Source organism: Triturus cristatus, chromosome 1_2 (genome assembly GCF_964204655.1).
Source record: "Triturus cristatus chromosome 1_2, aTriCri1.1, whole genome shotgun sequence".
NCBI lineage: Eukaryota > Metazoa > Chordata > Amphibia > Caudata > Salamandridae > Triturus > Triturus cristatus.
In genome coordinates, this window is record NC_140580.1 from 104,387,984 (window position 1) to 104,460,072 (window position 72,089).

At 43.5% G+C, this 72,089-nt stretch overlaps 1 long non-coding RNA gene across 1 annotated transcript; it reads right to left on the reverse strand.

Moving 5' to 3' along the window:
* Nucleotides 1-44,332: 44,332 nt before the first annotated feature.
* LOC146866903 (uncharacterized) lies at nt 44,333-58,937 on the reverse strand. The gene is made up of 3 exons (XR_014960747.1): nt 58,808-58,937; nt 45,228-45,488; nt 44,333-44,838 (listed from the first exon to the last, which is right to left on the reverse strand). It is a non-coding gene; the product is annotated as an uncharacterized LOC146866903 (long non-coding RNA).
* Nucleotides 58,938-72,089: the final 13,152 nt, after the last annotated feature.

Below are 72,089 nucleotides of genomic sequence, written 5' to 3' on the forward strand. Positions count from 1 at the left end.
GCGGCCGGTTCCCACTCTTGTTGGGCCTGCTCATATTCTTCTTGTTCCTCGGAGATTTGTTCTCCCCCCAGGGCGGCGGCAGCTACCTGGCGGGGTTTTGGCGTTTGGTTCTGCGGGCAGTTCGGGTCATTGGCGTAGTGGCCGACTCGCTGGCATCGGTGACACGTGACGTTGGCTCGGAACCCCGGGCGCATCGGGGGGTTGCCCCGGCTGGCCGGGGGCGGGGTGCTGGCAGCGGGAGCGGCCGGGACGGTGTCTCTCCCTCGCCCCTGGCCTCCTCCTCCTCCTCGGGGACGGTGCTGACCTTGGTTGTTCCGGTTCTGCTCGGGTGGCCCTCTCCGGCCCACTCGGGTGCTTTCCCACCGGTCAGCTTCGGCGGCGAGTTGCCGTGGGTCAGTCAATTTACTGTCGAGGAGGTGCTGCCTGAGCTCGACGAAGCAGTTGTTAGACAGGTGCTCCCACACCATGAGATTAAAAAGTTGCTCGTAGGTCGTTACGTGGCTTCCCTTGATCCAACCCTCGAAGGCTCGGCTGAAATAGTTGACATATTCCACCCACGTTGTACCCGGGATCCGGGTGCAGTCCCGAAACCTCTGGCGGTACATTTCGGGTGTGAGCCCATATCGGGTGAGGAGGGCAGCCTTCATGTGGTCATAGGATGACATCTGATGGTCTGGGAGCTGCAGTCGGGCATCGCGGCCTTCGTTGACGAACCTCCCCCATAGGCCGGCTCCCCAGTCACTCCGATCGATCCGGTGGGAGGTCATGGCGATCTCGTAGGCTTTGAACCACTGTTGTATGTCGTCCTCTCGGACATACTCTCGGACAACATCCTTGGGGATGTGGACTTTCTTTTCGGTTGCTCCCGGGGTGCGCGGTCGCTCGGGCACCTCCGGTTCTTTGTTCTGCTTCCGTAGTTCTATTTCTGCCAGTTTGCGCTCGTGTTCGAATGTTAGTCTTTTTTCTTCGAGCTCTCTCTGCCTCTGTTTTTCTTCCCGTTCTTCTCGGAGCCGCAGATGTTCTAGGTTCAGTTTTTGCTCGGCTAATTTTAGTTCACCGTCCATTTTGAATCGTGCCATTTCCAACTCATGTAATCTGTTTTTTTCTCTTTCTTGGATCTCTTCCTGCGAGAGGCCCGTTCCTCGCTCCTCGGGAGCCGTGGCGTTCCTCTCCGATGCTGCACCGTTTTGGTCTGGGGATCCGGCGACCCCGGTTTCTGCCCACGACTCAATGGCGTGCTTAAAATCGTCTTTGGTACTCAGGCCGGTGGTAGCAATGCCTAGTTCCATGCAGAATTGTTTCAGTTCACGATGGCTATACTCTTCCAATTTATCCATCTGGAATTTCTCGGTGGATCCGCTCTCTTTGGTTGACATCGTGGTTTTGTCGTGGGGTGAGCTACTCTCTGTACGATTACGCGTTGATTCGGATCGCGCCGCTGGCCACCAATGTTAGACGGACCGGGGGGGTCGGCCGAGGACAAGGGGAGAGGTCTCCGGGGAGAGCCGTCTCCAGCGATCGTACAGATGAGTAACTTCCCCCCCACAGATACACACCACACAAGGATAAGATTTAACGTTCTTTATAGGTGATTTCTTAAGGTACGATGAAATGGTACAAGGAGGTCTGGACTCAGGGGTCCCCTCGATTCTAGTCTCTTGGTTTGGGAAAAGGGGGTAGCGGGACAGTCTGGTTACCAATCTGGTAGCTGAGATGGTATGGTGGATAGCTCACAATCCTCGAGCTCGGTGTTCTAGCTTGGACGGGCTGCGGCAGCGCCAGCAGGTCCCGGTGAAGGTGGTCGTTACACGGTCCGCGGCAGCGCCAGCAGGTCCCGATGAAGGTGGTCGTTACACGGTCCGCGGCAGCGCCAGCAGGTCCCGATGAAGGTGGTCGTTACAACGGTCCGCGGCAGCGCCAGCAGGTCCCGATGAAGGTGGTCGTTACAACGGTCTGCGGCAGCGCCAGCAGGTCCCGACGAGGATGGATGATGCAGAAGGCCGCGGCAGCGCCAGCAGGCAGGACGATGTTTCACAAGGCAGAGCTACGGCAGCGCCAGTAGTCCGTCAAGGCTGAGTTCTTCTCGGTGTCTCTCGACTCCAGGATACAACTGCCTTCCTGCTCTGGAGCTGCCCTAGTTATAGGTCTGGCGCCCTTTGATGTCCGGACCCTCGCACTTGGAGGTCGGGGGGTCCGGGATGAGGGAGTCCAGACACCCAGCAGGGGGTGGAGCCAGCGCCTGGGGGAGCTGGAGGGCGATCGGCACCTGGCGGGGGAGAGCCATCGACACTTCTTTCTCCCATTGACCTGTCAAGTGGTCCGTTCACCTCCTGGGTGGAGGGTGGTGCCGGGATGTCGGGGCCGGCCAGGCCCAGGGTTAGGGTCGAGCTGAGGCCACGCGGCCTCGTGGCGCAGTGTCCAAGATGGCGGCTGATCCGGCCAGGGGAGACGGTAGTGGTTCGGCCCCATGATACATGGATGTCCGGGGGCAGGAGTTCCGTTGGGAGACGGGGTGCGGGTTGCCCTTGCGGGTAACACCTGGGAGTCCGGGGCTTGGGCCTTGTCATGCGGGGAGGGAGCAAGCCCTTCATGTGGCCTGTCCAACAGTGGGTTGTAAGTCTTTCAATGGGTATATCAGTGAATGTATCAGTGTCTGAGTGGATCTGTTAGTGGGTGCATCAGTCTCTTAGTAGATCTGTGAGTGGGTGAATGAGTGTCTGAGTGGCTGTGTCACTATATGTGTCATTCTCTGAGTCGCTCTGTCATTATATGTATCAGTCTCTGAGTTGGCCTGTGCGTGGGTTTGTGAGTCTCTGAGTGGGTCTGCGAATCAATGCATGAGTCTCTGAGTGGGTGTGCGAATGGGTGCATAAGTCTCTGAGTGGTTCTGTAACTGAGTATCTAAGTCTTTGAGTGGGTTTCTCAGTGAGTGCATCAATGTCTTAGTGGATGTGTTAGTGGGTGCATCAGTGTCTGAGTAAATATCTGAGTGGGTGCATGAGTCTCTGAATGGGTCTCTGAACAGGTGTGTCAGTCTCTGAGTGAGTCTGTGAGTGGATGTGTAACTCTCTAACTCTCTGAGTGGGTCTGTAACTGGGTATCTAAGTCTTTGAGTGGGTATCTCAGTGAGTGCATCAGTGTCTGAGTGGGTCTGTTAGTGGGTCCATCAATGTCTCACTAGATGTGTGAGTAGGTGGATAAGTCTCTGAGTGGGTCTGTGAGTATGTTTGTCAGTCTCTGAGTGGGTCTGTACATGGATGTTTGAGTGACTCTGTACGAATGTGTGTGAGTCTCTGAGTAGGCATAAGAATGTCTGCATGAGTGTCTGAGTGGATCTGTTAGTGGCAGAGTGTTACTGTGAGTGGATGTACAAGTCTTCCACTGGATATGTATTGATAGGTGCATCTGTGCGTCTGTGAGTGGGTGTGTCAGTATGTAAGTAAAACTGAGGGTGGACGTGTGACATTATATGTAATTTTTACCATATTACCGACGACTTCGCAATAGTCAGGACGTGGCCACGGCGTTAGATGAAGGCCTGCACTGGTAGTTGCGGCATCTTCACGAATATCACGCGTAATTAAAAAAATTAGTTTTGGACACATAACTTGTCTCATTAACACATCCATTTCTCAAACATGTGGTCACAGTACCTCCACCCTGACCCCTCATAACACCTTTCACACTCATTTTATGCCCGGAGAACCGTTCCAGAGCCATAAAATGACAGTAGCAACTTTCTATTCACCTTACGGCTGTCCAATCACAGCATTCCTTTTGGCTTGTGTCGTCTCCATGAATTATCTGTGGCCTGAGAAATTACAATCATTTTCTTCTTAAATTGCCCCAAAACTACTGAGCGGATTTATACCAAATAACTGAAAGCGTAGTCTGCGTAACCAAATCTAGCTTTCTGCCAAATTTAGTGTTGTTTTGTTCAGTGGTTTTGGGCTGTAGTCGTTTTGACAGGTCATGTGGTAATTAACATTACAAACTTATCTTTTTTTCAACCCCATTTTTCTCAGCCCCCGCTTCACATATTTCCCCCAAATATGCATATATATATCACCTACTGGCAATCGCCAGTAGGCAGTTATAGTTAGGATGTAGTTTCCATAGGACGAAAGTTTTTTCATTTGCCACTAACTTTGGTATCGTTTGACAAATCGTCACAAATTTTTCAAAACTAGTTTGCCACTCACTTCAGCTGCTGTCTTGAAAATTTGATGATCCGTCAAGTAGGGGCCGAGAAAAAGGAGGAGCCTCAAACACATTTTCCCCATGTTCATTTCCATAGGAACTTTAGTCTAGGGTTGGGCGGAATTTGCGTAGTCGCGCTATGCAAAGCTCTGCGAAACGGTAAAAAATCTCCGCGAGCACGCAGAAATTCCACAAACGCGCGGAATTGCTTGTTCGCGATGCTTTTTTCCTGTTCGCGAACGCTGTTTGCGTGCTCGGAGGGAAATATCTCGCAAACACGCATTTTGAGAACGCGAACAAGCAAATAATTCCGCGAAACCGCGGGATGCAGAGTTTTGGCCAATTCCGTGTTCTCCGCGGAACGTGAAATTACCCAAATTCCGCAAATTCCGCGAGCAGAACGGAATTTACCGCCCAGGCCTACTTTAGACATGGCTACAGCCTAAACTGCTGACCGAAATTACACCACATTTGGCAGGAAGGTAGATGTTGGTCCAGAAAGCGCACTTTTTGGGAGTTGGTGTAAATCCAATCAGTAGTTGCAGAAAAATTTAAAGAAATTTCTAGTTGTACGTATAGGGATGCAGAGGATCTGTGACCCCAACCAATCTCATCTGATCTGATTGGCTGCCAACACTTCACACCAGGAAGTGTTGGCAGCCATCGTGTGCCTCAGTTTGAACCAAGTCACAGAATCTTTTTTTTTAAACTAAAAAGGAGCATGGTAAAAACGTTCTGATGCCCTAGGCCTCTTAGTGGGGGGGGGGGGGGGGGCGCACTGGGACCCTGCAGGGCCAAAAAAGCATTTTTTGTTTTATTTTCATCAGGATCTGTGTATCCGGCCGAAACAGTTTTTAATGGGCCCCCCATCATGGGGCTGTATATTGTCCCGGGGACCATAACCTCCCTGGGGCTTCTTTAAAAAAGAAAGTGGGGCAGGCCCGTATGGCCTCCCCTGCTGCCCCAGGGAACCCCCACCTCCCTGGGGCTTATTGATTTTTTACATGGGGGCCTCTCGGATCCCCCCAGGCCGGGAAGCACCACCTCCCCAGGGCTTTATGTGGGGGTAGTGCGGACCCCCTGCAGCCCCAGGAGCTGCCACCTTCTTGGGACTTTAATTTTAGTTGATGCGAGGGGTTGGTGACCCCCCACAGCCCCTGGGACCACCACCTCCCTGGAGCAAAATTGAAGAAGGGATGGGTGCCACGCCCATAAGGGTCATGGGGACCACCACCACCCAGGGCCAGTTCCTGCTATGTCCCAGGGTGCCAATTCCCAGGACATAACTGTTTGGAGAGTGAAATTGCACAAGGCAAGTTTACTGCACTGATTTATTTTGCGCATTTACTTACTTGATTAATGAAACTATGAACTGCAGTTTTAAAACATCCAAAATGATTTAACAAGTATGCAATTTAATGAAATCGCTTTAAAAGGTTTAACATGTAATCATCAAACACAGACACAGTAATTGGTGGACTACAACCAATCAGGTAGTCTGATCAGTGCTAAATAAACATGTAAGTTTTTTTTTCAGTTGGATGAATGCCTACCTGCGATGAAAGCTTGAGGGGAAGCTGAAACACTTAAGGATTTATGGCAAGTGATTAGTGGTGGACGGCCTGCCTGTCTCCAATTTTTAAAATAAAGTGCTTGGAATTTTTCTTTACACTGGAGTCCTCGTATTTCTGGTGAAGAAATAGTTTGAAAATTCATTTATATACATACATATATGTGGATACTCATGTCCCGCATCAACCCTCCTTGGCATCACATGCCATTCATCAGTGACACAGGAAGACGGCACCGAGCAGGTCACAGAAGCAAAACAGGTCCGTAGTTCATATAGAAACGTTTTCATTCTTTTTTAAGTTTTTAGATTTCAGCAAAGTGCATGTGCAAAATGGGGATAAAGATATATATATATATATATATATATACACACACACATATTCTAACAATCCCTTGTTGACGCCGCTTCAAAGGATTATATATATATGTAGTCCTGGGTTTGTGGTTTGCTTCCAGACTGCCAGTGGTGCAGACAAAGGGCGATACGACCACGACCATTTAAACTTCCACCAAATCTTCTCCCCAGTAAAGAGAAAGTCTGCACTCAAATTGTGACAGTTTCCCATTTATTTGAGAACAGCGCGCAGGAATGTAAACCTAGAGGGCATCATTTCTTTCACAGTTTAAATACTCTCCAAGTGTGTGCAATCTCATAGGCATAAACAAGATACTATCTCATCTCAGGTAAACAATAAATCAAGTGGTTAATCCTTTGGTACCCCCTATGTGCAAACGCATGTCAGAAAAATAAAACCATTTAGAAGCAGTTCTTGCAGTTTTGAAATGCAGCGGTATAAACGTTCAAGAGCTTCAGTTCAGTATTCCGGTGCCCCATTGCATCTGAGACTGTCATTAAAGATACATTCAGTCATTCGACATGAGGCTCCCTTTAAATTACTGTTCAGTTCCAAAGCATTGTCAGTTAGTTACACAGTCTCAAAATGTCAGAACTACACACAGTCTTTGGCTCCCAGTATACTTCTTGTTTAGCGCTTATCTCAAATTATCCACACATGGCTGCTAGAACGCTATAAATCTTGGTCAAGCGCTGTCAAAATAACCACCTCTCTCGATTTCCCTGCTCATCTTAGTAGCTTTACAGTAGTGCCTGGCTCCAAACAGCCTCATTCTTGAGGCCGTTCGGAGCCTGGCACTGCTGTAAAGCTACTCAGCTACTAAACCTACTAAACTGAGCAGTGAAATTTAGAGACATCGGGTCCGATTCAAAAAAGTAATCTGAGACAAAATCCTAACTTTACGACTTTCCGTATTCACAAAAGGGATTTAGTCGTAGTAAAGTTAGAATTCCTAACTTTACTACTATTAAATGCCTTTTGGGAATACCGAAAGTCATAAAGTTAGGCTTTTGTCTCAGATTACTTTTGTGAATCGGGCAATTGGTTATTGAGCATGCCCCACTCTTCCTTGTGTACTTTGCTGGGTCCCAGGGGATGGGGTCCCCTGAGTCAGAATTGGCCCGGGGAGGGGGTGTGCCACATACCTGCCTCTCCCTTTAAAATGTGGCCAGGCCACATGGGATGGGGTTTTCGGGGCCGAAATCGGCCCGAGGAGTGGGGCCGCATTCCCCCACCAATATAGTGCCTGCTCTGGGGGATGGGGCCCTGGGGCCGACATCAGCCCAGTGAAGAGGGCCGTGGCCACCTCCCCATTTAATATATATAGTACTGGGCCCTGAGGGAAATTGTCCCCGGGGCTCAAATCGGCCCAGCGTAGAGGGCTGAGTGCTCCCCTCTCCCTTCAAAATGACACTGGGATCCAGGGGATGGGGTCCCTGGTGCCAAAATTGGCCTGGGGAGAGGTCTGCATGCCCCTTTCGTTTAATTTTAATGAGTGGCCATGGGGGATGGGGTCCCCAAGGCCAGGATATATGGCCAATCCCCCACTGTGCATGGCCAAAGGCCATGCGCAGCATGGAGCAGACTGGTATGGGAGGTGTTAGACTTGGCATCTTTGGCGTGGTTTCCCCTGACTTTTTGCCTCTACCTCCTGTATTTTTTGACGCTGTGCTGGATTTCGTTTTTGCTGGTTTAGATGCTTTGGGCACTTTACCACTGCTGATCAGTGTCAAAGTGCAAGTGCTCCCTAGGTAAATTGTTATATTGATTGGTTATCCATGATTGGTATATTTGTTTCACCTGTTAGCCCCTAGTAAAGTGCACTGAGTGTGCCAGGGCTGGTGATTCAAATGCTACTAGTGGGCCTGCAGCACTGACTGTGCCACCCACAGGAGTAGCCTTAAAATGGTGTCACAGGCCTGCCACCGCAGTGCCTGGGTGCAGTTGCTAACTGCCATGCTGACCTGACCAGTGTCCACACTGGCCAGGACTAACCCTTCCCTTTCTGTACACATTGGACACCCCTATGGAAGGCCCTAGGTACCCCCCTGGGCAGGGTGCAGTGTATTTGAAAGGTAGAGCATGTATTGGTCCAGGCGACATGCTCTGGTAGTGAATTACAGCCATTTTCGTTTTTCACTATTGAAAGGCTTTCTTGCCCATAGGCTAAAATGGGGAATGCTGAGTCTAATGTTTACCTGCATATCTTCCCATAGGAGCAAGATAGAAAATTAAAGTCTGGTATCCCTGAACTCAGAATTTAATAACACAAATTTTAGGAAGAATGGTTTTTAAATCCTGTGTGTGAAAACAGCACTTTTAGAAGGTGGCTGTTTTCCTTTTCTGCCCTTTCTGTTTGCCTTGGCCTGTTTGTGAATTGACTGTCTGGTTTGTGAGTGACAGGGACAGGGGTGGCTCCCTGAATGAGTCAGCCCAGGGCTGAATGGGGAAATTCCCCTGTAGATGGGTGGAAAGAGTAGCACCTGGGCCTGAATAGGGCTGTGCCTGCCTTCCACAATGCTGGCTCCACCCCCTGCTGGGCGGCTGACGACCCTGCCCCTCTCTCTCAAAGGAAAGAAGAAACCAAGTAAACAGAGTGCTCCAGAACTGCCCAGAAGTGGTTCTGACTAGGCCAAGGCCCCTCTGCCTTCAGAGGACAAAGGATTTTGGGGTATAAATATTGGGACCCAGACTACAGAAAATTAGATCATCCTGGAATCAAGAAGGAACCTCTGCCAAGGAGAAAGCTGGAAGACTGAAGAAGAAGGACTGACCTGCTGTAAGGCTGACCTGCAGTTGCTTTGCTGCCAAGGAGAGGGGAAGGACTTTGCTGTGTGCTGTGTCCCCTGGCTTGAAGGACTCTCCAAGGGCATGAGTAGAGCTGGCCTCCTGTTTAGAAGTCCCAGGAACAAAAGGACTTCACCCCCAGCTTCCCCCTGAACTCTGCTGTGTGAGTTCTGCCCTTCCTAGAGTGCTTGATCCAATTGTGGGGCCTCTGGAAGTTGTGCCTGCTGTTGGGAAGCTGACCAAGAGAAAAGAACTAAAAGATGTGCAACTTTTTCACGCACCGCCGGCTTAGCGAGAAAATTTCCGTCGCACCGCTCGTTAGCTGGCCGAATTTTATCGCTGCGAGTATCGCCGCAGAGCCTGCCGCCGCTGAGTGAGATCGTCGCACCGCTCATTAGCGGGCCGCATTTCGTCGCTGCGAATATCGTCGCAGAGCCAAACATCATCGCACCGCTCGTTAGCGGGCCGAATTATATCGCTGCGAACATCGTTGCAGAGCCAGCGAAGATCGTCGCACCGCTTGTTAGCAGGCCGAATTTTGTCGCATCGTGCCTTTGCGAGTAAATTTCTACCGGAGAAGCTACGCCTTGGAATCCATACAAGTATTGCCTCACTCCCCATACAGACCGGATTCGTCGCACACACCTGCTGCGTGCAGCAGGATTGTCGCATCGCCTCCCCAGGGTCTCAGGACTGACGCTGTTGCTTGTTTTTCAACGCCTGAGCGCCGCTAGGAACTTTTTATCGCATCACCAGGTACTGTTGGCTAAAATCGACGCTAATGTGGATTATTTTGTTGCTAAACTAAGAACTTTTTTGAAACCATATTCTTGAACTGTGTATGTTGGATTTTTGTCGTTTTGGTCTTGTGTAGTTTATATAAAAATACTTTATTTATCTACACTGGTGTGGAGTACATTTGTGGTGTTTTCACTGTGTTACTGTGATTGTTGGTACAAATACTTTACACATTGCCTTTGATAAGCCTGTCTGCTCGTGCCAAGCTACCAAGGGGGTGAGCAGGGGTTATCTAAAGAGTGTATGTATCCCCCTTACCCTGACTAGAAGCAAGGGTCCCTACTTGGACAGTGGTACCTACCTCTGCCAACTAGAGACCCCCAGATCTAACAGGAGGTAGTTGGCTACAAGGCCTGGTGGCAGGCCAAGCCTCGCAGCCAACCGTCGCCATGCATGGCCAAAAGCTGTGCACAACGGGGGTTGCTTTTACATATTGTAAATAGTTATTACTTTACGTTTAAAATAACCTCTAGAAATTCACTGAAAAAAACAACGGTTAAAGTAACGTTACAGTTAGGTGTAATAAAAATGTGTTTTCAATTTAAAAAACCTTAGAAATTTACTAAAGAAAATAAAAGTTAAAGTAACGTCATAGTTTGGTGAATTTCTCTGTGGCAACGTTAAAAAAAAGATAAAGCAGTTATAGTTAGCAGCACATGAGCCCCTGACATGCAATGCTTATAACATCACTCTTGACATGTTCTATGACATAATTTATGACATTACTGATAATGACATCTCAAATGAGATCATTGATGACATCCCTGATGACATCATCCAAGCTTGGTTTTCGCCCATATTGCTGTATAATATGCTATGATATTATATTTGGCATAATTCACATTACCAATAAATCACATATATACAGGAAACCCTCATCAAGCATTTTGTTAAATACATATGCAACTGTTCAGAGAATCCGAAAATAGTGAGCGCCAATTCCAAAACAACTGCCCTAGTGCAAACAGCTTTTATCTGTATCAAACCCCTGACACACACCAAACCTACATTAAGAAACAAAGTTGCTGTCAGAAGAGAACTATAAACAATGTTTACTCTATGGAAAGAGTTCATTTTATCGCCTTCCATGCGTCGGACGGCCCCTGGCCGTCTGACGTCACGGTGGGCATGGGCGTCGGACGGCTGGTGGCCGTCCGATTTCCGCATGCGTAAAATCCGCCTGCACAGCGGGGAAATTTGCGCCGCAGCGAATGGGTTAAACCACACTGTTTCCAGACAGTGAAACTCTTAGGGAGAAATACACCACAGAGTATTGAAAAGAAACTGCTATCAACAGGGTACATTTTATGCAACAGGTATCAAAAAAGACACTATTTCCTAATAATACTAAAGATCTGGAGGTGTTATAGCTTATACTACCTGCACTCTTCATACTGTAATGAAAACTTCACAGATAGCACCTTTTCTGAAGCAAAACAAGCATGCATATATAGGGTCATACCTGGCGCACACACTCTTCTATGTAATGTACACATTTTCAGTTTAACAGGGTTCTGTCTAATAAATCAACAGTGACAGCTGTTGACTTTAAAAATGGTGGAGCAGAAATGGAAATATTTTAAAATTTGACCACTGCAAGCACTCGGAGTCCCAAAGTTAATTCTGCCACCTCACTGCCTGTTTGTGAAGCTGTAACCTAGCCGGAAAAAATAAGACTGAGCTCCCCAGCCAATCCAAGCACGCTCTTATTCTGCATATAATACCAAGCAGCATAAGAGCAGTGATAGGATTGCGTGGAGTATGCTAGCACAACGCTCTATTGAAGACCGATGGGGCTGTGTCTTTGCTGATGCAGCTCCATGGTAACCTTCAATGGGGAAGCCTGAATTGCGAATGTCAGATTGGCCACAGCAAAAATACCGGCCAATCTGACATGCACAGTTCAGTTTCAGCGTCGGCTGCTATTCCCACCCACGTTGAACTCCCTAGTCCCGCCCACAAGGACACAGAATGAATGGAGGTACGGCCGTACGGGGCTATTTTCATTAGTCAAAAATAGATTGACCGTAATGGCTTGCAGTAGTAGGGGGTCAACGCCCCCTGTGCCCAATGAAGAAAACATAGCTGTAAATCAAGGCTGATTAGAAAAGTTAGTATCTACTATGGAGAATCCTTCTTCTGTTGGAAAATATTTTTTTGTAACCAAAAAGTTGTGTGAAGCATAATGAATTCAAGTGAACTGTCACTTGCACTCTTGAATGCAAACATTTATAACGTGTTTTATACCTCTACACAGCTATTTGCAAAATTACGTAGAATTTATATGGCAGTTACATGCCACTTTGAAAACCGTAAAAGAAACATGCTACTCATTTGATGATGTAATCAGTTATGTCATCAGTGATGCCATTAATTATGCCAATTGAGATGTCAGCAGTGATGTCATGTGAGGTCATAAGCAGTGCATGGCAGGGGCACAAGTTATAGTTAGTGCTGCTAAATATAGCTGGTGAATTTCTTTTTTTTTTGTTATTCAAATCATTAATATTGTTACTGTGAAATTCACCTAACTATAACGTTACTTCAACCTTTGTTTTTTTCAGTGGATTTCTAAGTTTAAAAACAAATCAAAAACACATTTTCTTTACACCTTACTATAATGTTGCTTTAACCTTTGGGGGGGAAAGGGAGAGGGGGAGAGAGAGTGAGAGAGAGAGAGAGAGAGAGACAGTGAGAGAGTGAGAGAGTGTGAGAGAGAGAGAGAGTGAGAGAGTGAGAGAGTGATCTACAGTTTTACTGAGTGTTTTTTACAGCTGTATAATCTGTTAAGAACTCCTCTCTGAATACATCTATTCCATAATTCCAAAATGCAGAAAACATTCCAGAATGATATAATAGTCTTAACTATCCCATCAACAAAGAAACTGCAGCTGTCAGGTTCATTTGTAGGGCTGGCTTGACATTGCGCCTAATGTTACAAAAATAAACAGAGTGGGGCTTAACACTGTGAGCCAACATAATTGCTGGCCCAGATACTGTACCAGTTGCATTCTGTTTGCTCCTTTCTCCCACCCCTGCACCCCCAGGAATGCCACCACGCTTGGGCTAACTGTGAAAGTGTGGCCTTTCACAGTGAAGCAGGGCCCTTTGTTTTACAGCTGAGCGCGAGGCCCTGGGCAGCTGCCCACACTACCCATGTCTAGCGCCGGCCCTGTTTCCGGTGATACCATTTGCAGTATTAATGGCTCTGGAAATACTGTTTTGGTATTACCATTGGAGAGGTTACAAATACAAAGGGTGCACTTGTCAGGTCAAAATGGCAGTTAGCAACTGCGCGCAGGCACTGCTGTGGCAGGCCTGAGACATCTCTTTGGGGCTCTCATGTGGGTGGCACAATCAGTGCTGCAAGCCCACTAGAGCATTTGACTTACCAGCCCTGGCACACTTAGTGCACTTTACTAGGGACCTACTGGTAAGACAAATATGCCAATCATGGATAATCAGTCACCATAACAATTTATACAGGGAGCACGTGCACTTTGACACTGAGCAGCAGTTGCAAAGTGCCCAAAGCATCTAAAACAGCAAAAACGAAATCCAGCACAGCGTCAAAAACATAGGTGGTAGAGGCAAAAAGTCAGGGAAACCACGCCCGCCAAGGATGCCAGGTCTAACATACTGATATCCACATTAGGTCTCTTCAGTGATTCCAAATAAGATCAATAGTCCTGCGATGTCACTTTCTGTGATGTCACTTCTTGTGATGTTACATGTAAATTAGGGGGACCTCACATCCTCCCTCTCGCCTGGGGCCCCAGAAGTTCTAAGACCAGCCCTGACCAGTAATACCGGAAATGTAGTCTCCACAGCCATTAATGCAATATCCGGCGGTACATATCATTTGAGCTTTCTCACTGGTAATGCTTAATAGTGCAGAATCTATACCAGCACTTCAAGGGGAAATGGTATTACCGCCTGTACCACCATGATCATAGTCCAGTCCAGATCTCTTCCCAAAGAAGAAATTATATTTATTTTATTCAGACGCGTAACGCCAGATATTTTTGGCGTAACTAGAGTTCAAGTAACCAATGTGACGTACATATTTATAATGGCCTTGTCAACCACTGTGTTCGCAGTAGAACATTCTGGGCGACTGGGCGCTCTGCTCGCCTTTCCTTGTCTTCGGTGCCCCCCCCCCCCCACCCCCCACGCCACCCACCAGCCTGCAAAGAGTAGGAGTCCTGATTAGTTCACGCTGTGCCGTAAAATGGTGTTTTTAGCGGCAATCAGGCTTAAAAGCTTTGACCCTTCTCTCTCTCTACACGAGGGCGTGGTGCAGGACGAGTGGCTGCTCTGCGCCGAGTTGTTGGGTCCAGAGAAGGCTCGCAGACGCGCCAGGACATGCCAGCAAACGTCAAGAAATGGAAAGTGAAGTGTTTTGTTGTCTGTAGATCATCTGCTGGGTTTTCAAGTGTTTATTTTTCTGCAAGCAGGAAAAATGTTCCCCAGAGCAAGAATCTCTCATTTCCGCCGACTGCCAGGTATAACTGTGCTGAACTTACTGCGCCCAGCAGGAAACTGCTTGTTATAAACCAGTGAATAATCTTCAAGAGTCAAAAAAGGCATGTACCAAAGGCAGGGACATACATCTTAAGGATTTGGAGGCCCTGGGCGGCCCAGGCACCCAAAACGTATTTTGGGGGCACGTTCAGATCAGCTTTGAACTTATGATTCAATTTCAGCGCTTTCTTGCCCTCTTTGGCCAGGTCACTGACAGTGCACACGCGTCCAAATTCTAAATGTGTTTACATCTAATATCATGGGATAGTGACGTGATTTCAATATTGCAACACAGCAGCAGCTCAGCAATATTACTGAAAATAATCTCTGTGACCCTTCCCCCCCGTTTCGCATATCAATGTGAGGTTCTGTTTTGATCTAAAAGAAACTTTTTTTGCTAGATGTTACATGAAACAAACATTTCTCTGCAGAATGTCTGTAATAGACTCAGATATCACCCACATTAAAAATAAAATTAAAAGAAAACGAATTAAAAAAATCTATAAGTTGGACCATCTGTCGTTAAGGTCATTGTGTCTGATGGGGTGGGGTTTTGTCTTGTGTGATGAGTGAGTGAACTAGTGCGGTTTTGATTGGATAGCATGGCTTAGTTGGTTGCATGGTGTATTCGATCTGTTTTTGCTTACGCCAGGGTATTAAGAGTTTGTGCAACTGGTTACCTATTTTCTGTCATTGTATTTATTGTAATATTTATTCATGTAATTTTGATATTTCAATACATTATTAATTTGTATAATAAACTCTGGGCATACGCCCCCCAAAAATTGCTACAGGGTATATTTATAAATTTTCTCCTTTTTGCACACTGTGTTATGCAAGAGGGGGATGTGGTAACTTATTTTCCCTTTTCTTGAATCTTTTTTTTTTTTTTTTTTTTTTTTTTTGAAAAACCTTTATTGACGTTTCAATCACTTACACGTATGGGCCTACAACCCCCCGGGGCCGGCCGCTAAGCAATCAGAACAATAAAAGCACATGTAAACACAGGCGGCACCTCGGAGAGCAAAGTCTACAATACAGTATAGTCCGGCCAATGAGCCGCTCAGGTAGGACACCAGGAGAGAAAGGGTTTTTCATTTTATAATAAAACAAAACAGTAGGATCAGGTGCCAAATAGTTTCCCAACAGCGATAAGGGGCAAGGATAAGAGACGCAAGCAGCAAGCAGCAATACATTGAATCAATGGCGCAAACACGGGAAAGGACGGATGGGGAGCAATATCAAAGATAGTTGCGCCTACAGGTCCCCGTACCTAAAGCCCAGCGAACCCCCCGGAAACTGTGGCACACATTAAGAGCAAGCGATTCACAATAAGAGAGGTGTACCGCGCTGATCCCAGAAAAACAAGCAAAAAGAAACAGAGAAGAAAAAGGAGGCCATGGAAAAAGAGATCAAGACTAAAGAGTCCCCTCCCCCATCCCCCCACCCTGCACCTCTGCGAATGAGTATGGCCCCACCCCCCAGCAGTGTGCCTGTCGCCCTGGAACTAGACCCGAAATATAGAAGAGACAGGGAAAAAAGGAGTAAGAAAGAGCCCCCCCAGACGGGGGGGCGGAGGGAATGTAATAAACTGGAGGAGGGCCTTCAAAACATACCCCCGGCTTCTCCCTCCCGCACGGTGGAGTCTCCCCACAGCAAACAATTAGCAGCACCAAGTTGATCATATCAAAAAAGGAGGGGGGGAGTGGGGAGCATTATGCACCAACTATGCGAATAACCATGAGAGCACGCAACCATGAGTCCGCCTGTCTACTAGGTGACCACTCCCGAAGGATCAGCCTCAGCCTTGACCGCTCTTTGCGATTCTGCCCATGCCTGCCCCTCGACCCAGCACCATGTCCGATGTCCCAAGGTACAGGAGTGTCCAAAAACAGTCGGGAAGCGACGCACACAGGTGGGGTGGAAGTCTCTGAGCATCAGCACGGACCGCTTCATGGGGGGGCGTCTTTTCCAGTGCCGCCCCAGGATCTGCACTGCACACAAGGTCCAGACAGGCTGAAGCAGTCAAATGAGACACACGTTGCTGGAATCGTCCCTGGGCCGCCGGAGATTGCGCACGGGACAAGGCCACCATCTTCCGCTCAGGTCCAATACCTCCGGAGCAGATCAAGCCCACAGTTAGCCGACCACACGGTAGCATACTGTCCGGAGTGTCCGGCTGTACACTAATCGCGGGGGGGGCCGCAACATCTTCCTCCTGTGTGCAGTGTGGAAAGCCACTGTGTACTTGTGGACCAGCATGCCGCCACTGTCCCAACGCTGATACCACACCATCTAGCTTCCTCCCCAGGACCCCGGCGCCATGAGCCAAGGAGTAATGAAGGGCACCAAGGGCCTCCAGGAGGTCGCCGTACCCCAGAGCAGCTCTCTCCGATCGCTCTGCCACACTCCCGATCGTCACACACCCCCAGTCCCGCTGCGTCCCAGCGGACAGGATGGTAGGCTGCATAGTGACAAAATGGCCGCTGGGAAGGCCCGACTCGTATTGGGGCCAGGACCCCGGGACCAACGCCTCAAGGTCCACGTCGCTGAAGACAGGGATCCTGGGGGAGGAACAGATTCAACCGTTGCGCGGTCACGGGCAATAGTCGTCTCCGCCACGGACCAGCTCCCGCAAAAAGCCGGGAGCAGCCCGCAAGGATCAGGCCGAAGCAGGGACGGCGTCCGGGCAGCTCACCGTCAAAGGCAGGGGCAAACACCACAGAATCCGAGAATTGCACACCCGGGCATGTCCTCGGTCCGCAGCGCTCAGCAGGGGGGGAGCGACCACAGCAAAATGCAGGCCGAAGGGAGCACCACCCCGGCGGACCGACTCCACCCAGTCACCACAGGCCGCTGTTGTTAAACTGCCGCCCGGCCAAGGCGTCCACTCGAGGTCCCGGCTTCGGGACCGCACGGGCCGCAAAGTTCAATCGCTGATTTCTCCGGCGGTACTGCAGTCAGAAACCTCAGGGTCACACGATCGGTTGCCACTTTCGTTTACGAACACGATCTCGTAGCGCAGAATAAGGATCTCATGCAGGATATCCGTGCGGGATGCGGAGGTTCACGGAGCCGGGAATCTACGCTGCCGTCCCGGTCGCCATCTTGGCTCCTCCTCCCCCTTTTCTTGAATCTTGATGTTAAGTTTATTGATAACATTATTTTCAGGCAGCGGGGTTGTGTTTGATTTATAATGCAGAGCCCACTTTGACCTTGCCTTAAAATGTCTCTGAGGAAAGGAAATCTGGAGAATTCCAAATATATTGGGGCAAGGCACATACAGGAAGTTGTAAAGCCAGGCGTGTCCGGTGTCCAGGCACTAAGACGTGGAGCTTCTGCACCTCCTGGCTTGCCCCCACCACCAAGAATCCAGAACGTAACAGCAAAACAAGTCCTTATCCTAAACAGATTGGACAACATTACCACTGCTCTCAAAGACCACCCCGGGTTACCACTTCCAAGAAGAATATCCCCGCGATTGTCCACCAGGTGATCCGTGGGATTGGATATTCCATAATTTCAGCCAGGCTAGCCAACCAAAGGAGAATCCTTAGACCCGGAGGGACTGCAAGCCTGGCAGTTCCTTCTCAGTACAGACATGCACGCTTCTGTACTCCTGAAAAGGACACGGATCATCAAGAACTATCTAGAATTCAGAAGGGAAGTAAACATCTGGGTGTTCCTTAAATGAGGACATAGCTAACTCTCAGGTCACAGCTGTGGCTGGTTTTTAAATGCAGCTTGCAATTCTATCCAGACATTCCTTTTGCCTACAAGATGCGTAAGATGCAAATGCATGTTGGTTACGCCTAGCCAGGTGCACACCCTCAGGGCCTCACACACAACACTAAAACATGGCACTAATAAAAGTCACTTCAGCCAACACCCTTCTCCCATTCATGCGGAACAGACGTACAGTACAATATAATGCAATACATTGGCTCTAAGTGTATCTAGTATATTTTATGTTACATCCCATAATAAGTGCATTGGTATGACGCAACACCACTTGTGAGGTCCAGTATCGCTGTTGGCACCTGGTGTCCACTGAGTCCATATTAACTGTAGTCAATGTAACTGTACTAAGGGTGAATTACGTTAAATAGCAGCCAGCCAGGTTGGGTTGATAAGTGTATTGTTTGGTGGTAAGTTATATAGGAAGTGGAGGATAGTTTCTGGTATGGATCTGTGTAGAGCTTTGTGTGAACAGATGCCTGCTTCTGCTGGGGTGTATGGTCGTCCATTATTAGGCTTCAGGACTTTGAGGAGTTTCAGTAAGGCTATCTTTGACTATTATGGGTCTTCTATGCCCTTCCATATCTATGTGGGGATGGTAGGTTTATGTTGGGTGGGTACAATCTGATCTTCATGTGGCGCTGCAGTTAACACGTTTCGCTATGAGGCTTGGAGCCGTGTTGGGCACATAATGTTTAATGTGGAATGTTGTATGGCTAAGAGTGCATGTGGCTTAATCTGAGTGTGTAGTTGAGGTGGCAATGCTTTCTGTCAACAGTATGACTTGCAGTCATGTTTTGTGCATGAGGGCACAGGTCTAATGTGTAATGTTGCTACATGGAGCGGATCAAGTATAACATTAAATATACCATTGAAATGACAAACGCTCAGCCAAGCAGATGGCTTGAGGGGTGCTATGCCCATTGTGATGCCATGAGTCGCTTCTAGTGAGTTCTGCTGGTGTGACAAATGTTTTGCTAGTTAGGGTATATTGGAGGAAGGGAGTCATGCCCCTTGGGAAAGAAGCACAATGGAGAGTTGTTCCACCCTCAAAAACATACAGATAGGAAAGTATTCATTTCATTCGGTTCAAAAGGGGCAGGCATTAATAAGTGTTAAATATGTACTGGTTTCAGTAATACATTTCTTTCCTTTGGTAGAGGTAAAGTAGGGAACCCCAAATTGCGGGACAAGCCTGCAAAGAAGGGGTGGCCAAGAATCCTGTCTTCAAGAAATGCAGCAAACCTTAGTTTGGTTTTCCTCTCTCATGGTGGGTAGCGAGGTAGATTGGCATCTGGAAGGTTGGCTTCAGACATTTTTTAAGATTTAGAATTTCTGCAAGAGGAGTTGTGGCGGTCCGAGCACAGCAGAGGGGGACACCTGAAGCATCCGAAGGAAAGAAAAGGTAATCCAATCAGTTACTGCTGTTTAACACCTGATTGTCTGTGGACCGCAAGAAAAGCCTCATAGAACCCATCGAATGTCCTGCCTTTCTCTTGCCTGGAGACGCTTCATTCACTCTGATGCTAGTGTGATCCACTTGACTCACCTAATCGAAGCAGGCAGCACAATCTCCCATCAGTCTGCAGCATCTTACAACCATCTCTCCCCATTTGACCTGTTCCCATTTCCTGTAACTGGATTTGGAAGTAGGCTTCAGTATTTGTAATGATACATTCATCAGAAACCCATGCTGCGTTCATGGAAGCTGCCAATTTAATCTGACAGATGAAAGCTACCTGCCGGGGAAGGAGCATTACCAATGACCCTCCTAATGCTGCTACACGGTGTTCTGAGAATGTATGTGTCCAACTGCTACAGGAACTACCGAGGCGGCTGTATTGGAGTTCACTAGAGAAAACAAAACTCCTTTATTTAAGTCAAAGTACTATATAATAATGTAATCTGGATCAGAAATCACACAATCATTTCTTCTGTGATAATGGCTGCTCCTCATATGAAGGGATCTAAAAAAAGATACTCTGCAGTTAGGCAGAGAATAGAGACAAGCCCTCTCAATAGTCCAAGTGGAATATCTTGATCTGCAGAATTTACTGGTAGCTTGTTGGACTAAGAACACAAAAGGAGATGGATGGAATACTTAAATTCATCCACTGGTAATTACGCTCGACCGCATTTCAATCCAATGTGTTTTTGCGCACTGTGCCACTACTAACTGGGACCAATCAAATGAAGAACAGTCTTTGCACCAAGACCGGTGCTTGGCAGCTGCCTCATAATGTTCGACAAATGGCCAAAAGAAGGCACCAGATTTCAACAAGTGGCCGCAAAAAGGTTTTGTTGCTGATGGTAGAGGATACTTCAACAGAAAAGTGCAACTTCAGCTGTGGCTCTAGAAGTGCTTGTTCCAGGGCCACTTAGCACTGCCCAAGCAGAAACAGTCTAACCAGAGCTGTAGTCTCAGAGTAGTTGGCAGCGACTGAGATTCCAGCCATCACATTGTGTTGTTCCCATTGTTGTCTTGAGATTGCCTGGTGCAATGGTGTGTATAGAACATTCATGTTATATTTCTCAATATATTTCTCAAATAAGGTAACATCCTGGATTACTAGCCAAAAGTAGTACATTTACTACCAGGTGTAAGAGTACCTTTGCATGTTTAGATTTGCACATGTGTAAATTTACATTTGTGAATAGGCCCCCAGAAGTTTACACTTGATGGTGCACACTTCTACCTTGCACATTTAAGACGCTTCACGACACATTGTTTTCCATGTCAAATGATGCCACATTCTTAGATCGTGTGTAACAAAAATCCCATTGGATTGTACAATTATCTCTTCTTACTTGTCAAAAATGCCTTTTTTAATATGACTTAAAGATGACACATTTATGATCAATGCTTAGAAGCTGGTAATAGCTTTCTAATCATCTTAAAGAGAACCACATTTCGTTCATGAAGCATTGTACAGAATAGTATTGTTCAAAAGCCACTAGAAACTGATTTAGATTGCATAGATATGATTGTTGTGGAAAATCAAATATGTTTAAAGTAAAGCCTTTTGAGTTCAAGAAGGCAAAAAAGTGTATCCCCTCCCTGTCAGAGAGCACTAACTGTGAGCGTTGCATCCAACAGGAACAATGCACCATTCCTTCTCTCACTGTCTTCACCAACGCAACGTTGTGAGGCCCAGCAATAAAATTGATAGAAGGAAAATGGAATAAAGAGAGAAAACAAAGACATTGGGCTGTACCACTCTGACACCTCACTTCTACTGGTTACTGATGTCTGCAGAATGTAGTAGGTGACCCCTCAGTTTAGTTTATTCATGTTCGGTTAATTATACATGTGTGCAGCCGTTTTTAAATGATTACACATAAATACAGTTTACTTGCAATTTTTGATAAAAAAATCGTATAGGAAATTGTAACATACAAACAATAGTCTTTTTTTTTTTAAAGAGCGCTTCGCCCTGTAAACAATGTTTAAGATTTGTTTTTTTAAGAAGGTAAAAAAAAAGTGAGTGCATAAAATGTTAGCAGGTTTGTGTTGTAGAGATACTTCCAAAGTGCTACAGGGCCAGGAAGGAAAGTGCAAAGTGCAGGCTGGATAATCCGTGTACGGTTGTGGAACTCGCGAAGCTTCAAGGAAAAGTACATCAGGGCGTTCGTCTCGACTGGATTGATGTCTTGGCCCAATGTAAGGCCTAAAAAAGATGGTTTAAGGTGATAGATAGTAGAGGGCATTCCTATTAAGGTGCCTTAGGACACAGACAGGGGCGGCTCCTCCATTAGGGCGGAGGAGCGCCGCCCCACTTCTTTCTCGCTATACGAGAAGCAGAAACATAAAATGGTATTTTAAATACCATTTTATGTTTCTGCTTCTCGCGCTGCGAGAAAGCAGAAGGCAGGGGTATGCCTGGTTGGGGGTGGGCTGGTCGGGGAGGAGTGGCTTGCACGACTCTGAGTACCCTGACAGAGGGCCGACCAAACCAGTCATGCGCACTCTAAATTTTCTCTATATAGGCTGCAAGCAGCCTACATAGAGAAAATGGCTTCCTTACAGGCGCTTGGCTGGGCGCTGTCAGCACCAATCACAACGCTGCATTGTGATTGGCTTACGGGAGAGGAGGTAGCATGCCTGTTCCTGTTCAGGAGCAGGAAAACGCGGCACCTGGCCCAGGAGCAGAGGTGGGGCGGGACCCGGTCAGGTATGTTTTCTTTTTCATTTTAACCCCCCCCCCCCCCGGGCAAAACTTTGCGTGATCACGCCCCCCCGCGAGTATTGCGAGCCATGACTGGACACAGAAACTAGGAGGATTTTAGGTGTGGCTCTTTTTGTAAAGATTTCCTTTGTCAGGGTCAGTTAGTTCAGGCTGGAGTGTTCACCAGGAGTGTGGCTGTTCCTGTTCGTTTTCTGCGTGCTGACTTGGGTTGTGTGCAATGTGACTCGGATGATGTTGGTGAATTTCCCTAGCCTTGCAAGAGATTGTCCAGTGTTATTATAGAAGCACAAGTCGGATGCTTCCATGAAGCGTCTGAGAGCATTGCCTCGACAAAGGGGAGTTAGGAGGCGCCGGTCATTGGTGAAGTGGGGACAGCAGCACAGCAGATGTAGCCAGGACAAGGTGGTAGTCGCATAACCTGCAGGGTGATAGCCCGACCCTGCGTGCCCAAAGCGGAATAAAGTCAGCAATTGGGAGAGCTAACAGCCTCATGTATATTTGAAATATGATTGCGCTTTCCCCTTAAAATCAGAGGCATCCAGGGCTGTGAGGAGAGGCTTGTCTTCAAGGCCTTCAATATCTTTTTCAAATGAGTCTTGAGCGATTTGCGCGTTCACTGTCTTTTTCCACGTTGGCAGGAGAATGCTCTGTTGGACAAATTTGTTGTTTCGATCTTCAGGGTGCTGAAGGCTTGGAGCAGCTGTGACTGCCATGGTGAGTGCTCATCTGAAAATATAGCTTGAAATTGAGTTTTCAAGAGTGCGGATGTAATATTTCATTAGATCTCCTAGGCAGTAGAGGCCAGGGCTTGCCAGGCCCAGGTGCAGCCTCATCTTGGCCTTCCTTGCGTGCGGATGATAGGCAAATATTTTTTGTATGCCTTTATCTAAAAATTCATGAGACACTAACCCAATTTGCCTGGGAGAGCTAAGTGTCCATAGGTCACAGCAGGCACCAGATTGGCTCGTAAAACATTTAGTATTGGCTCGACTGTTGGACTATGTAGTTGGTGGTTTAAGCGTCTCAGGCTGAATATAGCCAAAAATCCCTGATGGAGCAGGGAAAATACACATTTTTTTGTACCCCTTCGAAATGAATGACCTCATAACTTTAAAAATACTAACTGTTTTAATGCATGTATTAATCAACAAATGCACCTTTAATTAGACACTACACGCGGAAAACTAACCGACATTGCAAAAATCTAATTTATTCACAAATGTGAAATTAAATTAACATAGGTTTGTGATTCATGTAGAAAGTAAAAGTAAATTGCATGTATTTTGTTTGTAGTAAAATTATATTGTGACAAAGAATGCAGATGGTAAGTAAAAATGGCTTTAAATGTCGCTTATGCTAGGTAACACCTAACACGGGTCATTAGAATGGTGGGTGGTAAACAGAAGGGCTTATTTTCTATGTCTAATTTCTGCTATGTTTATTTTCATATTAGTTCTGTTCTGGCGTGCTAGGCCTCACCTGAAAACGGCTGCTGCAGAGAGACGTGATTGTGTCCGCCGAATAAAGATGGCCCCCATGCATGAGCAGAGTGGAAGTTCCAGTCACAAGTGTGTGGCCTATGCCCGGAGTGAGAGATGTCAAGGCCAGTCTGACCAGAAAATAAGAGTTGTGCCAAGAGTTCAGCATGAATGCATGGGAACGGATGGGAGAATCGAACTCCAGAAGATGAACTAATTCATGACCGATGTATAATGTTGCAATTATATTAACAAAGTTAAAGTACATTTGGACCTGATGAATCACAAGAACTATTGTATGCATTGATTGTTTGCGAACCGGTTCGAGCAATGAGGACAATGAGGTAACCATCACCACCCCATCAATGGACTAATCAGAATGAATGTAGCCCCTAAAAAGGTTTCAATTTTGGGTATAGCAAGTTAGTGCAAAGGGTATAAAAGAGCTTGTACTTACAATAAGGTGCGCGCTTATTCTACATTGATCTATTCAACATGACACGCTGTCTGTTGAGACGATTTTTCATTCTGATGCTGAAAAAGACTTTGTCAATTTTGGACTTCGAACGTTGATGGGGAAAAGGAATAAGACGTGGGATTCTATCTTGGGAGGGATTACGTCCGAGGAGGTTAGAGCGACAGTCAGTCAGTATTGGGAACCTATCCTGTGATCTTCGGTTCATGTTCTGGTGAACCATTCTCGTCATCGCCCTAAGGCCAAGGGTAATGAGTATTTTCTGTTTCTATTTCAATCTTTACTTAAATGCTTATGTAATAATGTCTAGAATATATGTCTAATAAAACTTTACTCATTCAATTTATTCAATGAATCTAAACAAAATGTCATGCTAACTCAAACTGAGTCTGTGGTTATTAGAATTAAAGTTATGATCAATAATTGTTAAAATGTTTTAAATTGTGATTGAGCTGGACTTAATTGCCATCAACTGATTCCTACTAGTTGGTCCATAGACCGAAATGGCGGAGTGCGTTGATGTTTAGAACCGACAATTCCACAATCAAATGTATATAATGTATATAGTTATTATTTGGGTAAAAATATTAACAAGGTACCCCGTATGTCTTGCAGCTTGTCTACTTACCACTGATCCAGAAAACTGAGTGAATGTGTGTTTCGGGGCCATGGGCTCCACCGATGAACAAATGGTGTAAGGGTTTTTTGGGTTGGTATTGTAAGGAAAGGTTTTTATAATAGCCGCGCCCCCATCAGTTTTCTTGGTAGCAGAGTTATGGTTTCTATAGGTCAGTTTAGGGGATTATGGATTATTGATTATTGAATATTGATCATTAATTTCTATGTTTAATACTCCATGTTGAGTTTGTGTTACGTTATGTGTAGTCGGAATTTTGAAGCTTCCGGGAAGTAGGAAGTGGATATGTGTGACAAGAGAAGTCACATGGAATTGTGCATTGTCTGACTTCAATTTGGTGATAACACAGGACTGTGTTATGTTAGGGAAATTCATGTGTGAATTGCATTGAGTGAAATTGCAACAGGTTTTCTTGTGAAACTTTGGCCTTAACTCTCAGGAGCAGTATAGTCTCCACATGTGTTTTATCCCCAGAGAAACGGGTTTACCTTTTGCTTGAGAGAAGGGTAAGGTAGAGGGAAGTGCTACACTTATCGAACAAAACAGTATTCTTGAAAGTTTGAATAAACAATCTCTTTTGTTGAGAGAAACGGACAATGGTAATGTGTTTTATGTCGTAATTAACCTATTTTGTCAAACCAACGAGTTATAAAACAGTGCCGATAATTTTGTAAAGGAGGGGTCAGCAGATGCAGGAGTAGGGCCGACGTTAACAAGAACCATGCTGGGATTGGACAGTCGCAAAAGTATGAGGAGCTTTCTGATTGATGCGTTAGTGGGATTCACGCTGGAATAGGTCAGTGTGAGAGTGACGTAAAGCTTTCCGATTGGTGTGTTAGTGTGATTCCCGCTGGGATAGGACAGAATAGTCAAGCAGATTAAAGGAGAGTTGTGTGAATTCGCTTCGGCAAATAATTGTGAAATATGGCTTATTACGATGGACGAGAGATAGAGAAACCTTCATGGTTTACGAAATTCAAGAACTTTTAAAGAAAGATAAAAGGATTGTAACGAGAGAGGGAGAAGTGCTTCCTCCACCAAAAACCCCAGCATCTTACATGATAACGAAATATGGGGCCCAGAGCGAGGGTAGGACGCCAGCAAGTTGCCAGTCTACCTACAAATCGGAGCAACTATTGTGCTCTGTTCTCATCCCCGTCTGTCCGGAACTAGGTCGTGAGGGGTCTATCCTCATCCCAGTACCAGTTCCTATATTAATCACCCCCTACCGTTTCTAGCAACTAGTGCTAAACGGTAGTGCACTCACCCTACACGTTCTATTTTGGTCCTGACGAAGTGCCATTGACCCCTTTTGGGGCAGCTGGGGCACGAAACATGTTGACCACACCCACACTTGACTAGCCCTCACGGAACATCACTCCTAAATAGGGCTTTCACATAATTTTATTAAGGCTGGAGCTACCTCATTAATAAAATACTTAAATCAAGTAGGACGGCCCTATACCTTTTTTAAATATCTCACTCCTTGTGCACTACCCTGCCCTCACACCCACACGCACCCATACGGCTTCTTCAAAAGATCCCCGACAAAGAGCCCCGGTTTCGGGAGCCCGTCAGGCATTGCAGCGCCGGCCTGACGAGGGGCAAATGCCCAAATGATGAAGCATGACATCCCTTGGGGTGTGTGAGGGCATTACGAAGAAAGACCTGTTCTTCCCCACTTCCTTCCCCTCCCCAATCAGCAACCCATAGGAACTGCTCTTCCTCTTTTCAATATTCCATTGGTGCCTTCTGAGCAGGACCTCAATCAAAACTAGGCTCCTTGTCCCTCCCTGATTAAAAAAAACGAAATATGGTTATCATACTTGTATTTGGTTGGAAAATTGGGTAAAATATACTCAACATGATGGATTATTGGCGTTTCCAGAAACTGGTTAGTTTAGCACAGCCATACTACTAAATTTAAGAAACAAAATGATGAAACTTGAACCAAGACCCAGACTCAGTTTGAAGACCTAGGTGAATGGGAAGATGAGATGTATGAAAGAGAGAGACACAGAGGTATAAAGGATGATAGTTATGTTCATGGAAGAGTATGGGGTTTGAGTCATGAAGACAGGATGAGACAATGGAGGTACGCTAATATGACGGATGGTATGTTTCCTGCTAGAACAGCTGAAGAAGTAGTAGGGAAAAAGTGTACAGAGAAAAAGAAGCATCCAGTACCAGAAAGGAGTTGGTATGGAGCCAGTGATACAGATGACGAGTTGCTGGAGGACATATTAAATAAAAGACCCTCTCCATATCAACAGGCGTCTGCGGTAGTGACACCATATGCACCGCCAATGGAAACTGTGATGAATCAAATTCCAGAACGATTTTCTGAAATAAATAGTCCATTTAATAGACAGAAAATACCACAGACTGTTGAACCTGATATTCATAATGCGTCTGAACTAGCAAAAACAACAAAAGAATTGGCTGAAAAGATAAAAGAATTGACAAAGAATGTAGAAGCTGTAACTGTGCCAGTAACTATAGGTCCAGTGATACCAGTATTTGAAAATCAAAAGATAGATGAACATTCCTTAACGATTCCCTTAAATTCCAGTATGCAAAAAGTACGAGAAAAGATTTATCCTGAAGTTAGGGAGACGAAAGATTTGGTCAGATTAACTTCACCTATGGATTTGACAATAAATCAGAGTCCAATAAATAAAATTCCTATGGGAGCTGAATCAGCAACTGAAACACCAGAGAAAAGTGTGAATAGAGTAGATTTAAATACAACCCCTGTGGGTCCAACTGCGGAAGAATTAAATGAGTGGGTCAAGAATTTGCGGAAGAGAGATACAGAACCAAAACCTTTGGATGTGGTTAGATAAAAAACAGACATGGAAGAACTGATTCTAGGGACTATTGGTACAGATCGGTTAAAAACATATCAGGATGGTGAATTAATGTTTATGTGTAAAAGTATTACTTGGAGAGCTAAGAATTTGCATGAAAAATTTGATTTTGCAAAAGTTAGAGGATTACAGAAACCTTACAGAGTAGATTTTAGTAAGAAAGATATAGAAAATCTGAACACTTCAGGACGGTTAACACAGATAAAAGAACTAATTGTGTTACTAATTGTGTTACTGAGAAAATGGGGAGATGTAGACAGATGGAGAAAAGAAGGTACGGCTGATAAAGCAACATTAGCTTTCCCAGTAAAAGAAAAGGAACCAACAGTAGTAGAATGTCCGATGAGAGAAATTCCAGGAGGAGGTTATGTACATGTCCCATGGTCCAGACAGGATATATTGTCATTTACAAGTGATGTTCCAAGCTTGAGAGAAAAGCCTGTAGAACGGTACAGACAAGTGGAAAGGTTTGTAAAGGTTTCAAAGGTATTGTGGGAAGATTTGGATGCATTGTTTGAGATTTTTGTACCTGCTGATTAGTGGACAGAATGTAAAATCACAATTGATGGGCCAAAGGAAGAATATCCTAGAGATGCAAAAACAGGAGCCTCAGGTCCAGAAGTAATGAAACATATGAGCAGGCAATCACATTTTTGAAAAATAAGATTCCTCCGAAAGAAACAGATTGGGTAAAGATCGATAGAACAACTCAGGAACTTAAAGAGTCTGTGCACGCTTATTATGAAAGGTTACTTCTAGTTTTTAAACAGTATAGTGGATATGAGAATCTTAGTGAAAAAGACGTGAGTCACTTTGTATATCGATTTATGTACGGTCTGAGACCTGAGATAAGTGAAATGATTAAGCTGCATATGTTGTGTTGGCAGTCTAGTACAATGGATGAGGTACTAAGGTATGCAAAATATTGTAGTGATGACATTGAGGCCAGACAACGTAAGCTCAAAGAAAAGGCAATGTGGGCACAGGTGAAGGTTGCAGAACAGCAAGAAGCCCAGATAATTAACCAGATTAATGAAGCAGGGCAGACCAAAATGAAACCAAACATTGGTAAAGGAAAAGGTCAGATAAATATAGAAGAAGCCAAAAAGAAATGGCCATGTCATAATTTTGGAAAACTAGGGCATTGAAAAAACGAGTGTAAATTACCTCCAAAAGTTAATACCGAGAATAAATCATTAAATCCACAGGTGCAGAATGAGGTGGGTTATCAACAACTGCCACAGCAACAGGTAATTACTCAACAGAGTCAGGTGCTGCAGCTACCTCTCTCAAAGAGTGTAAATCTTCAAAGATACAGTGCAGAGGCAGGATTTTACGGTGGAGAGCAGGTAACGAAATTGCCGCGCGCTGCTACTGTTTCACAGTATTGGCTATGACCGGATGGAAATGAATCGGATGAAAGCTTATGACGGTGCCTAGGAGAGGAAGAGGAGTGCGTGCTTGGCGCAACTCTAGAGGTAGATCAGTCAGGTCCATTTGTGGATGGAAAGGTGAATGGTGTAAATGTTACTTTCCTTGTGGAAACTGGTGCTACCCAGTCTACTGTAAGATCAGTTGAGATTTCAAACCTTCCTCTCTCTGGAGAATTCATCCAAGTCGTAGGTGTCTCCAAAAGACAAATTAAAACCCCTCTTACAAAACCAGTAGAGGTGGAAATTGGTCCCTTTAAAGATATACACTGTTTTGTAGTGTGTGATAGCAGTCCCGTAAATTTACTTGGACGCGATGTACTTTGTAAAATGAACTGCACCATCTACTGTACCCCAGATGGTATTGCTTTTCAGACATCAGATGATGATGTTCTGTATAAAATGACTATGTCAGCACTTGAACCAGAAAAATGTGATACGTTCCCTGTGTTTGATGCAGAGAACATCCCTTCTGAATTGAAAGGAATAGTGAAGACTGATGAATAAAATTGTTGTTCCCTGTTGTCCAATTGTACCAAACCCTACTGTAATATTGTATCACATTCCTCATGATGTAGAATGGTACACAGTTATTGATTTGTGCCATGCATTCTTTTCCATTCCATTACGCCCTGACAGCCAGCCATTATTTGCCTTCCGGTTTGGTGATCGTATTTTGGCATGGTGCCAAATTCCTCAAGGTTATACTGACAGTCCATCCATTTTAAATCAGATTCTGAAGAAATCTCTAGAAAGTTTGAAAATGCCTGAGAAATCTGTTATGGTCCAGTATATTGATGACCTATTGGTGGTATCAAGGACAAAAGAGGCATGTATTACTGACACGATCGCATTATTGAATCATTTGGCAGAAGGAGGACATAAGGTGTCCCCATCTAAGCTGCAGTTCTGTCAACAAGAAGTACAGTATTTAGGTCATAAGATTGAAAAAGGGATGAGAAAAGTAACAACAGAAAGAACCAGGATTTTTAAGGGAATGAGAGCCCCAATGACACAGAGAGTGGTGAGAATGTTTCTTGGAATGGTTGGTTATTGCCGACAGTGGATATATGGATTTTCATTGATTGCAAAACCTTTACAGCGATTAACAAAAAGTGATGTAAAAGATCCAATTACGTTGAATGAGGAAGAGATGGAAGCTTTCGAGCAACTGAGAAACAGGTTGTGTGAAGCCCCAGCATTGGGAATGCCAGATTATGAGAAAGAATTCGAGTTGTACTGTAGTGAAAGAGACGGATTGCACTTTCGGTACTAGTACAAAGGCATGGAAGAATGAGACGGCCAATAGCATATTTTTCAGCTGTTCTGGACCCAGTAGCAAAAGCATTGCCTGGATGTCTAAAAGCAGTGGCTGCTACTTGTGCGAGTCTGGAACAGAGTGAAGGCATTGTGATGGGATATCCTTTAAAGGTACATGTCCCACATTCAGTTGAAATCCTTCTGACCAGAACAAAGACCCAATTCATGACACATAGCCGATTAACCAAATATGAGAAGGTGATTTTGGGTGCAGACAATGTAACGATTGTGAGATGCATAAGTGTGAATCCTTCCACTTTATTGCCTGATGCAGTAAATGCAGAGGTCAAAGATGACGTGGATCACAATTGCTTGGATGTACTTGAATTATGCACAAAACCCCGCCCTGACATCAGAGATGAACCTCTAGAAGAGTCAGATTATGTGATGTTTGTGGATGGATCGTGGTTGAGAACCAAAGAAGGAATTTTAAGTGCTGCTTATGCTGTATGTATGCTGGCTGCCATAATGGAAGCATTGTGTTTGAGAGGAATACGTTCAGCCCAAGTTGCTGAGCTGATTGCTCTGATTCGAGCTTGCAAACTGTGAAGAAATTTCCGAATCACTGTGATCACGGATAGCCAGTATGGCTTCGGAGTGGTACATGATTGCGAACAGATCTGGTCCCAGAGGGGATTCATGACTTCTTCAGGATCTCCAATTAGGAATGGTGAGTTTGTGAAAATGTTGCTTGAAGCAATACAGCTGCCTAAACAGATTGCGGTAGTAAAATGTGCTGCACACAAGAATGGAGATAACTACAATACAGAGGGCAACAAATTTGCTGATGAAATAGCTCAATATTGTGCCAGACATATGACTTCAATGAATCGGAGGATGGAAAAAGAACATGTTTCATATCTTCTGATGTTTACTAACCCAATTGAAACGTGGGAAGAGGTGAGACAATTGCAGGAAGAAGCAAGTGATGAGGAAAAAGATATATGGATACAATCAGGCTGTAGACGAAGAGAGGAAGATGAAGTTTGGGTTTACAGGGATGAAAGACCAGTTATGCCTGATAGCATGATCTCTAACATGGCACAGATGTACCATGGACAGGCAAACATAGGTAGGGATGCAATGATCAGACTTTTTAAACAGACTTGGTACAACCCAAAATTTAGGGCTATAGCTGAAAGCCTTTGTCAAAGATGTCTTATATGTTAATAGTTGAATCCTGGAAGGAAAACAGTAGTGAGTTTGGGAACAATAGGATGAGAAGGAGGTCCTTTTATCAGAATGCAACTAGATTTCATTGAAATGCCCCCAAGTAACAGACTGAGGTATGTCCTGGTGGTTGTCTGTTTGTTTTCTCATTGGTGGAAGCATATCCGACAAGAAGGAATGATGGAGTTACTGTAGCAAAACTCCTACTGAGAGAATTAATTCCTAGATATGGTTTTCCGGTAACGATAGAAACAGATAGAGGAAGTAATTTCAAAATGAAGTTATCCAGCTGATATGTGAAGCATTAGACATTCAACAAAAGCTACATTGTGCCTACAGACCAGAGGCTTCTGGGGTGGTTGAGTAAGTAAATGGCACAATCAAGAATAGGCTAGGAAAAATGTGTCTAGCCACAGGACTCAAATGGCCAGATGCCCTATCACTTGTGCTCATGAGCATAAGGAGCGTACCAGACAGAAAAACAGGTTTGAGTCCTCATGAAATAATAATGGGACGAGTAATGAGAAAAGCATTCGTACCTGTCAACAAACTGCTGACTATAACTGATGATCTTATTCTGGACTATTGCAAAGGATTGGCTGATGTGGTGCATTTGTTGCAGCGTGGAACATCAAATTCCCCTTTCGTCACAGACCAAAATCCTCAACAGCAAATTCACTCATATACATCCATTGGTGGGGCCCATAACACCAATATTTACACTCTGTTGATCTGCTTTCCTAGGGAAATAAGCTTCTAAACGCTGACATGAAAGGAATACCTTTACCTTACCCTAAATATATTGACTTCAACCCTAAGATATTCCTCTCATAAGGAGATGAATCATTTAGTTGTTATCTATTATTTTAGTGATTAAACTCATCTATCTACACACTACTTCTTTATCTTAATTCTCTTCTTCAAATAATCGACACAACACATTTGTCAATTAATCAAATATTCTTTATCTAAGAAATATTGCAAGAATCGTTAGAAATCATCATCAGCATTTCAGAGCATCATATTTACCTATTCTGGCTAAAAGTCGTCCTCTAAGTCAGTCAGGTCAGGGAAAAATTCTTTATTCAGCAAAGTTAGGCCGCAATTCAGTCTCTCAAAGATTCAGGATAACAGCTGTCCAGCAGTGTCACCGTTCTCTCCGTCAGCATAACGTCAGGAAATCGAGTTCGTCAAAGAAGAGCGAGTTTTTTAGTTCAATTCCCTACCTACTTTTATAATGAAAATAATGTCAGAAAGTATCAAGATCGGGGTTTAGAAAGTCCTGATTGGTTGACTTGGGGTCGCGGGGTGAAGTTCTCAGGGTGTCCGTGTGATGAACTCATCGCACTTGCTGGTTCCGGTTTTTAAATCGGTCATTGTTTTTGCTGCTGGCGACGTTCCCGGAGAGACCTTGAAGGGTACATGTTCTCCCGGGGTCAGGTCCAGGCCACTGCTGCTGGCGATGACGCCTGCGCACTTCACCCAGAACCTTGTGTTGTCAGGGCAGTCACGTTCAACGTCTCATTCAGCCATCTTGTCTAGGCCGAAATGGTCAACTTAAGCAAAAGAAACATAAAAACGTAATTAAAACATAGAAATGGCTAATAAAATGTTATCCCTTCGCTAATACCCATATGTGTGTGTATTTATCTAGCAGAAAGAAACACTCAGAGCGGTTTATACTCACTTAATAAAGCACAAATCACAAATACATCACCAAAGCAACATATATCATGCAATATCTAATTTTCTACTATTAGTATGCGTACTCAAGTTAGTTTACAATTAATATAGCCATGCAAAGTGCAATTCCTACGTGTAATTCTTTTGTTTGTATGATTGATAAGTATTTCACTGCAGACCAATTAATAAGATTACTATTAGTTAATTATTCAGATTAATATAAACATGCAGAATGGGGGGGTATACAAAATGTTGTAATACCCGCTCCAGCAATCCCCCCTTTGGTGATTATATCACCACACTAACAAAACATTTTGTATCCCTTTTACGGAAATTTTAAATTGATTTCTTGTTTCATTCATATTTCAGTTTCCCCTGTTTCTTCTCTTTTTGCTGTTTTATACATGCTATCCTTGATCTCTTCTAGTTTTATTTCTTCAAATTCTCTTTCTTGTTTCTTATCCCTTCTCCTTAAGTTTTCTCTTTTTATTCTTTTCTGATTTTTATTCTTTCTACAACAAATACAACCTAGTCTAATTATTAATACTAAGAAATTCACACATGTTACTAGAAATAATATCTTACTCTTACCTATAAATGTACTACCTAATTTCACTACAAAGTCTTTAATAGCTGATATTTTCTTACCAATCTTCTCCCAAACACCTTCAACCTCCAGTGGTACAATTTAGTCATGCGATTCTGTAATATTCTTAATATAAATTTTTAAATCTCTACTTTCGTCAGGAATGTAAGTACAACAATGTTGAACTTTCAGCATTCCACAGACTCCACCCTCTTTTGCCAATAAAATATCAAGGGCAAGTTGATTTTGCATTACCATAGCACACATGGCAACCATTTCAGTATTCACCAATAAGAATCCTCCAGCGGTGCTTGTTGACAAGCGATCCACTACTGTTGAAAGTTTTCTAATTTTGTTTGCATTCAGAGATATTCCCACTGCGGGTATCAGTGCTCCAAAGTGTCACTCACAATTTCAGTCCAAGATTCTCTCTTACTACATGCTGAATAACTACCTAAGCTATGTACACCATCTTCTCCTCTATCCATATGAAAAATCTTTGGTAAAACCAGGCCAACATAACATGTGCCATACCAATGGTCTGGCAAACAATAATATGCCCTGTTCCCACAAATGAAATACAGTCCTGGAAAGACTGGATCTCTTCGAACTTTAAATCCCCCTCCTCCCATGATTCGGTATGTATCATGGCACTCACTATTCCCTAGAAAATAATTGTCATACGCCGTCTGATTCCTTCTTATACACAATTTCCCTTTCTGAGGCCAATCTAAAGCCATAGTTGGACTCGTTTCTCCTTTCAAGTGTTTCTCCATTTCTACGTCCCAGACTGTTTTCTCCACTTTCCCTTCTGAAGACTTTCTTTGCATTTTCAATCTCCTTTCTTCAACCATATCTAAAAATGTCTTCTCCTCTTTCTTTAAACTGCAAGTCAAGTTATTTCTAAATATATATTCTAATGTTAGTTCTTTAGTCTCTAAGAAAAATTCACCTAATACCTTTGCAGGTTTTACCTTGTTTAGTTTGTTAATTGCTGGTACTTGTGAAAATATAGTATCTACATCTGAAAAATAATACTCTAATTTACCTGTTTGATAAAATAAACTAGCTATTACACTATATGTTATTCCATATGTTACTGGAAGGTGATGATATGTCACTCCTTCAGATACAGATGCAGGTAATTGCATACAAACATAGCAATCCCTTACGTCATTGTTTTTACATATTCATACAACAATTTTGAAAACACATTGTTAGAAAAATCTGTTATTGACCTATCTTTGTGTAAATAGTTTTTATCTATTCTAGTTGGAATTACCTTTTGAACTCTCCCTATATTAGTTATGTTATCACTATGTCCTTCTAATGTATCTACAGTAACTTTAAATGAAATTAGTAGAGCAAGAATACTCCAAAGAAGCATTAATAATCCTGTACAGCAACAACAACACATTTTGCACCATCTTCTAAGGAAGGTACATCTACTTTTGCTACTTTCTACGTTTGCCATCTTTCTAAAATGAGCCGTGTCTTTTGACTTAGCCTCTTCTACTTCACAACTAGTTTCTAACCCAAGGCTTCTAAGCACCTACGTGGTTCTACCAGATTTTGTCTTTTTCAGTGTTTTATTGTCTTTCCATCAGTAATTTCTTGTCTCATTCAGTTTGGCATCTCATCATCTTTCACTTTCCCTTCGTTCTCAACATACAGGTTGTCCTGAACATCCGCCTCTTCCCCAATATCGGACAAGATAACTCTCAGGATTTCCGATTTGTCGTCTTCCTCAACCACTTTCAATACAACCACCTCTGGATCTCCTTGGCTATCCACCTCTTCTTTCACTTCAGGCAGGGCCACATATGTCCATTCCGGTGATTTATACTGCTGGTTAGGTGTCCTTGTTCTTTTGCTTTCTTTGACTACTGTTTGTTCTTCTCCTTTCGATTTCTCCTGACTCGTCACTTCATTCACCTGTTCAGCTCTTGGCGAATTTACACGTGTCAATCGATATCTCAGTCTCTTTATTTTGTTTGGCCACACCTCGTCTTTTGCCGCTCTTTTCAATTTACTCCCTTTATCATTCTTTTCAGTTCTCCAAGCTCTCTTTCTCAGAACTCGGCCTTCTGGTATTTCATCTTCGCTTTCCTCAGACTCTGTTTCAACTTGCTTTTTACCTTCAACGATTTCTTTTTCCACCACTTCTTTTGTTTTCCCTACTTCTGTCCCTCCTCGAATCTCCGACACGCAATCTTCCTGCTGACTACTTGTCCCTGCTTCTAACTGGATGTTGGAGTTCCCTACACCTCCTCGGGGGTCTTCCGCAATAATCTTTCCCTCTCTCTCTGTATCTGGCACCTGTCCATCTAAAGGAGTTGTTTCAGGTGGAATTTCTCTCAATCTTTCATCTGGCACTTCCTTCTCATGGATTTCTTTTATTGTCTCTCCACTGTCCTTTTCTTTGTTCTTCCCTTGTTCTTTCTTGGAAGAGTGTGCTCTTTGTTCTGTCTCTGAGTCTGAACTGGCATCAGAAATCCGTAGCCTTCTCCTCAGGGAATTACTTCTGGGGACCAAAGTTAAACTTGGCTCTGTCTCCCCCCTTTCAGGGTTTTCTCTTTCTTTGTCTTTTGGCTCTCCGTCATCTGACTCAGTACTGGATTCTGATTCATCAAAGTACTCCTTTTCTTTACAGTCAACTGGATTTGGAATTCTCAAAGCATGACTTGCATGGACCCAGTTCTTCAATCCAGCACACTTCACAGCTGTTGTTGTGGTCAAGATGACTTGCCTTGGTTTTCCCCACCTGGGAACCAAACAGTTTCTTCTTCTGTGTACTTTTAGCCTTATCCAGTCCCCTGGGCTTAGATCACGGGCTGGCTTATTTTCAAGAGTGATGGCATCCGCTCCAACCTGATGAAACACAGAATGAACTGCGTCAGCCAGGCTTTTACAGTATTCCAACACCATGTCATCACTTATAGTCATCAGCTTGTTGACTGGTATAAACACATGTCGCATAGCACGTCCCATGAGGATCCCATGCGGACTCAAACCAGTAGTTCTGTCTGGAATTGTTCTAATAGTCATGAGTACTAGAGGCAAGACATAGGGCCATTTCATACCTATGGCTAAACATATTTTCCCTATTCTGTTTTTGATAGTACCATTCATTTGTTCTACTACACCAGAAGCCTCTGGTCGGTAGGCACAATGCAGTTTTTGTCGTCCATTCAATGCTTCACAAATCAGTTTTATAGTCTCATTATGGAAATGTCCTCCTCTGTCTGATTCAATTGTTACTGGGAACCCAAATCTAGGTATAAATTCCCTCAACAGTAATTTCGCCACTGTCATTCCATCATTTCTTCTTGTTGGGAACGCCTCTACCCACCTGGAGAATAGGCATACCATCACCAAACCATACCTCAACCTGTTACAAGGAGGCATCTCAATGAAATCCACTTGCATTCTGGTAAAAGGCCCTCCCTCTCGACCTATTGTTCCTAGACTCACTACTGTCTCTCTTCCTGGATTGTATTGCTGACAAATTAGACATCTTTGACAAATACTTTCTGCTACAAGTCTGAACTTGGCATTATATCAAATTTGCTTAAAAGACCTAATCATAGCGTCTCTCCCTATATGTCCCTGTCCATGATACATCCGTGCCATGGCAAACATCATGCTATCAGGCATAACTGGTCTTCCATCTCGATAGACCCACACATGATCTTTTTCTCTTGGTGCACATCCTGCTTTTACCCACTGTTTTATTTCTTCCTCTCCTGCTTCTTCCTGCAATTGTCTTACCTCTTCCCATGTTCCCACAGTGTTAGTAAACATTGGGAAACAAGAAATCAATTCCCTTTCCTTTTCCCGATTGATTGAATTCTGATTTTGTACACAATATTGCGCCATATCATTAGCGAATTTATTGCCAGTGGCAATGTAATCACCACTGCGACTATGGGCAGCACATTTTACCACAGCCAATTGCCTAGGCAGCTGTATTGCCTCAAGCAACTTTCCAACCACTTCAGCATTCTTAATGGGAGTTCCACTTGAGGTTAGGAAACCTCTCTGCAGCCAAATTTGGCCAAAATCATGGACCACCCCATAGCCATACTGGCTATCAGTTATCACAGTCACTCTCACACTTTTCCCAATCTTACAAGCTCTGGTCAGGGCAACAAGTTCAGCTACTTGGGCCGATCTTACTCCTTTCAAATAGGATGCTTCCATCACTGCTGCAACTGTACATACCGCATATGCTGCACTCAGCTCTCCATCATCTGTTCTCAAACAAGATCCATCAACAAACATGACATAATCACTTTCTGCCAAGGGTTCATTTTTTATGTCAGGTCTTGGTTTTGTACAGAAATCAAGTACATCCAAACAATCATGATCTGCTTCATCTTTTACCTCCACATGCTCTACGTCTGGCAACAGCGTTGAAGGATTCACATTCACACATCTCACAAGACTCACATTGGTTGCACCCAAAATGACCTTTTCATACTTAGTCAGTCGGCTGTGGGTCATATACTGAGTACGACTCCTTGTTAAAAGAATCGCCACATCATGAGGTACAAACACTTTCACAGGATATCCCATCACAATTCCCTCACTCTGTTCCAAACTTCGACATGTAGCAGCTACTGCTTTCAGACACCCAGGAAGGGCTACAGCTACTGGGTCCAACATGGATGAAAAATACGCAATCAGTTTTCCATTCTTCTGTACTAGAACAGAGAGTGCACATCCATTTCTCTCACTGCAATACAACTCAAACTCCTTGTCATAGTCAGGCATCCCTAATGCAGGCGCTTCACACAATCCTTCTCTTAATTTCTTGAATGCTGCCAACTCCTCTTTGTTCAAATCAATTGGATCTCTCACATCACTTCTTGTCAATCGTACCAAAGGTTTTGCAATCAATGAAAAACTGCCTATCCACTGACGACAATATCCAACCATTCCCAGAAACATTCTCACTTCTCTTTGGGTCATTGGTGGACTCATTCTTTTTATGATCCTGATTCTGTCTATGGTTATTTTCCTGTGTCCTTTCTCAATGCTGTGTCCCAAATATTGGACCTCTTTCTTACAAAATTGTAATTTCGATGGTGACACTTTTAGTCCTCCATCTGCCAAATGATTCAGCAAAGCTACTGTGTCTACCTCACAAGCTTCACGAGTTTTCGATGCCACAAGCAGGTCATCGATATATTGTACTAATACTGAGTTTTCAGGCATTTCTAGACTTTCCAAAGACTTTTTCAATAACTGATTTAAATATTGAGGGGCTTTCTGTATACCCCTGTGGAATTTGGCACCACGCCAAAATACGCTCACCGAAACGAAATGCAAAAATTTGCTGACTGTCATGGTGCAATGGGATGGAAAAGAAAGCATGGCACAGATCAATCACTGTATACCATTCTGCATCATGAGGGATCTGATATAAAATCACAGATGGATTCGGTACAATGGGACAACATGGTACAACAATTTTGTTTATCTTTCTCAGATCTTGCACTATGCTGAACTTCCCACTAGGCTTTTTCAGTCCCATTATTGGTGAATTACATGGGCTGCTCATTATTTCTCTCAAAATTCCTTGTTTTATCATTTTCTTAATCACAGGAGTAACTCCTTCGATTATTTCAGGGGTCAATTTATATTGTGGGACATTTGGGTAACATACTCCTTCTTTTACAGTTATTTTTACTGGATCTACATTTCTCATCAATCCTACATCTTCTCCTGTGAAGTCCCAAACTTCTGCTTTTACTGATTGTTTTAATTCTTTTGGTAATTCATCAGGGTTAAATCCAGCATAGGTTCCTGTAACCTCTTTCTCTCTGTTTGCCATTGTCTTTTTATACAGCACATCATCATCTGGTGTTTCAAAGGCTATTCCATCTGGAGTACAAAATATGGTGCAATTCATCTTGCACAATAAATCTCTACCTAACAAGTTCACAGGACTGGTATCGCACACTAGGAATCGGTGCATTTCAGAAAATTTCCCTATACTAACTTTCACTGGTTCTGTAAGGTAAGTTTTAATCTGTCTGTTGGATACACCAACTACTTGCATTGTTTCATCCGAGAGAGGAAGATTCTTGACATCAGCTGATCTAACAGTTGATCGAGTAGCACCAGTATCAACTAGTAAAGTAATATTTTCATTATTAACTTTTCCATCTACAAATGGGCCTGTCTGGTCTACTTCTAGAGTTGCGCCAAGTACGCACTCTTCTTCCTCCCTTCGGCACCGTCAATAAACATCTTCTGAATCGCTTTCATCGCGTTGCAGCCAATACTGCGAAGCAGCGCTAGCGCGTTGCGGCTTATTTACCTGTTCTTCGTTGTGGAATCCATTCTCCTTACTATACTTCTAGCAATTGTTGTTCTGCGGAAAAGGTCGTTTTGGCACCTGATTCTGTTGTGTTACACCCTGCTGTTGTCGTTGCTGTTGACCACTCACCTCATTCTGCACCTGTGGATTCAATGATGGATTTTCATTGTTAGTACTTGGAGGAAATTTACACTCGGATTTCCAATGCCCTATCCTACCGCAATTATGACACGGAAATTTCTTTTTAGCTTCCTTAATATTCCCTTTATTTTTCCCAGGATTAAATTTTTGTTTCGACCCAGCTTGTTCTGCTAATTGTGCTTCCTGTCTCTCTGCTACTTTTGCTTGTGCCCACATAGACTTCTCTTTCAGTTTTCGCTGTTTTGCTTCAATTTCATCACTGAAATATCTAGCATGTCTCAATACTTCGTCTATTTTCTTATTTTGCCAATCTATCGTATGCTGTTTTATCATTTCACTAATCTCTGGACGAAGACCATATACAAATCTGTATACGAAATGACTCAAATCCTTGTCACTTAGATTTTCATCTCCACTGAATTTTTTAAAGGCTAAAATTAACCTCTCATAATAGGCATGTACTGATTCTTTACTCTCCTGATGTGTTCTGTCAATTTTCAGCCAATCTGTCTCTTTAGGGGGTACCTCGTTTTTCAAAAATGCCATAACCTGTTCATATTTCTTCATTACTTGGTGGTCTGGAGCTCCTGTTTTTGGATCCCTTGGGTATTCCTGTGTCGGCCAATCTATTACTATTTTACATTCTGTCCATAGATCTGCTGGTACGATTATGTCAAACAAGCTATTCAGATCGATCCACAATACTTTGGATAATTTCACAAATCTGTCCACCTGTCTATACCACTCGAAGGGTTTTTCACGCAGTCGAGGGAAGTCATTCGTAAATGACAAAATATCCTGTCTAGTCCATGGGACATGTACATATCCTCCTCCTGGAATCTCTCTCATAGGGTATTCTGTCACAACCTTCTCTTTTTCTCTCACAGGGTAGGCTGAAAACGTTTTGTCTGAAATTTCATCTCGTTTACGATACCATCTGCTTTTCCATTTGTCCACATCTCCCCATTTTCTCAACAAAATAATTATCTCTTTAATCTGACCTATTCGTCCTGTGGTATTCATGTTTTCAATGTCTTTTTCGGTGAAATCTACTCGATAGGGTTTCTGTAGGGCTTTTACCTTTTCAATATCAATAACCATTTCAATTGCCACTTCTTCTAATCTTTCATGAAGACTTTTTGCTCTCCATGTTACGCTTTTGCACAAAAATAACAACTCCTCATCTTAGTAAGTTTTTTACTTCTCTGTCGGGATAGTTCCTACTATTAATTCTTCCAGTACCATTCATAATTTGGCTACATCTATTGACTGGGATTCTTTGTCTTTCTTTTGCAAGCTTCTCAACCATTCACTCAACTCCTCTGTTGATGGTCCTACTGGCTTTTCTACATTTCCTTGTCTAAAATCTTTTTGAGTTTCTGACATTGTCTCTATCATTGTCATACGCTTTTCTGCACAGTTTTGACCTAAAAACGGGTTATTTGAAAAATTCGGTTCAATCATACTCATAGTCTGTCTCCCTGGATTCTCACTCTGACTCATTCTTGGTTGGTCAACCGGTTTACTACTTTTATAAAGGACTGTCAAACAATGTTCGCTATCTTTCTGCTTATCAAAAATAGGCATTACTGGACCTATTGTTACTGGAACAGTTACCGCTTCTAGATTCTTAGTCAATTCTCTTATTTTCTCGGTTAATTCTAGGGTCGTTTTTGCTAATTCTGCTGAATTTTCTCCATCTAATTTTCCTCCAGACTTCTTTTCTACCTCTCTAATGGAATTGTTTCTCCCCAAATCTTGGATCTCTGGTTCCGATTTTATGATTCGTACTGTCTCTTTCATTGGGGCACTTGGAGTTAATTTTTCTGGTTCTGGTCGATATGGAGGTGGATTCTTATAAAACATATCATCAAGTACATCATCCTCTGATTCATTCATTCCATACCCTCTCGATTCCACATTGTGCCTCTTTTCCGCACACTTTCGTCCTTCATTCTCTCCTGGAGTTCTTACGGGAAACAAACCCTCAGTCATACTCGCATTCCGCCACCTTCTCATTCGATCATCATGCGTCTCATGTCCGTATGATCTGCCAAACAGGTACCTATATCCTCTACCATTTCTCTGTCTTTCTCGGTCATGTATCTCGTCTTCCCACTCCGTCAAAGCCTCAAACTGAGTCGGTCTAGGTCTCGGTTCTAAATTCATCATTTTCTCTCTCAAATTTCTCAAAACAGCTAAATTAAATGAACCATGTTCCGGAAAAGCCAACACTCCGTCCTTTTCTGTATATTTGACCCAATTATCTAACCAAATACAAGTGTGATATCCATATTTCGCAACCATGAAGGATGCAGGGGTTTTCGGTGGAGGAAGTAACTGTCTTTCCCTAGTTAAGATTGGTTTGTCCTTCTTAAACCACTTCTTAATTCTACCAAACCATTACTTTTTCTCCTTTTCTGGTGGATCGTAATACATTTTCCCTTATTTCGTGTCTCACTGGTCTCTTTTACAACTGTACCACTTTTCTGTCCAATCCCAGCGCGACTCTTACTAACGCACCAATCGGGAGCGTTTACGTCACCCTGTATTTCTTCACTCCTAGCGCGGTGCACACTAACGCACCAATCCGGAGCGTTTTACGTTTCTGAACGACTGTCCAATCCCAGCGCGGTCGTTCTGATGTCAGCGGCCGCTGCGGCAGCTCCTGCTCCTGTCTACCCCTCCTTCACAAAATCCGCTCAGTAAGTTTTTGTTTCAATTTCTACAATTCTGTTAGTTACAACATAAAAACGCCACCAATGTCCGCTTCGCTAACCAAGGAATAGCAATAGACCTTTCTCACGAGAATTCCGTCTTTCCCGAGAGCAGCGCTTACCTCTGCCCTACTACGGAATCGTTACTTCCGTTGATAAAGTAGCACATCCCTCTACCTTACCCTTCTAGCAAGCATTAGCTAACCGTTTCTCTAGAATTAAGACACATAGTTGGAGACTCAATGCTCCTGATAAATTAAACTAGAGTTTCACAATTAACCCGAATGCCTTTACATTCACGCACTTTCACACAAGAAAAAGTAGTACATTCACACAGAATCCTGTCTTTCCCGAGAACAGCGAACAGTCTGTCCTACTACAGAATTATAACATACGTTAACAAAGCAGCGCTTCCCTCTCCTTTGTCCTTCTAACAAGCTCAGAGAATACCTATTACCTTTCCAGTGATAAGCGTTATCGGAATGCTATTTGGAGCCATGGTACCTAAGACCAGAATTTCACAGGTAACCTTCGCTATCATACACACTTCTCTCACACAGAAAATGTCTCTAATGGTAACACACGGCGATGTCACCGAGTCGAACTCAGACAATGCATCGTGCAACTTCAATCGTCACACGTTTCTCCTGTGTACCTACAGGATAACAACAATTCCGTCTTTCCCGAGAACAGCGCTTACCTCTTCTCTACTACAGAACCGTTACAAACTTCCGACTTCCTACATCCCAGAAGCCGTGCAAACAACATAGAACTCAACACGACTCAACATAGAGTGTTAGTACATAAACCAATATCAATAACCAATAATCAATAAGCTATTTACAAGCAATAATCACCGAACCAAAACAATAAAACCATAACTCTGCTACCAGAAAAATTGTTGCAGCGTGGAACATCAAATTCCCCTTTCGTCACAGACCAAAATCCTCAACAGCAAATTCACTCATATACATCCATTGGTGGGGCCCATAACACCAATACTTACACTCCGTTGATCTGCTTTCCTAGGGAAATAAGCTTCCAAACGCTGACATGAAAGGAATACCTTTACCTTACCCTAAATATATTGACTTCAACCCTAAGATATTCCTCTCAAAAGGAGATTAATCATTTAGTTGTTATCTATTATTTTAGTGATTAAACTAATCTATCTACACACTACTTCTTTATCTTAATTCTCTTCTTCAAATAATCGACACAACACATTTGTCAATTAATCAAATATTCTTTATCTAAGAAATATTGCAAGAATCGTTAGAAATCATCATCAGCATTTCAGAGCATCATATTTACCTATTCTGGCTAAAAGTCGTCCTCTAAGTCAGTCAGGTCAGGGAAAAATTCTTTATTCAGCAAAGTTAGGCCGCAATTCAGTCTCTCAAAGATTCAGGATAACAGCTGTCCAACAGTGTCACCGTCCTCTCCGTCAGCATAACGTCAGGAAATCGAGTTCGTCAAAGAAGAGCGAGTTTTTTAGTTCAATTCCCTACCTACTTTTATAATGAAAATAATGTCAGAAAGTATCAAGATCGGGGTTTAGAAAGTCCTGATTGGTCGACTTGGGGTCGCGGGGTGAAGTTCTCAGGGTGTCCGTGTGATGAACTCATCGCACTTGCTGGTTCCGGTTTTTAAATCGGTCATTGTTTTTTCTGCTGGCGACGTTCCCGGAGAGACCTTGAAGGGTACATGTTCTCCCGGGGTCAGATCCAGGCCACTGCTGCTGGCGGTGACGCCTGCGCACTTCACCAAGAACCTCGTGTTGTCAGGGCAGTCACGTTCAACGTCTCGTTCAGCCATCTTGTTTAGGCCGAAATGGTCAACTTAAGCAAAAGAAACACAAAAATGTAATTAAAACATAGAAATGGCTAATAAAATGTTATCCCTTCACTAATACCCATATGTGTGTGTATTTATCTAGCAGAAAGCAACACTCAGAGCGGTTTATACTCACTTAATAAAGCACAAATCACAAATACATCACCAAAGCAACATATATCATGCAATATCTAATTTTCTACTATTAGTATGCGTACTCAAGTTAGTTTACAATTATTATAGCCATGCAAAGTGCAATTCCCACGTGTAATTCTTTTGTTAGTATGATTGATAAGTATTTCACTGCAAACCAATTAATAAGATTACTATTAGTTAATTATTCAGATTAATATAAACATGCAGAATGGGGGGGGTATGCAAAATGTTGTACTACCCGCTCCAGCACATTTTGTGTTTTATCAAGTTGGATGCGATCACTCTTGAGAGAAACCCAGCTCATGATCTAAGTCCGGGAGACTGGGTTCGCATAAAAGTCCACAGAAGAAGAAATTGCCTGGTTCCTCGCTGGGATAAACCATGTCAGGTGATCTTGGTGACTACCACAGCAGTAAAGTGTGCAGGTGTGAAAAATTGGATCCATGCCAGTCATACAATCAAAGTTCCAGATCCTGAAGATCGACCTGTAAGTCGACATCTGGAAATATCAGACACCAGTTAGACATCTGAAGCAGAACAATCTGACTCTGGTGAAAGACAAACTGAGGACACTGAAAAGCAAAGCAAACAGAAGACTTTGAAAGACAGACAATTGCTATTGAGACAGGAGAGACAGAAATAATTCACAGTGATGTTGAACGACCAAGTCCAAGTTTTGAGGAAATACCTTCAGAAGTAATTGAAACAGCAGAAGAAAATCTAAAATCAGATGGTGAAGCAGAGATCATTAAGTTCAAAGTTAAAGAAGGTCAAGTGAGATCTGAAACAGAATTGGAAGAATGTGAAGAAGAAATAAGACAAAGGAGAGGACCAAGAAAGAGAGCTTGGAAAGTGGAACGAGAAGAAACAGAGACTGAACTAAAAAGGCCAAGAAAAGGAGACAATTGGCCAGACGAGAGTAAAAGACTGAGATATAAAATAATAAATTTGAACAAAGGCAAGGAAGAACAAGTAAATGAAATAACGAGTCAAAGAAATCAAATACATCTGAATAAAGGGCAATTGCAAAGACCTAATCTGAAATACAAATCACCTGAATGGACTTACATAGCACAGCCTGACACCGAAGAGGTGGATAGCAGTCAAGAGAACCCAAACGAAAATTATAAGCAGGAGGGTGAGAGTGAACTGTGCCCATCCTGAAGAGACTGAAGAAACCAGAATAAAGACAAACTGACAAAATGAAAGAACATTTTGAAGGACCAAACAGTACGCTAAGGGCAGTTGGTTTGAAGGCCATATTTTCGAGTATGGAGAGATACATTTTTCTGTACATATCTTATATTATAGTTTACCATGGCAGAGAATGAAAATAGAAGATCTGGGTGTAGGTTTCTACATATATGGTGTAGATTGTGTTTTTACTGTACAGGTTTACTGATGCTTATTTGGTTCATTTTAGCAATAATTATTCCACTTAGATCAACTGCAGGGAATACGACTGGGATGAACAATAAAACAAATAGTGATAGGGCGCATAACACAAAGGATACTGCAACACTGATAGACAATACTGAGTCTCATAGAGACAGGTCAATAAATGATTTTTCTAAGAATGTTTTTACAAAGCTTTTATATGAATATGTAGAGACAATGGATGTTAGGGATTTTTATGTCTGTATGCAGTTACCTGCATCTGTGACAGAGGGTGTAACATATCATCACCTTCCTGTGACATATGGAATAACTTGCAGTGTGTTGGCTAGTTTATTTTATAAGACAGGCAAATTAGAATATTATTATACTGATATGGATGCTGTTTTCGCTAAAGTTTCTGTAGTTCCTGGACTAAACAAGGTGAAGCCTGGTAAAGTTTTTGGAGACTTTTTCTTAGAAACAAAAGAATTACCATTAGACTACGCATTTAGACACAATCGTGCTTGTAGATTAAGGAAAGAAGAAAAAGTATTTTTAGACATGGCAGGGGATAGAAGAGTTAAGTTTCAAAGAAAGGTAATAGGAGAAAAGATGAAAACACCACCTTGGGGTTTTGAGGAAGGAAGTTATGATAAGAGTGAAACTAATGTAGCAATAGGGTTAGATAGTGTTAGATTTGCCATAACAAGGAAAATTGTGCATTCGTAGAGATAACATTATGTATGACAACTATTTTGTGGGTGCTAGTGAATGCCGAGAAACATACAGAATTATCGGGGGATGGGCATTCAAAGGAGGAAAGGATCCAGTATTCCCAGGGATCTATTTTATTTGTGGGAACAAAGCTTATTATAGGTTGCCGGACCATTGATACGGAACATGTTATCTAGGCCTGGTCTTTCCAAAGATATTTCATGTAGATAGGGGAACTAAAGGAACTCACAAGATAGGTAAACCACTAACAAGTATAACAAGTAAAAGAAGGGAAAGCTTATCAGAGATAATAGGTGACATTTTTGGAACATTGATACCAGCAGTGGGTATATCGTTTAATGCATATAAGATTCGTAAATTGTCAACAATAGTAGATCGTTTATCAACGAATACTGCTGGAGGGTTCTTAACGGTAAATACCGAAATGGTTACCGTGAGAGCTATGGTAATGCAAAATCGACTTGCCCTTGATATTCTTTTGGCAAAAGAGGGAGGAGTCTGTGGAATGCTGAAGGTACAACATTGTTGCACTTACATTCCTGATAAAAGTCAGAATATACAAAGGTATATAAAGAATATTACTAAATTGCATAAAGAAATTATCCCACTGGAGGTTGATGGTGCATTGGAGAAACTTGGTAAGAGTTTTTCCTCAGTAAAGAAATAGTTTGCAGAAATAGGTAGTTCATTAGTTGGGAAAATACTAATACCTGTGACAATGGTAATATTAATGATATTGATGTTGAGATTAGCATATGTATGTATTAGAAAAAGAAAAGGAGAAAATAAAGTAAAAAGACAAAATGAGAAAAATAAACGAGAAATGGGAGAGATTGAATTAGAAGAATTTAAAGAAAAAATGTACAACAAGTCTAAGAGACAGAATGTGAATAATACAATTGTTTGAGCTAACAAACGAAAAAGGACAAGAAACATACTTTCTGATAAATTGGTAAAGATAGTTTTTGTGGTGATATTAAAAATCACCAAAGGGGGGAATTGATGGAGCAGGGGAAATACAAAAATGTTTGTACCCCTTCGAAATTAATGACCTCATAATTTTAAAATTACTAACTGTTTGAATGCATGTATTAATCAACAAATGCACCTTTAATTAGACACTACACGCGGAAAACTAACCGGCATTGCAAAAATCTAATCTATTTACAAATGTGAAATTAAATTAACATAGGTTTGTGATTTGTGTAGAAAGTAGAAGTAAACTGCATGTATTCAGTTTGTAGTAAAATTATATTGTGGCAAAGAATGCAGATGGTAAGTAAAAATGGCTTTAAATGTCGCTTATGCTAGGTAAGACCTAACAAGGGTCATTAGAATGGTGGGTGGTAAACAAAAGGGCTTTTTTTCTATGTCTAATTTCTGCTATGTTGTTTTCATATTAGTTCCTTTCGGGCCTGCTAGGCCTCGCCTGAAAATGGCTGCTGCAGAGAGACGTGATTGTGTGCGCCGAATAAAGATGGCCCCCACGCATGAGCAGAGTGAAAGTTTTAGTCACGAGTGTGTGGCCTATGCCCGGAGTGAGAGATGTCAAGGCCAGTCTGACCAGAAAATAAGAGTTGTGCCAAGAGTTCAGCATGAATGCATGGGAACGGATGGGAGAATCGAACTACAGAAGATGAACTAATTCATGACCGACGAATAATGTTGCAATTAAAGTTAAAGTACATTTGGACTTGATAAATCACGAGAACTATTGTATGCATTGATTGTTTGCGAACCGGTTCGAGCAAGGAGGACAATGAGGTGACCATCAACACCCCTCCAAAGGACAAATCAGAATGAATGTAGCCCCTAAAAAGGTTTCCATTTTGGGTATAGCAAGTTAGTGTAAAGGCTCTAAAAGAGCTTGTGCTTACCATGAGGTGCGCGCTTATTCTACATCGATCTATTCAACACGACAAGCTTTCTGTTGAGACGATTTTTCCTTCTGATGCTGAAAAAGACTTTGTCAATTTTGGACTTCGAACGTTGACGGGAAAAAGGAACGAGACCGTCACGGGATTCTATCTTGGGAGGGATTACGTCCGAGGAGGTTAGAGGGACAGTCAGTCAGTATTGGGAACCTATCCTGTGATCTTCGGTTCATGTTCTGGTGAACCATTCTCGTCATCACCCTAAGGCCATGGGGAATGAGTATTTTCCATTTCTATTTCAATCTTTACTTAAATGCTTATGTAATAATGTCTTGAATATGTGTCTAATAAAACTTTACTCATTCAATTTATTCAATGAATCTAGATAAAATGTCATGCTAACTCAAACTGAGTCTGTGATTATTAGAATTCAAGTTATGATCAATAATTGTTAAAATGTTTTAAATTGTGATTGAGCTGGACTTAATTGCCATCAACTTATTCCTACTAGTTGGTCCATCGACCGAAATAGCGGAGTACCTTGATGTTTAGAACCGACAATTCCATAATCAAATGTATATAATGTATATAGTTATTATTTAGGTAAAAATATTAACAAGGTACCCCGTATGTCTTGCAGCTCGCCTACTTATTACTGATCCAGAAAACTGAGTGAATGTGTGTTTTGGTGTCATGGGCCCCACTGATGAACAGATGGTGTAAGGGTTTTCTGGGTTGGTATTGTAAGGAAAGGTTTTTATAATAGCCACGCTGCATCATCCCTTTGACCTGAGATGTTTGAAATCGGTCACTGGGTTTGCCCTTTCGTTAAACCAGATACCCAGGTACTTGTAGCTGGTGCAGGTGGATATTCACTATTTGCCTATTTGCAATTGCTTGTTTTTCTTTTGGGGTGTTTTCTGAAGACCATTACTTTGGTTTTAGACAGGTTCACCAGGAGTTTTTTTGCCATGTTGTAGCTATTGAGGGCGTTGAGGGCTCTCTGTAGACCCGTTCTTGTTTGGTCTATGATAATAATGTAATCTGCTTATTGCAGAGTCTGTAGGTGTAATCTCCCTAGTCTTGGCGTGATTAGACCTGCACTTTACAGATATTTCGGCAAATCAGTGGTATAGAGGTTGAAAAGTAGCGTGGCTAACATGCAGCCTTGTTTTAGCCCGTTGTTCGATGGGATTTTTGCAGTAACTGTTGTGGCACTGGTTTTAATCTTAACACATGTACCCTGGTGCAGTGACATTATGGCTGTAAGAAGTTGGGGGGATATCCCCCAGGAATTTCGTTTATGCCATAAGATTCCACAGTCAACTCTATTGAATGCTGCACTATAGTCCACAAAGCAGCGAATGGGGTGGTTGCTTAGCCCATGTGGCTCTCCTGGATAAATAGGCCAATGCTAGTATGTTATTTGTAGTTGAGAAGGCTGATCTAAATCCTGAATGGGTGTAGGAAAGAATGCTGTTTTCAGCTAACCAAGTTTCCAATTCATCCAGTAAAATACGTGCGTAGACTTTGGCTTCAATGTCCAATAAAGCTATCAGCCTATAGTCGGCTGGCTTCGTGCGAATTCCCTTTTTATGGACTAGGTGTAGGTTTGATCCTTGCCATGTTGGCAAAATTGTAGCTGTGAGGAAGGCGTGGTTAAAAAGCGGCGTGAGGAGCTCTGTCCAAAAGGTTTGGGCTAAATTAAACACTGCTGCTGGTATTCCATTGGGTCCCGGCACTCCATCGTTTCTCATTTGTTTGATAGTTTTAGTAACTGTGGTTTCTGAGATTTTGGGATCATGCATGACTAGGAGATTTGATGTCAGTGTAAGGCACTGTGCTTGTATTTTGCCCGTCTCTGCGCTGTTAAATCGTTTAGCATAATTACCCCATATGCTGTCTGCTACTCTGTTCTCCTTAGACTTGCTCTGGTTGCTGAGCTGGTTGGTGTGCTTCCAGAATAGGGCAAGATTTTTCTCTTTGAGGAGGGATTTTTGTTTTAGCCATTCTGCTTCTGTCTGTTTGGTTTGTTGCCCCCAGACTCTTTTCGTGTGCTCAGCTTTGAAGACAGTAAGGTCTTGGCCCTAGGATGTGTTGTTGCCTCTCCATCTTGCCTTTTGGAGCCTCTGCTTTCTTGCCAGCGTCTCCTTTGCTGCATGGTACAGAGCACGGGTCTTTTGAGTTTCCCCCCGTCGTGTGGAGGCACCCAGGGAGCCCTTCAACGCTAGTTGTAGGTCGGCTAAGGGGTCAGTCCATTGTTCTAGGAGGGCCTCTGGGCTATGACTAGTTGTTCATTAGCTGCTATCTAGGCGGTTAGTTTTGGACCTAGATTTGCAGACCGTTTTATTGTGCGGAGTACTTTGTGGCATTCCTCCCCAGTTGGTTCTCCAATTGATGTGAGCTGGGGTGCTGCTTTTGTGGTGAGTCAGAAGATCACTCTCAGGGGTCTGTCGTCACTCTCTTCCCAATCGTCAATGTCAAATTCACATGGGTCAGGTGCTATCAGTCCGCTAATAAAAATGTAATCAATTGTTGAGATGTTCCTTAAAGTGGGGAGCGGGAGCCATGTTGGATTTTTGGTCTGTTTAAGCATGTGAGCAGAATGTAAACTGTTTTTATCTAGGAGAGTTAGCAGTTGGGGGACCTCTTTTGGTAGTTTGTAATGATTTCATGACATGCCGAGTGATCTGTTATTGAAGTCCCCTACTATAATTGGATTGTGGTGTGGGTATTTATCAAGGAGGTCTCGCTAGTCATTTAGAGCCTGGTTCTTCTGATGCAATAGGGGATTGACGTACCAGTTAACTAGCAGTAGTCTGAGTGACAGGTTTTTATTTTTCGGTCCATTGATAAGTATGGCTTGTATTCCAGGTGAATACGTTGGGATTGCAATGACGTTTGGCCGTGTTTAATGAAAGTGGAGGGTCCCCCGGTTGGCTGCCCAAATATGTTACACTTGATGGCCGGGGTGTGTATGTAGAAGTATCCTGATAGTATTGTTGCATCGATTGCCTAGGTCTCCTGCAGGCAAACAATGTCACTATTATGAAGGTACTCAAGTACTGAGTTTGCCTTAGTGAGTTTCTGAATGCCTGCCACATGCCAGGAAGTGATGGCTAGATATGTGTTTGGGCCATTCTGGGAGCAACCAAAATTGTGTCTAGGCGATTTGAGGATGCCGTCAAGAGATATGGTTTCCTGACAGGACCTGATGTCCAAGGTGATTGTGAGTGCCGGGTTTGTCCGAAAGAACTGTCCTTTGGTCTAAAGAGCATGAAATTCTCAGGGCGTAGTGTTGGTGGAGCTTGTTGGAAAGGTAGTTGCCTGTGCGGATGCTGTCAGCGCCTTTTAAGATTGAATAAGCTCAACCAGGGTGGACTTGCTGTGGGTGTCCCCTGGTAGCTACTGACATTTGACCCAGGTGAGATCTGCTGATCTTATATGGGTCATGGAAGATATATGCGTCATTAGATGTAGTATGTTGAGCCTATTCAAAATATCATGGGGACCTTTGATGTAGTATCTTGGTGTGAGAGCCACCTCGACAGTGCCATGCTCTGACTTCGGGGGGCTGCTGCTCTATGAGTTGGTGGTGTGGGTGTGCCCCTCGGAGGCCGCTGGGCCTCAGAGATTTAGGGGCAGTCTATGTGCTTTAGTGCCGAAGGGTGCGTCTGGCAATGGGCGGTTAAAGTTTTGGAGACCCCAGTTAGCTCTCTCTCCATTGTTGCTACTCTGTTCTGCATCCGGAGAGGCTTGCGTGCAGGCATGCTCCTTTCCCCTTCTATTTGGTGAAGTAGTTTTAGTCCCGGTGATGGTTCTTGACCTTGCATCCGCGTCGTCAGTGGAGGCAGTCTGGGTAGCTTTGAAGGGGATGACTGCCTTCTCCTTGCAAGGGGGTTGCTGGGAGTGGGGTCAAGGCTTAAACTTCTGGCTCTTTCCTCAGTTGTTCTCTTGGCTGAGATTGGTTTGATGGAGTGTGAATCTTTGACTGCTGTTTCTTTAGGTTTGTTGCCAGCAGTCTTTGTGGTTATGATTGGGTATAGCTGGACGGGGCCAGAGACTTTTTCAGCTGACTCTTTTTGGCTGAGGAGTGATGCTGCTCTGTTTTTTGCTTTTGCTCTTTTTTGACTTTTCTCAATTTTTTCGTTGCCTTCCTGGAGAGTGTCCCTTCTGGCCACTTGGGGTTCGATGAGCCTTCGGCCCGTCCTCTTCCAATTGCCGGGTGGAAGTTCTGCGCCTGGTATCTAGGGGCCGAGAGAAACAGAGTTCTGGGGTGATATGGGTGGTTGAAGGATTGATGTTATTTTTTTTTTTAACAATTCATTTTATTGATGACATCTCTGATACAACACAATTGCAATTCCATGCATTACTTATGAAAATAAACTTACTAAGTCATGCTCTTCCTTCCTATCTCAAGCTTATGATCCTACTAAAACTATCTATCACTCAGGACTGTTCTCAGTCTGTGTCAGGTTCAGGATGTTGCACTGGCTCACATATGATCCCTCTGTATTCGTTCCATTTACCCCATATATGTGACCATTTCTTGGGATAACCTCGTGATTTGTATACTGTTCTTTTCATTATCATGCACTAATCCATATCTTTCTTCCAAGTTACTAGCGTCGGTGCTTCGTGTGCTTTACACAGTCTGGCCGTGTTTCACTTTTTTTTTTTTTTTAGAACTTTTTTTTATTTTTTATTATTAAACGTTACTGCAACAATGATATATACATTACACAGACAGATCATCATATACAAGGTGTGCGATCAATGGATACAGAAGTACATAACCAGGAAGGCAATATGGCTAGCCCGCAGTTATTGGTGGTTTTCTCTGGGCAGTTCAATTGCATGGGCGGGGGCCTTTCATGGGATACAGTCGTCAGCACATCAAGTCCTCAGCCAGATACAGTACATGTCTCTGTGTAATTTCTATTGTCGTTATTTCTCCGGGTGGAACAAAGCAGTGGCCCTAGACATACAGTACACAGCCTATCTCCGGGGACAGAATACTCCTGCAGCCTATCACCGCCCACCATCGTCCCTTAAGAAAGTGCTATCAATCTTCCAAATTACACATCAGCACTCGGCCACAGGGGAGAGAATCTATCATCGCTGCTATCAGGCCAGTCAGGGGGGGAATCCACTAGCTCGGGCCTGCAGGTATTGCGTTAGGGGGTCCCATATATCTCTAGGTTTTGTAATAGCGGGTAGTGTTTCCGCATATATGGTAAGGTACTCCTGACAATACACCAGGTCCTCCAGCCATTCCTTAAATTTAGGGGCTCGCCCCTCCCCCATCTACAGGCCACTCTACGTTTCGCCAACAGCAGCGCAATCGAGACATAGCGTTGTCGCGCCTTTGAGATCTGTCGAGTATAGCCCAATAGCGCAACTAAGGGGTCACAGTCCATCAGAAGGCCCGTCATCTCAGCAAGTGCTTCAAAGATCTGTCCCCAGTATTCCCGTACCCCCGGGCACTCCCAGGCTAAATGCAGGAACCCAGCTGCCATTCCGCCGCATCTAACACACCTGTCTGTGTCTTGCAGCCGAAAACGACACAGCTCAGCCGGGGTGCAGTACATACGCTGCAGAAATTTATAATGAATGATACGCAACCTGGCACTCGCTGAGATCTCCGCAGTTTGCAAGCAGCAGTATCGCCATTGTTCATCCGTAATGTCCCTTTTCAGATCAGTCGCCCAGCGCATCCGCGCCTTGTCAGTAGGGGTCTCACTGTCTGCTCTTATCGTGCGGTACATACTGGACACCAGGTGCCCAGGATTATCGCTCTGTAACATCTGGTGTAACGGCTTCAGTATCTCTGGCTCCCACGGGAAGCTCGGGAGAATGGCCCGCATGCCCTGCCGCAGTCTCACATAAAGAAACATTTCCAGTGGAGTATGCTGTATGTCACCAAAGAACTGAGCTGGCGTGCAGAATTTACCACTACGAAACAGGTCTCCCCAGGTTCGCCTGCCTACTCGATTGCATAGTTGTCTGAAGCCTGTCTCCTGCAGCAATGTCAGCCGATGATGATACGTCAGAGGCAGAGTTGGGGAGTAAAGAGTCGGAGCCCCCAGGGTCCTCATAATGTATCGCCATGCGCCAACAGTGCTCGTGATTGTGGTCGTCGCAACGCTGCGATGGCAAGGGGACTCATGCATCATGCCATCCAGGGGGATCGGATCTGCCAGCCAGTGTTCTGCCGCCACCTGTGGCATGCATGCCGGTGTATGCACCCAATAATAGGCGTAATGGCCTTGGGCGCATGCATGGTATAGTTCGAAGTCCGGTATATCAAATCCTCCCACCAGTGCAGGCCTGGCAAGTACCCTCCACTGGATCCGCGGCCTTTTACCACCCCAAAATAGTCTTATAAGCTCAGACCGCAGAGTCTTGAAAAAGAAATGCCCCGGGTGATAGGGGATATTTAGAAAGAGGTATTAAAACTGCGGCAGTACCACCATCTTAATCAAGGAGGCCCGCCCTGCCATTAACAGGGGTAGGGCAATCCAGCGGGTGATATTGTCAGTGAGCCGACTCATGGCAGTGCCGCAGTTTAGTCGGATTATCTCCTCCCTATCTCCCGAGATTTGAATCCCCAGGTATCTCAGGTCTGTGTCACACCACGCAAGCGGATAGTCCAGTGGGAATTGGACCGCAGCCGACGTAAGGGGAAAAACATGCGATTTCTCCCAGTTAATATGAATACCAGATAGTTTCCCAAAGACTATAAATTCTCGTAACAGGGGGTTGAGGTTAGTCTGGGGGTAGCGAACATAGAGGGTCAGGTCGTCTGCGTACATTGAGATCAATATTTGATGCAGGGGGAATCGGAGCGCTCTATCATTGTGGTGCTGCCGCAGCCTGCACGCCAAGGGTTCGATCGCAAGAGCAAATAGGAGGGGGGACAGTGGGCACCCTTGTCTAGTCCCTCTTATAACGGGAAAGGCAGACGAAACGCGTCCGTTAATAAGGACTCTGGCAGTGGGTTGTCTGTATAGCAGCTGGATCCATGATACAAAGCCCGGGGGAAACCCCATGCGAAACAAATGCCGAACAAATAATCCCATTCAACGGAGTCAAACGCTTTGGTAGCGTCCAGGAATACCGCAGCCAGCGGGAGCTCCGGCGATACATTCTGGAGAATCGAGCACAACGTACGCAAATTATGCGAGGTTGCCCTCCCTGGAACAAAGTCCGCCTGATCCGGCAGGACCAATTTGCCAACCCGGTTTGCTATAAGTTTTGCCAATATCTTGGTGTCGCAATTAAGGAGCGACAGCGGTCTATAGGAGGCGCAGAGCTGCGGTTCCTTGCCAGGTTTTAATATTGACGTGATCAGGGCTTCCGGCATAGAGGGGGGTAGAGTGCCACCTTCAAGGGCCTCCTCATAGAGTTCTTACAGTATGGGGGCCATAGTATCCACATACGTTTTATAAAATTCAGCAGGGATCCCATCGAGGCCTGGCGCCCTGACGGATTTCTGCTGCATTATTGCCTCACGAACCTCATCTATTTCAAAAGGGGCGCAAAGGAACTCTTTGTGGTGGTCTTCCAGCCATCCAAGCGCTACATCTCCCAGGAACGTCTCGAATTCAAGGGGGTCCCTGCACTGTGTCGCATACAGTTTGGCATAATGGTCCACAAATATATCCTGCACCGTTTTTGCATCTCTGCACGTCTCCCCCCCTACGTCTGTGATTTCTAGAATATAATTGGAGAATCTAGGTGTCCGTATGGCGTCAGCTAACGATTTACCCGGGCGCTCTCCCTCCCCATATCGCCGAGCTCTCCAATATTTCCCCAAGAACTTGGACTCTCGATCAGCCGTATCTACGTATTCCGATAGCTTGTCCCTAAACTCGGCATGCGCCGTTCCCCCGGCTTCTTGAGTCATCCGCAACTCCAGCGCTTTCAGCTCTTTTTCTAATCTCTGGAGCCTCCTACGCATATCCCGAAGCACTCCAAAGCTTTTCGATATGCATACCCCTCTAATCGTGACTTTGAACGCTTCCCATATAATCTCCACCGAGTCCACAGAGACCCTATTTCTCTGAAAGAAAAGTCCAATCTCCTCCTCCAGTTCAGCATGAAACACCGCATCTAGCAGCGCTGTAGGCTGCAGTCTCCATGACCTCTGCATTCCACTTCCCCCCACCAGGTCAAGCTGAAGATGCACTGGCGAGTGATCCGAGTACGTGCGCGGCAAGTGACTAACTCTATGAATGCATGGCCCTAAACCTCTGGATGTTAGGAAGTATTCTATCCGAGCCCATGATGCCGCGCTTGATACAAAATGCGTGCCCTCCATGGAACCAGGATGCATGTGACACCAAGTGTCCAGCAGTCTGCCTTCCTCCATGATCTCACGCATCGTGGCCTGTGTGCGATTTTAGTGGTGTGGCAACGCCGTCGATCTATCCATGGTAGGAACAAAGGCTACATTAAAGTCCCCTCCCCAGATGATATGCGCGGTGCCCAACGCCATAATTTTGCCCCAGAGGACAGTGAAGAACTCTGGTGTATCAACATTTGGGCCATAGCAGCTAACCAACGTGAATGTATCAATTCCCAACCTCCCCCACACTGTCGCATATCTGCCCTGCGGGTCTGTCAGCTCCCCCTGCGGCACGAAGGGCGTATGTCGCTTAACTAGGATGGCAACCCCTCGAGCATCTGGCCGTGTTTCACTTGGCTAAAGTCACTCCCCAGCGTCACCCAGGTCTTCTCTCTCTCACTTAAATCAGTGGGATCCCACACATTCAGGATACATAGGTTTATCTTGGGTTCTACATGTTTTTCCAGTACACTCTTTCTCAAAAAGTACTCCCCTAGTTATTTAAGCGACCAAACCGGTTGACTATGGAACCTAAACTGATACTGATGGAATGCCCCTATGTGAAGCTGCGGGTAGTTCGCCACCAGCGAGTGGGGAAGGAGGCACCTCCTTTTGTTTTATATTCCCTCACACACCCAAGTGGTGTCATGCTTCATCATCGGGACACCCTGACGCCTAGAAGTCAGGCTGGGCTCAACCATGTTTCAGGGAGCTCTTAGAAAGATTTTTTGGCCAGGGGGGATAAAGATTAAAAGTCTTTAAAAGTTTCCTTTTATTCTTGGATCTGACAGGGATATTAAAAATTAATAGAAGTCGGGTCGTATAGGATATTATGGTCCTAAGACCCTATTGCCAACATGTTTCAGTCCGCTAATGCCCCACGAAGGGTGCTGGACTATCTTCAGGGCGAAGGCTGTAACCCCCTGGAAATGGAATAGTCTGGGAATTTCCCTGCACTATTTATGTTAAGGGCAGATAGCTGCTCCTTAGTTTTGTATGTAAACATTCCGAAGGTGACACGACACAACCATAAACCGAACTTTTCAAGAGTGTGTGTATTTGTTCGTTTGAAGGTATCTACAACACACTCGTATCCGTGTTATACCCGTGTGGTGGCGGCAATTTGTCTCATACTGTTATATTCCTTACACTAGTGTGTGTAAAACATTAGATGAAACTCTCGTGTCATTTACTCGCATACATTCCTGCCTTTAAAAATCGCTGTACCACTCACTCATCCCATTCACAACAATAGTGTGTCTTACCCCGATTTGGGAGGGGTTCCACTCCGCACTGGACCTCACATAGTAATGGGGTAGCCCTGTAGTCAAACACTATATGGTCGTGATAGTTCCAAAGGGTTCATGGTTAGAACATACAGTGTATGGAAGGTGGAGAAACATGAAAGAAAAAGGGAAAGGAAAAAACCGTGAGATTAAAAACGGTACCGCTCTTTGGCGGAATAGGATCAGCTCGTACCTGCACGTTGCTGCTTTACAGAGAGTCACTCACGCCAACAAGGGCCCTGCCCCGCAGTGTGTCCAATTTAATATGGGTCCCAGCGGCTTGAAGCTCCGATTGACCTAACTCTGCTGTTTTTCTTCTGTAAATGCGTTGCCCTGCACACTTCCGGGGATGCGCGATTGCGTCATCGCGTTCGCCCGGGGTATGTGGGAAGTGAACGGTGGAACATGCCCGAGTCTCGGGACGTTCCCTAACCCAGGGTAGTGATGGGAAATGTGGTGTGCAAGGATTTCAAAAGCACTATTAAAATCAACAACTCATTATGGGAAAGTCAGCATACGGGCAGACTCAAAGAGAGTAGATATGTGTTGAATTACTAATTGAGGGTGCCTCGTATGGATCGAATTTTACGCTAACATTTTGAAAGAAGGAATTCTATTACGGATGGGCAAAAAAGAAGCACACCCCCTAGAGTAAATTTAAAAATGATATTTAAACTCGCCTCATCTTCTAAACTGGGGTAAAAGGTTTTTTAATAATACTCTCAGAGTCATTCAGATATTACATAAAAGATGGGCCGCCCGAGTAGCGCCATCACATAGAATTGGTTATTATGCTACGTGTGGGGTGCTTCATGTAGCCTGTACATATGGACGTCGTTCTATAGTTATTAACTCAGCATCAGCAGCGCTAACCTAGCCCATTTCAGGCGAGGTAGGCGACTAAAGAGGCCTCCCCAACGTACGGCCCTGTATCATAGCTTTCAATTAGTCTGGCCACGGGTTCAATCGCGGAGTAGGAGAGCCCTGCACGATTTTACCATAAATGTTGTCCTCTACGCTGATTTATCTGTTCCTATTGAGTTGATTCCATGGTATGGAATCATTTAATCCTGTTATGTTTGTTTTCTATCTATACACCCACCGTTGTTCGCGTTCCAATAAAGTTTTTGTGATGTCACCATCACCCTTGACTTTCTCAATCACTGTCCACCACAGGTCCATGTGTGATTTTTCTCCACGTAGTGGGCTGTCAGTTTTGTTGCAGTGATTGTACGCCTTATGGTGCTTCTGTGTTCACTTATACAGACCTTTATTTTTCTTCCTGTCATGCCCACATACATGAGTTGGCACGGACACCTGATCAAATAGATTACTTTGTCGCTGTTGCAATTGGTGTGTGACCGTTGCTCCCATGCGTGGTGCATCCCAAGGTCTATTTCTTTGATTTGTTCCATCAGAGGGCATACCACACATGACCCACAGGGGTAGTGGCCTGTGACTGGTAGCTGGCTCCAGAGTGTTGATTGCTGGGTTGTTTTTGCTTTGCGGAAATCCGTGTGTATCAAGGAGTCCCTGAGACTTCTATTTCTCCTAAATGAGAAAATCGTTTTTTCGAACTTGAGTTTGTTAGAGGTCAGGACTGCCCATTTTATGTTGATAATTCTTTTGATGTCATTTGAAGAAGCGTTATATGTTGTTACGCATATAATTGTCTCTTTCACCTCTTTAGGAATTGATTCTAGTAGCGCCTCCCTTGGGGTGTTACGAGATCTCTTTTTTGCTGGCTCTGATCCTTTTTGGGTATGCTCTTTCCTCCAGTTTTTTGGATAAAATTTCAGCTTTTGCTCTATAATCATTGAGGTCAGCGCAGTTCCTTCAGATACGCAAAAACTGCCCTACAGGAAGGTTCTCTCTGAGGTCACGTGGATGAGCGCTACCGAAATGCAATAGGCTGTTTTAGTCAGCCGGTGTTGTTTAGAGTGAACTAAACAAGCCCCATCTCTGGCGCTAATTTTAACATCTAGGAAGGAGACCTGTTCGTTGTTAAGAGTTATGATGAATTTCAAGTGTGGATTTAATTTGTTTAGCCAATCATAGAAATTTCCCAGGGTGACAGTGTCACCTTCCCATATCACCAGGATATCATCTATGTAGCGCCACCACTTTCTGATGTTATTAGAGTAAGGGTTTTGGGGCCAGATATGCTGTTCTTCTACTTGGCCCACGTACAGACATGCTATACTGGGCGCGAACGTGCTGCCCATTGATGTGCCGTGGACCTGTAGGTACAGCTGGTCCTCAAGCCTAAAGTAAGGGCTAGGCGCATTAATGTGATCACCCAACTCACTGGGGCGTCCCAGTTCCAATTTTCCTGTTTGAGAAGGCTTTCAATTATTCGGATACTCTCCTCTTGCGGGATGCTCGTGTAAAGTGCTTCGACATCTAAGCACACCAAGATGTTGAGTGTAGGGTCATAAGTAACGTCTGTTAGTAAATTGAGTAGATGTTTAGTGTCCTGTACGTATGACCTGATCCGGGTGACTAGAGGGCGGAGGAACCAATCAGTGTACTTTGAAAGAGGTTCCAGGAGAGACCCTATCCCCGAAATGATGGGTCTGCCTGGAGATGGTATTTTGCCCTTGTGAATTTTCGGTATCGTGTAAAACACCAGTATTCGTGGGTCATCTGGATTCAGAAATTCATGTTCTTTTTTGGTTATCCATTCTTGGTCCAGTGCTTCTGTGGTCAAGGTACTTATGGTTTTTTTGAGCCGTGCTGTAGAGTCTCTATTGATTAGTTTGTAGTACCTGGTATCAGCCAGTAGATTCATGCATGATGTTCTGTATGCTGTGGAGCTCTGTATTACCGTTGCTCCCCCTTTATCCGCCTGGTTGATGGTGATGTCAGTTCTCATGCTTAAAGTTTTCAAGGCCTCTCTCTCTTTCTTGTTAAGGTTGTTGTAATGCTGGTCTTAATGGGTAGATCCTCAACCTCCTTCGACATGCTGTCTTCAAAGGCGATCACCTCAGGGGGCATCAGGAATGTCGGCGGGAAAAAGTTGGATTTCAAACATAGGGTGATGTGGTTATGATCCTCCACTGGTGATTCTTTGTCCATAAAGAATGTCTTTATCCGTATTTTACGGAAGAATTCGCTCAACTTGCAGTGTATCTGGAACTTGTCCAGGTATGCGGTTGGCACAAAACCAAGGTCCTTATTGAGGATGGCAATTTCTTCGGTACTTAAGGTGCAGTCTGTCAGGTTCACCACTAGTCCCGTGTTGCACTCGTGCCTGCTGTTGGGCCCTTCGTCATACTCCGGGTGCTCTCTGGTGTGTTGTTGTCTTCCCATTGTACTTCTTTGTTCAGGTTGTTCTTTCTGCCACGTCTCCCTCTTCTTCCGCCCTGTCCTAAAAAACGGTTCTGGTTGTAGTTGGGTTGGAAGAACGGTCCTGTTTGATAGTGTGGTGGGCCATGAAACGGTGGTGGCCCGTGGAACGGGGCTGGGCCAAATGAGCTGGGCCATGGGTACATCTGTGGCAGTTGGTAGCCTTGATTGTAGTTCCCTCGTCTTTGTCTCCTAGGTCTGCCTCTCCAGCTCTTGTTTGAACCGTCACTGGACCAACCCTCTTGTTCCGATTCTGAGTTACTTGAGTCACCCTGGTATGAGGAACCCGATTCTGAGTTCTCCTGACATTTATAGTGGTCTTTTATGTAAGGGTATACTTTTTCGTGGGCAAATGTTTTTAGGTCTTTTTGCAACTTGTTTACCTTACTTTGCATTAAAAAGTCCTTGTGTTCGTCTATCTCTTTGTTCACCTCCTCTAGTTTTTTCTTGTAGAGTGTGATCTTTATTTCGGTCATCAGTGCGTCTTCACTGGCTTTTATCTTGACCATGATAGCTCCTGAGAGGCGTTTTGCCTTGTTAATAATAAGGATCAGCCAATCGCGTGTATATCACCACGTGTTCAGCGACCATTCATTTTTGAACTGTGGGTCATCCAGAAATATTCTTGGGGCGTTAGTAACTAAAAGACCCTTCGGTGCAGCATTGCCCCGTAGATATTCAGTTAGAATCGCCCCATGAAGTAAGATCTTCATCTGGGTTCATTTGAGTTCCTTAAGTTCGTCCCAATTTTGTGCTTGATTCAAGCTTTGATTTATATTAGTATCTGGTAATAATGAAGGACCAGCCAGCATGGATGTTACAATTTCATCCGAGCAGCCTAATCCGAGGGTCTCTGATGCAGAGAGTGATCCTGGTGTACTCATGTTTGGTGAGTGGACCGGGGGTAGAAAGGTGATAAAAACTTTTTTTTTTATTTAAAATGTGAGCAGGATGTAGAGAGGTTTAGGCAATAAAAAGAACAGTAAACGGAGGGCGAACACACACGTGAGATTTCACCGATATATGGGCAAAATTTTCAGGTTCAGTTTTTGAACCCCTTTTATAATGGGACGCCCCACAGCTGTGCGCTGCTCAAAACGTCTTACACTAACGAAGTGAGATAGGTCTCTCGCTTCTTGAGGGGCTGAGAGGAACTCACAAGGGGAATGCAACCTCCCGTGTTATAACACTGTTTCACAAAAAGTACTCCCCTAGTTATTTAACCGACTGAACTGGTTGACTATAAGGAATGGATCCTAAACTGATACTGTTGGAATGCCCCTATGTGAAGCTGCGGGTAGTTTGCCACCAGTGGGTGGGGAAGGAGGCACCTACTTTTGTTTTATATTCCCTCACACACCCTAGTGGTGTCATGCTTCATCATCTTGAACCCTGATGCTTAGAAGTCATGGTGGGCTCAACCATGTTTCAGGGAGCGCTTAGAAAGAGTTTTTGGCCAGGGGGCCAGTTTCCCTTTATTCTTGGATCTGACATGGATATTAAAAATTAATAGAAGTCGGGTCGTATGGGATATTATGGTCCTAAGACCATATGTTTCAGTCCGCTAATGCCCCATGAAGGGCAGATCCCAATCAAGTCCCAGCCAACAAAACCCTTTGTGTTCCTCAAAGTGCCCAATGCCTCTGTATCCCACAGGGTAGTGACTTGCATTATTTTCCCTGCCCATCCCATACTTTTATTCACTGTGTGCCATATTTGAACTGTATGCTTGGTTGGTTATTGTGATGGCTATATTATATACACTGCCCCTCAAGCAAAAAATCGGCACAGGCCGGTCACAATTAAGGCTAAAGATTTTAGTCCTCTTTTTATGTCTGGCCTGTCCTGTTTTTTCTTCTCAAAATCTGGTCACCCTAATACATATATGGAAGCACACCAGCAAACCACTCTTGGGTTTGTGGTTTGCTGGTGTGTTTCCAGACCGCCAGTGGTGCAGACAAAGGGCGATACCACATTGTGTTCTTGGGTCTATCTGTGAAAGATAATAGCTGATCCGGCGCAGAGAGAGTTTTGAGATTTTTTAGATGGCTAAGAAAGGGATGGGGTGAGTCTAGTGACACCTCTGTGCTTGGGCAGAAATAGGATCTACGTTTCGTGACTGTGAGGCATTGGTTGTGTGAGTACGGGGCGAGCTTGCTGAAAGGTTGCTAATAAGGTGGGCCTCCTCTTTGCTGCTTGAGTTTCTTACAGAAAGATCTGCTCCGACAGAAGATGGAACGTCTCTTAAAGGCGTGAGGAGCAAGAAATTAGTAATAAGGCCTGCTTCGGGGATCTTAGGAATATTCTTCAATTGTGGAGATCCCTGGGTTGGGCCTGCACCACGAGCAATCGAGACAGTTGTGGTTGGGTCTTGACATGATGGGCCTGTGCCCTCGTTTCTTGCGTAGGCTGACCTTGGCCGGGTGTCCGGTTTACCTTTTTGACATCTTATGCTTTAGGAGTAAGATTTCTTCTGTGGTGATGCAGGAATTTCTGCTGAGGAGGCGGAGGACTGTGGTCAGTAACCTGCTGGTTCAGTTCAAGTATGTATTTCCTGGAACTAAACATACAAGAGAAAAGTATCTAAAATAGATCTTCACCAACACCTGTCGCTATGACTAGGACAACAACCCCCCCCCCCGCTTTGTCATTATGCGCTTTCAGTAAAAAACGAGTTATAGTTTCTACTTGACTCTTCTGTCATTGCAAAGTAATTAGCAAAATATTAATGTTTTCTGATTCTTTTCTTAGTAACTCTTCAGGGGATGCCCCTTAATGCCTGGGAAACCGGCTGCTATGCAAACACCATCCCTGGAACACAGCTGCTCCTCCAGTACTCTGCAGAGCACTCTCTTCCTTGGTCAAGAAGATCTTGTAGTTGTAACAAAGTGGGATAGTTTGAGTCCCACCTTCAGACTCATTTTTCAGACAGGAGATTTTGTTCTACTTTCTAAAGTCCTGGAATTAGTTTGGAGGGGTTCTGTAAAATTCCAGTAAATTCTTGAGAAATATTGTGGAAAAAAAGGGTTTAATGGGAGATCAGAAATAAGAGTCCACAGGTCAGCAGGTACAGCATAGGAATGAATCCTCAGGAACTCCTGAATCTAAAACTTCTAGAATCACAGGAGATTCCACATACAATTTAAAGGCACAGATAAATAAGTTTACAGTGTTAACAGAGAATACAACACATCTCCTCCCTTAACAATTAGACATAGTCCTTCATTCTGCTGGGAGGCTTGATTTTCCGACGGTCAGTTTTTATTCTTGAAGAAATAGAGTCAGGTTCTTTAGAAGAGTTGGATTTCCTAACAAATGGAGCAGGAGGCAAACAACATTTGGCAACACGTTTAACATTCCAAACTCTCCTATCTTGTGTCATGACAGAGTTGAAATACACTTTGATAACCTTAATGGGAGATCCAAACTTGGCATACCCTTTAATATTGAATCCAGGTTTTCTCACCTTGACCCAATCACCAACAACAAATGAAGGTACTCTCACTTTCTTCTTTGCATCATAAATTTCCTTCATTTTCTCTTGCTTTTGCTGGACTTTAAACCTTACTTGTTCCAAACTGTCTCTAACAAATTCCTTTGACATTTTATTTCTTATCCACCAAGGACACAACTTAGAAACTGGCTCTCTACCCCTAAGCAATTGGAAAGGACTCAAATTAGGTGTGCTATATGGAGTTATACGGTACACCCACAACTTTTCCCTTAGAACAAGTTTCCAATCTCTCCCTGAATTTTTCGCCATTTCAACACCATCCTTAAGCACTCTATTGAACCTCTCAACCTGACCATTCCCTTGAGGTTCATAGAGAGCTGTAGTATGATGTTTAATGTTATGCAGTGCTAAAAAACATTGCATCTCATGAGATTTAAGTTGTACTCCATTGTCCGTTACAAGAACTTCTGGCACACCTTCCCTCGCAAATACCTCTCTAAAAAAATCAATGATGGTTGAAGTGGTGGCATGATGAACAAACTTAACTTCAGGCCACTTTGAATGATAATCAACGATTACCATAGCAAAACGAGAATCTTGAGGCAAAGAATTAAATGGTCCAGATATGTCAAAAGCAATCTTTTGCCAAGGAGAATCCGGCCAAGGAACTGGTTTAAGAGGAGCAGGAAAAGTTCTCAGCATTTTATCGCTATTGACACATTGGAAGCACTCTCTCACCGTTCTATCCACAGTCTTGTCCAGGCCTGGCCACCAAAAACTAGACCGTATCAACCTCTTCATGGACGACATTCCAGGATGCCCCTCATGTGCAACTTTAAGAATAACATCCCACATACCCTCAGGAGGAACACATTTCGCATTTTTGAAAATAAGATCATTCTCTACAGAAAGTTCAGAAGACACTTGCAAGAATGACTGAAGCTCAAAAGGGGGCTTTCCACTATTGGGCCAACTCGTGAGAACGAACTCCTTAAGGAGTTTCCATGTTTTGTCTGAATTAACACTTTGATTCCACAAAGTTTCTGAAATAGCAGAAAATTCCTGTGACACAAAATCAGAAATGGTGGCAATCATTTCAAGATCATTAGAATCATTTTCCTCACATGACTGAGACCTAGGAAGGCGAGAAAGACAATCCGCCGTAGCATTATGCTTCCCAGGAACATATTCTACTGAAAAATTATACTCTTGTAATCTAGACATAAGCCTACTTATCCTTGCAGTGGCATTCCACCCACTTCCAGGAGATAGAATAGACACAAGTGGTTTATGATCTGTCCTGAGTATAAATCTGTTGCCCCAAATAAAGTTTCGAAAATGTTCAATTCCCCACACACATCCTAACAACTCTTTCTCAATCACAGAGTATCTCCTTTCCATTTCATTAAGAGTGCGAGAAGCAAACGCTACACACCACTCATCCTTGGGACCCTTTTGCGAAAGAACTCCTCCCAACCCATACATGCTGGCATCCACTGTGACAATGCAAGTTTTATTCATACAAAATGGTTTTAAGGTCGGAGGCTGAACAATTTCTTTCTTTATCAATTGAAAAGCTTCCTCCTGTCTTGATGTCCAACAGAATTCTACACTCTGCCTGGTAAGTTCCCTTAACAGCTCCATTTTGGTAGCTAAATCTTTTATAAATTTACTATAGTACTCACAGAGTCCCGCAAAAGAGAAAAGTTTCTCCTTGTTATCAGGAGATGGTGCTTTTACAATCGCCTCCACTAAAGATTTTTTGGGAATTACACCATTCCCAGTTAATGTATGTCCCAAATATTCCACACTTTTACAAAACATTTTACATTTTTCTTGTTTCAAGGTTAACCCATTTTGCTCCAAACGTTTACAAACTTCCTTTATATGCTCATTATGTTTTTGAGGATTTGGGGAAAACACAAGAATATCATCCTGGAAACACCTCACAAAGTTTTCCACATCCTTAAAAATGTGGTACATAGCTCTCTGAAAAACAGATGCCGTGGAGGCTAAACCAAACGGCATTCTCTTATATTGAAACAAACCTTGGGGTGTCAGAAAAGCTGTGTAACTCTTTGAATCCTCAGTGAGAGCAATCTGGTAATACGCAGACCGTAAATCAAAAGTGGAAAATTTTTTAGCCACGTCCAGCATGGAAAGTACTTCATTGATATTTGGTAAAGGATGGCAGTCCACTATTATATTAGCATTTAGTGCTCTCAAGTCTACACATAACCTCAAACTTTTATCCGATTTCCTGGCAAGAACAATGGGAGAAACCCATTCAGAGGATTCCACTATTATACCATCATCAATGAGCCCTTGTAGAAGTTTTTTTTAAGTCTTCTCTAACAGAAATTGGTAAATTTCTAAGCTTTTGCTTAACTGGAGAAGAAGTACCTTCCTTAATTATAATTTTGTGTGAAAATTTGTTGAGTTTTCCTAACTCATCAGAAAATACTTTGGGAAAAAGTCTAACAATGGTTTCAATTTCATCCCTGAAATCTACACTTTCACTCACTTGAGATATTAAAAGAACAGGATCATGACTTCTGGGATTGAGCATTATTCCCAGAGACCATTGAGCTCTCCAGCCTAACACATTCACCCCTTTTACAGCAACATACATCTTAATAAGGGCTGTTCGTCCTTTGAATTCAATTTTCGTCTCAACGAACCCATCCATTTCAATAATGGATCCATCAAAAGCTCTAGCTACAATATCAGATTTCTTTAGCTCATTAATTGAAAATGTTCCTTTAAATCGATCAAAAAACATATCTCTGGTGATAATGGTCCAAGGGGATCCAGAGTCCGCCATAAGTTCCAATTCCACATCCTGTACATGTACTACACATTTAGGAGGCTTCAGGTCACCTGCATTTAAACCCATATTCCCATTTTCTATGGACAACAACATTCCTCCAACATACCCCTCACTCTTATTCTCACTAGATTCCATATTAACACTTGAGACCCTACTCTTAGTATTACTACTTTCACGGCTTCTAGAATCCCTATAGACAGAAGAAAAATGTCCACGTCTTCCACATTTCTTGCACTCCCTATTAAGGGCAGGACATTTGGGAAACAAAGCACCATGATTTGGGCTTCCACACCTAAAACAGCGAAAAGTACTCTCAGGTCTCTTGACAAATGTCTGACTAAATTGACCTTTTTGATAGGACTCAACACCATCACGTGTTGACGTGGTACCATAACTAACATGTTGTGGATCTGTTTTTACTGCACAAACTTCATCACTTGTTCCTTTATCATCTTTATGTAAGCATTTAATCCATATATCTGATTGTTCAAGTGCCTTAGATGTTTTAATGACTTAATTCAGATCAGGATCTCCCAAAATCCATAAATGTTCTTGTTTTTTTTTGCTTTTAATATGAACGATGATTTGATCACGGATCATCTCATCGGTCATGGGACCAAAATTACAATGTACAGACAAACCACGTAACCCCGTGAGAAAATCATCAAAAGTTTCATTTTCCTGTTGTGCCCTAGTGTAGAATTTATACTTATTTAACGCAATACTAAAAGTAGGCTTAAATCTAACTTTTATCCTATGTAATATCTCTTCAAAAACATTTCTGTCCCCGCCCCCATCAGTTTCTGGAAGAGTTCTATAAACAAGTTGCCCTTCTGAGCCCAGACAATGTAAAAATATTTTTTTTTTCCTCTCCGCAGAAAGTCTGTCACCATCTATAGCCTTGAGGTAAGTAAGGAATTCCTCCCTCCACCTGGACCAAAGAAGAGGAGGGTCTCCTTTAACTTGAAGGAATTTTGCCGGAGGATCAAATTGCATTTTTTTTTGTAATAGTAAAAATATGAATCAATGAATTAATTAGATAGTAAAACAATGTTATTCAACACAATGATGTGGAATGCTCAGTGTTTACACAGTTAATATTCATATGCAAATAAGTAACAAATAACTATTCATTTAACTGTAATTCTCTAGCAGGTGTGCATATCACCGTGTGTAATAACATGCAAATAAGTAGAATGACAGGATTCCCTAAATGTACATAAAGTTAATTCACAGTGCTGGATGTTAACAATCTTCTAGTGAGATCAGTTGAAAAGGAATGTGGTGCTCCGAAAGAACTCTTGTTACCTCCGTACAGGAAAACACTTGAAACTTTCAACTGTACATGCACATCCCCAACAATAAACCGGAATGCCGTCGTAACATTATGCTGCCATGTTAGACTGAAAGTCTTTCAGAACTCCTTCCCTTTTCGTGCCCGCGATCCTGTCAGTGTGCGCTGCGTTGCTAGGAGACCAAATCACCAAGATGGCCTCCGTGCGCAACGTGCTTTGCGTGCTACGCGTGATGACGATCGCCGCTTCACAGAGGGAAGAGGGCTCAGCTGAGAAGGATGATGGAGAAGAATCCGGGCAGCGCCAAGCTTCGGGTGCGGGAAACACGAGATGAATCCTTCCCGTGGTTGAAGAAAAGCGAATCCAACGGTCATCAAGGTAAACGTTTCCGCTGGGGTGTTATATTTTGTAGTTTCTCGAAAAAAAAATCGAGACTCCAGTGCACCGCGAAAGTGAGAAAAAATATTTTGAAATCTTGAACTAACACGAGGCAAAAAAATCGGTAATGAGGCCAAAATCGCCAAAATGAACAAATCCAGATATTCTTTTCAGGATAAAATTTGATTCCCTTAAACTCGTCGCCAAAATAAATGTAAAATTCCAGTAAATTCTTGAGAAATATTGTGGAAAAAAAGGGTTTAATGGGAGATCAGAAATAAGAGTCCACAGGTCAGCAGGTACAGCATAGGAATGAATCCTCAGGAACTCCTGAATCTAAAACTTCTAGAATCACAGGAGATTCCACATACAATTTAAAGGCACAGATAAATAAGTTTACAGTGTTAACATAGAATGCAACAGGTTCCTTTTCAGATGCTATTGTCCAGCTACAGTGCAGATGCAGCTTGTGCGCTTGTGCGAGGTGATGGCTCTCAGAGCAGGTAGTGATGATGCTGACTTCAAGCACAAGTATCTCAAAGTAAGAGTAGACCAAACTGTGAAGCCTATGCAGCTGGCTGCCATCAGCCTTCCTGAAGTAGCAATCAGTGAAAGGCAAAATGGCACAAAATACAGTCCTTATGTCTGTCATACCAGCACCATGAAACCGTTTTGGTGTATGTGCGCTAAACAAAAGTTTTTAAAATAACGTAACATAACATAACACAGTGGGAAGATATCAACAGCGCATAACCCAGTTTATATCCAGGGATGCACAACCAGGGGCAAGCAAGTTGACAACTTAGCTATCATTTTAACAAACACTTCCCTTACTGATGATCAAATCAGGTTACTAAATAAAGGAGTCGGGTCTGTGCCGAAACATACTGTTGACTAATTTAATTTGAGATGCAAATTTTCAAACTTTATCATTTCAGTTGTGAATTTATCAAATGTTTTGGAAAAATAAGACAATGTTTTTTTTTCAGAAACAAAACATATATGATGAAAGACGCAGCGCTATATAGTACATAATTTGTTTACACCTCCACCTAATAGTATGCCACCAGAGGTAGCAGTATTTTAAAAGACTGTAATCAACAAAGTCAAGACTATTGAGCCAGTTATAGCAGCACTTTATAAAACCTGGCACAATAAGCAAATATTACAGAGAAGAGTGCTTATGTCTGTTAGGGGATACCCATAATTGTGAGGCCATTCAGAGAGCTAACCAGTGAATTACCTAGAGAAATCAGGGGTATGGAAGAAGAGGCTGTACATAACATTTGAATCTCTAAAAAGAGGCAGAATTTTTGGTGGCCAAGAATCCAAAAATTCCTTATTTATAAATTCTCCCCTAAATGCATAAACCCATCAGACCACCCCTGTGATGTCCATTTGTCTACAAGATTGACTCTGTTCTGCAACCTCTGTCAAGATTCTGTGACTGATCTCTTCAACCTCTGGTTGTGAAAATGCTCAAAAAAGTACTAAAGGGATGCTAAATCTATTGACATATACCATTTGAAGTGAACAGATAATTCCTTTTTGGTCTTGAAGCAGAATCGCTTTATGCAAGTATCCCACAAGATGATGAGGGTGTTAGAAGAGCTTCTTTACCATTCTGACTAAGATTACATTACACCTAAACATTTTGTAATTGATTTGGCATGGATTGCCCTTATGAAGAATTACCTTGAATTTGATGGAACTCTGTGCCTACAAACATACGGCACACCGATGGACAATAGCTTGATGGACAGTACCTCTGCCCTCAGTCTTGCCTGTCTGTACGTACATAAGTTAGCGATTGATCATATCTTTTCCAACAAGAATCAATACAGATACCATTTACAACTATGTTTTTGGTACATTGATTACATTTTTATCATTCTGGCATGGGAAAAAGTAACTAACAGAGATGTTTATAGATTGGATTCATGATGAAAACCAATTATTAAAATTCACTAACACTATTTCCAATAATGAATTAGCCTTGAAACTCAAAATCAGGGCAAGGGATGGATATCTCACTATTGATGTATTCCATTACCTACAGCTAGGAACACCCTTCTATGTTTGATAGCTTTCACTCTTGTGCTCTACAAAGTAACCTTCTGTTTGGACAGTTTCTAAGACTCCGCTGCAACTACTCCTCCTGGACCGACTA